The sequence below is a fragment of the Vicugna pacos genome, chromosome 25 (assembly GCF_048564905.1).
Source record: "Vicugna pacos chromosome 25, VicPac4, whole genome shotgun sequence".
Taxonomy (NCBI): Eukaryota; Metazoa; Chordata; class Mammalia; order Artiodactyla; family Camelidae; genus Vicugna; species Vicugna pacos.
In genome coordinates this window covers 30,770,051-30,842,139 of record NC_133011.1, presented here as the reverse complement: position 1 = coordinate 30,842,139, position 72,089 = coordinate 30,770,051, and the positions used below count along the sequence as shown (strand labels likewise).

The 72,089-nt window shown below is 41.1% G+C and overlaps 2 long non-coding RNA genes across 4 annotated transcripts; one reads left to right on the top strand and one right to left on the bottom strand.

Moving 5' to 3' along the window:
• Window positions 1-24,977: 24,977 nt before the first annotated feature.
• On the top strand, window positions 24,978-69,267 carry LOC140689153 (uncharacterized). Its single transcript, XR_012064029.1, has 3 exons — window positions 24,978-25,152; window positions 31,939-31,995; window positions 68,698-69,267. It is a non-coding gene; the product is annotated as an uncharacterized lncRNA (long non-coding RNA).
• On the bottom strand, window positions 33,004-39,935 carry LOC140689154 (uncharacterized). Of its 3 annotated transcripts, XR_012064031.1 has the most exons (4): window positions 39,787-39,935; window positions 34,103-34,361; window positions 33,931-34,023; window positions 33,004-33,802 (listed from the first exon to the last, which is right to left on the bottom strand). It is a non-coding gene; the product is annotated as an uncharacterized lncRNA (long non-coding RNA). The 3 variants fall into 3 exon arrangements; XR_012064030.1 differs by having other exon boundaries at window positions 33,004-34,023; XR_012064032.1 differs by lacking the exon at window positions 33,931-34,023.
• Window positions 69,268-72,089: the final 2,822 nt, after the last annotated feature.

Genomic DNA, 72,089 nt, shown 5'->3' with positions numbered 1-72,089 from the left:
ACCCCAACAACCAAAAAAACAAACAAGCACCGAACTTTTCTGACAGGCCTGAGTGACTGCACAGGTTACGTGCCTATGAAGCTGGGGCTGGGGCTGGGGCTGTGGCTGGTGTCCCCTCCCAGGTAAACTGCTTGCACTTTCCCTGCCTTGGGGTTTGCATCTGGGGGAACCCAATGTAAGCCACAGAGATAATCCACAAATACCTCAAAATGAAGACAACTGCATTTTTATTAAATGCTTGACCCATTTTTATAATACTTTTCCTAAATTTTTGGCTATATATTCTTTGATTGCTTCTACATGGCAGTGATTTTGTGATTTTTCTATAAGGAGAATAGAAAGATAATTCAGTCTTTCCTCCAACATAATTGCACAAATTAAAAAAATTACATGTAGCTTAGAAAAGTTTCAATTTTCCTTCATAGTCTGTTATGAATAACGCCCTGTGAATTTTTAGGATTGCTATCAAATTTTGGGAAATCCTCATCAAGTTTCTTTCATACATGAGGACAATCAGATTTCGGGACATTTCTAGTGCACCATCTAATCTTAAAGGCTTTTTGTGTTAGTTTCCTAGTGCTGTTGTAACAAATTATCATAAACCTAGTGACTTAACACCATGCACATTTAGTAGAGCTCTTAGGTCATTAGTCCAGTACAGATATTACTGGAGTAAAATCAAGGTTTCAGCAGGGCTGCATTCGTTTCTGGAAGCTCCAGAAGAGAATCCACTTCTTTGCCTTTTCCAGCTTCTAGAGGCCACTCACATTCCTTGGCTGGTAGCCCCCTTCCTCTAGCTTTAAAGCCCAAGATGTTCTGTAGTTGAATTTCCCTCTGATCCACTCTTCTTCCTCCTTCCATTTCTAAGAACCCATATGATTGGATTGGGCCCACCCAGATCACCCAGGAGAATTTTCCTATCTCAAGGTCTGTGCGCTTAATCACATCGGCAAGGACCCTTTTGCCGTATGAGGTAACATAGTCACAGGTTCCAGGGATTAGAAAGTAGGCATCCTTTGGGGGAGGGGAGCCATTATTCTGCCCACCAAACTCTCTTCGTTCATGACATTATTTTTTTATTATTATTTTTTATATTGAAAATGATGTCGCTTTTTTATAGTATAGTCAGTTTACAATGTTGCATCAGTTTCTGGTGGACAGCATGATGTTTCAGTCATACATATATTCGTTTTCATATTCTTTTTCATTGTAGGTTACTACAAGATATTGAGTATAGTTCCCTGTGCTGTACAATAGAAACTTGTTGTTTGTCTACCTTATATATAGTAGTTAGTGTCTGCAAATCTTGAACTCTCAATTTATTCCTTCCCACCCACTTTACCCCCTGGTAACCATGTTTATTTTCTATGTCTGTGAGTCTGTTTCTGTTTTGTAAATAAGTTCATTTGTGTCTCTCTCTCTCTTTATTTATTTTTTTTTTTAGATTCTACATATGAGTGATATCATATGGTATTTGTCTTTCTCTTTCTGTCTTACTTCACTTAGAATGATGATCTCCAGGTCCATCCATGTTGCTGCAAATGGCATTATTTTATTCTTTTCATGGCTGAGTAGTGTTCCATTGTATGAATATACCACATGACATTATTAACAGATTTGTCATCCATTTCTTGTCTGGTGGGATATTATGAGTTTTTATCATATTTGTCAATGTCAGTTAAATCAGCAAGAAACTTGAATATTTTCCCAGTGTGTTCCGAGGATTCACTCCTCTTCATTAATTGGACTATCAAATTACCTGAGACCCTATTCATTAGTGTATTCAAAATTTTGCCTTCCTCTTAGTGAATTATTACTTTTGGTATGGTCTGAATTTTTTTTCTGGCAATTTACTTCTTGATTGTACCAGTCTTCTATATTGCTTTATTCCATATTCACTTTTTATCTGAACTTTCTCTCCACAATTTGATGTATAAAGGTGACAAAAATTGCCTCTATGTGTATTTACATCAGGAGTCTTTCATTTCTGACTTGTGTAATAGGTGTAAAATGTCTCTCCGTTTTGCAGATTAAGTGACACATTCCCAGCACACCTTCCGCAAAGCTATTCTGCAAACGTTGGCAGCCACTGCTATGAGATTGAAGGAAAGCATAATAGGAGGGAAGAGTTTCCTAACTGATTCAATGAAAATGTCTTATTTTTGCCCATTTTACAAAAATGTGTGATCATGTGAACACAGTGCTAGGGCTCCTGCCTGAGGCCTTCTTTAGCTGAATGTAAACGTGCCTTGGGTGCTGGGAGGGCAATGGAAGGAAACTAACACAGCCTGCAAGTGTCTGGAAAGACTTGGCGGAGGAAGCCTAAGCTTCAACCACGTCTTGAAGGACAAGTGGAATTTAGCTAAACATAGAAGGAAAGGAAAGGTCTTCCAAGCAGGGGGCACGATTGGCTTCAGCATGGAATTGTGAGAGGGTGTGGCGTGTTCCGGAAAATACCAGCCATTCAGTGTAGGCGGAGGAGAAGGAGACTGAGAAGATTCAGCAGATGAGAGACGTGGGAGGGAACTGTGGGTTTCAACCTGAGATCAGGGGAGTCCCACTAAAGAGTTATAAACAGGGATGACAGAGGTTTGGATCTATGCCTTAGGTTTACTCGGGGGCTGCCTGGAAGAGATTGGATGAGGGGCAGGAGTGACTGCTTCAATCTTTTTTTTTTCCCCAATGCAAATTTATAGTCACTATCCCACTAGACCAAGGCCACTCAGTAGAACTTCCTGTGATGTTGGGAATGGTCTCTATCTGTGCCGTTCAATATGGCAGCCCTGGTTACATGTGGCTGTCGAGTGTTTGAAATGTGAGAAGTGTGGCTGAGGGACTAAAATTTTAATTTAATAATTTTAATTTTTAAAAATTTAAGTAGCCACACACATGGCTAATGTCTACCATATGGAACAGCCCAGGCCTAGACCCTCAAAGAAAGCTTATGGGAGAGACAGGTTCATCAGTCTAAGCTTCATGAGAAAGTTCAAATTTTAAGGACTCATTCTAGAATTTGAAGAGAAATTTAAGTAGTACAAGACTGAAATAAATGCCATAAAAATGGAACTTACCAGGACAAGGCTTTGTGTTAAAAGGGATGGGTGGGTACTAAGGAAGTATTCAGGATCTGCAACTCCTCCACCCAAAATTCATCGCAACACTGGTTGTAAATAACATACATATGCAAATGTACAAGAATTATTAAGAAAATGCATCCATGCAATGGAAGAGATCCCATCTATGCCATGGAATGATATAAATAATGCAAAAGCATATTTATTTTATTAGAAAGATGTTTATGATATAGTACTTAGTGGAAAAAGCATGTTATGAAATGGCTATAAAAATTTTAATAAAAATATGCTTAGGGAAAGATTTGAAAGTACATGCGTAAAATACATATACCCAGAATGGTTATCTCTGAATTTAAGGCAATTGCTTCATTTTTGTCTTCCTTTTTTTTTTTTGCCTTATCAATATTATTACATGTTTTTCTGTCATGAGTGCATTTTGTTTTTATAATTAGAAAAATAAGAAAACAATAAAAATAGCTTATTTAAAAATTCTTACAGGAGTGAAATGGACAACAAGATCTATTATGGTTCAGAGAGTAGATATCCCCTTGCCCCAGTAAGTGAAGGGTAGGGTGGGCAGGAAAGATGTCTCATCAAACGTGAACTTTGAAAGGAAAGGAGGGAAGTAGGGGCAGAAGAGGGGAACAAACATTTGTTGAGTGCTTACTCCATGCTGAGGGTTTATATACGTTATCTCTCTAACCGTCCCCATGACCAGAAAGATCGGTACCATCATCATCCCATTTTACAGATGAGGAAACTGAGACTCTGATAGGTGAAATGACCCTATAAGTGAAATCAGAAATCTTGAAGACAGAAGACTGGGGATCTGAGTCATGACTTCGAAGCTTACTAGCTGTTGCTAGCTTTTGTTCCTGGGTGAATTTAGTACAGTGCAAGCTCTCATTCATATATTGATTTGTGTAACGACCGTGTTTGTGTAATGTCTGTTCAATGAGTACACTAGGAGCCCCAGGGGAGCAGGGATCATGTGTGTTTAGTTCACTGTATGTGTAGCCTTCAACAAGAAGAACTTCACATACAACAGGCTCTCAATTAATATGTCGAACTGAATGAAGGTTTATCAGGGATCATTAATTCCTGAATGTAAACCTCACAGAGTGTTGGGAGAAACTTAAATGAGATAAGAGGCCTGACAGGACTTTGTAAACTATGGACTTGTGCACCCAGGGCAGGGGTTTTGATTTTTGAAGATTTTCCTTTTTTAGCTTTGTTTACAAGCCAAGTGAACCTGGAACTGCTGGAGATACTCCTTCAAAAGCGATTTAATCTAGAAATTTTTGGACTCTAGCTGGAAAACACAAAGCATTTATTTGTTTCCAAACTGAGTTCTTAAGAGATTTTTTGATTCTTAATGGGAACCGCTGAGCTTATTAATATATATTCTTCAAAGTGTTTCTAAACCACCTCTTATTTTAACCAAACTAGGAGATAAGTTGAGACATGGGAGGTGAATTCTGTGTGTTACTAGTCGAAAAATCACTTACCGTCAGGTCCTGACACAGGTATTAGGAAATGTGGATTTTCCTGTTTGTGTGGTCAAGTTAAAGGGGACCAGTTGTCCTCCTGTAGAAATGAGTGAGGGTGAAAGAACAATTGGATACATCCCTGGTTCCCACAGTGCGCTGCTCATCTAATTGCTTCATCACATTCTGAAAAATACTCGTTTTATTTTATGTTTTTCCTGTTGTAGCAGCAGGAATGTCACCTTTGTGTCAGTGGACTTGACTGAACACGACTTTCACTCTTAACCTGTATGACTTTAGACAGGCTTCTTGCCTGCTGACAGCCTCGGTTTCTGCAATTCGTAAAATAGGAGCAATCATGCTGACCTTGCAGGACTGTTAGGAAGGATTAAATGAAATCATGTGCACAGCTTGCCTGGCAGAGCACTTGGCTCAAAGTAACCCTTAGTTGATGTAAATTATCTTCTTTGTCTATGTTTCCAAATTCATGGTTGGCAGTGAGTAGACTTTTCCAAACAGAAACTTGTTCTTCTGAATAGCAGTGTATGAAATTACATGAGTGAAGAGGTTGTGTGGGTCAAAAAATGGCTTCTGTACGTGGGGCTGGAATCTTCAGGCCGCAGATGAGAGTCAGTAGTTTTGTACAACAGAAAGAACCCCATCAGTCTCAGGGTCATAGACTACCGGAGCAGCAGAAGGCACTGCTTCAGAAAACTGGACATGCTGAGGAGAATGACCCACCTGAGGTCTCATGGCTAATGGCGCACACGGTTGAGTTCACAGTATGTTTAAGAAAGCAGGCTTAAAATTGTGTGGGGCATTATCTAGCCCTCAAGAAAGAAAGCTGCCCACAGTGGAACTCAGGTTCTTAGTTACATGTCTGAGCCTGTGGGACAACAAACCCCTTCTGAGTCTTAGGTGTTTAGCTTAGTTGCTCCGTAAGCTTATAAACTCCCCATCCCCATGTGTACAGTGAATGCAAAATCAAATTCTAGAGAGTTAGTAAGGGCAAGCTTTCTCCGGAACCAAAGAGGTAAGGGAGACGTGCCAACTGCTGTTCTGAGAAATCTGGGTTGCTGTCCATCTCCAAGAAACCATTTTAGAACCAGCTTTTGATACTCTTAAATGAGGTTGCTTTATAAGAGATTGGCTCAGAACTTTGCTGCAGGCTCATTATAACACGGGATTATAACACATAGACCCACAATCATAGAATTAATGACTTAAATACATTTAATGCTTTGTGGTTAAATGCTAAGTAGGGACAAAAGACCTGATTGCATGTCAGGTGCCTTTGCTTCAGTTGACCTCGTACAGTTCCCTGGCACTTTCTATTATGATTCCCCATTTCTTAGAGCCACGTTACTATAAAAGAATGAAAAATGTATATGACTGTGCATTTCCTTTGCTTCCCAAACGTGATCTAAAGTCTGGTGGGATTTGTGCTTTTACATCTGTACTTTTAGGAACAATTCATGTCTCCTTTTTCCTCCCTCTTTGTCAGTTGTGGAAATGTGTTATTGTGGATGTGATAGGGTGGAGGAACTGTTGCATACCAATGATCCATCAATAATCCAGGAGGGAAGCAGTGGGACTGGGGTAAGTGGGTGTATTTCTGGGCACTGTGCGTGACAAGGAGGACCGTGTATTAGGAACACAAGCTTTGGAAGAGGTCATCATGCGATACAGATCTGATCAGATGGCTGTCCTGTGAAGTGAGAAATGATATTCCTCTGCTCTGACACCCCAAGTCTTCAGTGTAATTTTTAAGATCACCAGATGTTTGGCTTCAGTGGATTTTTTTTCCCTTCTTGGAAATGGCAAAGAGCGTAAGTGATTGACGAAGTGGGAAGGGAGACTGATGGGACCAAGAAGAAGAGAATTTGGGAAAATCAACTGTTTGTGTATATTTGAAGGGTAGGGGAGTTAAGCTTTGTTTATTTGAGTCTCAAGAAGGGACATCTCAGTTACAGTCTTTGTAGTACTTTCCCTTTATATACTGATGTCACATTCTGCCACAAAAAGAAAAAAACAAAAGTGTTAGGTCCATACGGCAAAGGTTTATTTTCTCAGATTGCAAAGAAGTAAACTGAAGTTCTTAAAGTAAGATGTATGTAGCAAGTCCTGGAGCAAGCATTAAAAAAATCTCAAAAATATGGTAAAAAATTATTAAATAAATAAAAATGCTATGTTAAAAATAATCACTTGGTGAAAAAGAAAGCAGCAAAGGAAGACTAGAGGGATAAAAAAGACGCAAGACATATAGAAAACAAAGTAAAATGTCAAATGTAAATCCAAAAATATCAATAATATGACAAAATGTGAATAGATTAAGCAATCCAATCAAAAGACGGATTGTCAGGCTGGATTGAAAAAATCCAGCTAATGTGCTGTCTACAAGAGACATACTTTATTCAAAGATACAAATAGGTGGAAAGTAAAAGAATGGAAAAAAAGATACATCATGCCCATAATGACAGCAAGAAAGCTCAAGTGTCCATCAAAATATACTTTAAAACAAAAAATGTTACTGGAAATATAGAGGGATATTTTATAATTATAAAAGGGTTGATTCATCAGGAACATATAACATTTATAAACATACAACAAGAAAGCACCAAAAAAGTGGAGCATAAACAGACAAAAATGAAAAAAAAAATAGACAATTCAAAATAATAGTTGGGGAGTTCAACACCTCACTTCATAATGGGTGGAGCGAGTAGGCAGAAAACCAACAAGGAAACATAAGAAATGAACAGCGCAATAAGCCAGTCAGACTTGGCAGACATCTACAGAATACACCAAACAACAGCAAACACATATTCTTCTCAAGTGCGGGTAAGCCATTAAAAAAAACACCTAAATAAATTTAAGATGTAGAAGTAACACAAAGTATGTTCTTCAGTCACAGTGGAATAAAATTATAAATCAACAAAGGGAAAAAATTGAGAAATTTATAAAGACGTGGAAGTTAGACTCCTAAATAACTGATGGATTGAAAGAAAAATCAGAAGGGAAGTTTGCAAATACTTTGAATACACTAAAACAAAGACATAAAAAAATCAAATTTATGGGATGCAGCTAAAGCAGTGCACAGAAGGAAATTTATAGCTATCAATGCCTATATTCAAAAAGAAGAAGAATTTCAGATCAATAACCTAGCCTCCCACAAGAAGACACTGGAAAAAGAAGAACAAACTAAAACTAAGCAAGAATTAGAAAGGAAATTAATAAGATAGTAGAAAAACAATAGGGTTTTACCAGTGAAACCAAAAAAGCTGGTTCTTCGAAAATATTAACAAAATTGACAAATCTTTAGCTGGATCCAATAGGAAGAGTGAAAACTCAAATTATGAGAATCAGAAATGAAAGAGGGGACATTACTTCTGAACTTACAGAAATAAAAAGTATCGTATGCCAAGAAATCAGACAAACTGGATGAAATGGACAAATTCCTAGAAAGTCACAAACTACCAAAACTGACTCAAGAAGAAGTATACAGTGTGAACAGACCTATAACAAATAAAAGAGATTAAATGTATGAGCAAAAAAGTAACCCAGAGCTCAAAAACCAAGACAAGCAACCCATTAAAAAAATAAGCAGAGGACTTGAATAGAATTTCTTCAAAGATGTCATGCAAATGGCCAATAAACACATGCAAAGATGTTCGACGTCGTTAGTCACAAAGGAACTGAAAACCACAGTGAGATACCACTTCACGCTCACTAGGATGGTTATAACAACAACAACAATAACAAAGGAAAATAAATGTTGATGAGTATTGTAAAGAAATTTGAGTCTTCCCACACTGCTGATGGAAATGTAGAATGGTTCATCTACTGTGGAAAACAGCTTGGCGGTTCCTCCAGAAGTTAAACAGAATTTCTAAGTGACCCTGAAATTCCACCCCTAGGAAAACAGCTAGGTATACAGACACATCTTGTTTTATTGTGCTTTGATGATAATAACAAATAGAAAAAATTTTTAAGGATGAATTTTTGAAAAGATGTACAAAGTTTATGTTCTGAAAACGGCAAAACTTTTTTTTATAGGTTTGTAACATTATATAAGTTTTATGAGCACAGTATTATATTTTGACTTCTGTATACACTGCAGCATGCTCACCGCAGAAGTTTAATTTTCATGTATCACCCCACCGTTGACACTTAACCCATTTCGCTCCTCCACCTCCCTCCCCCTACTCTGGGAACCACTACTCTGTTTGTTGTATCTATGTGTTTGTTTCATCTGTTCATTTGTTTTGTTTTTAATTTTTAATTTTTTAGTTTTTTTATATACCACATATGAGTTACTACTCAGCCATAAAAAGATGAACTCTTGCCATTTGCAACAATATGAGTGGACCTTGAGTCTGTCAGGCTAAGTGAAATAAATCAGATGGAGAAAGACAAATAATGTATGATTTTTTAAAAAGACAATGCTATTGCACACTTAATAGACTCTTACAGTATAGTACAAATGTGAAATGCAAAACATTTTTGAAAGAAATTAAAAAAATCTAAATTAGTGGGAAAATATCTCCTGTTCATGGATTGGAAGACAATATTGTTAAGATGGCAATGTTCCCCAACTTGATGTACAGATTAAATACACTCCTCATCAGAATCTCAACTGGCTTCTTTGTGGAAATTGACAAGCTGATCTGAAAATTCATATGGAATTTCAAGGGATCTGGAATTACAAAAACAACCTTGAAAAATATGAACAAAGTTGAAGGACTCACAATTTCTCATTTCAAAACTTATTAGAAGCACCAGTAATCGAGACAGTGTGGAAATGGCATAAATACAGACAGATAAATGGAATAGTACAGAGAATCCAGAAATAAATCCATGTGTCTATGATCAGTTGATTTTCAACAAGGGTGCCCAGATCAGTCAATAGGGGAGAAATAGTCTGTTATAGGAAAATTGAAGAGCCACCTGCAAAAGAATGAAATTGAACCCTTATCCCACACCATGTACAAAAATTAACTCAAAGTGTCTTAAAGACCTAAATGTAAGAGCTAAAATTATAAAGCTCTTAGAAGAAAATGTACGGATAAATTTGTATGACCTCTGATTTGCAGGGGATTCTTAGACATGATATTAAAAGCATGAGTGGATGGTAATGTGGGGTCAGGCTTTGGGACAGACATGGCGGAAATCCCTCACAGTAAATCTGTCATGGTGAACTGGGGACCAGGGAGGTGAAGTGATGCTGTTTAAGTCCTGTCTATCTGGGGGATTCTGATTGTGGGATTCTAAGCCCCATTGTGCCTGCTTTGATAGGGTTCCAGTTTGGCTCAAAGCCCACCTGCACTGAATGGTTCTCAGAGCAGACCCTGGTCCCTGTGTCCCATGGCCAGATGCTTTAGGGCACCTTGATCCCATTGTGCTCAATGTCCTTTCCTCCTGAACAGTCACAAGCCTCATCTGTTGCTCCAGGCAGCCTTATGTCTCTGTGCCTTTACATGTGCTGTTTGTTCATGTCAGAATTGGCTTTGCCTAACTTGTCTGCTTGGTGGATTCAAAACCTCGCTCACCTGCCGTCTCCTCCAGGAAGGCTTCCCTGATGTTCTCCAAACCCAGCTTCCGCATTCTTCCAGAGAGGTGCTCACTCCCTCCTCTGCCAACCTATGCTTTCTTTGCAATGCACATGGAATTGCATTCTCTTTGTCTACCCTTTTTTTTTCTCTTTCATTAGACCCTAAGTTCACTGTCTCTTGGTTGCCACTGTATTCCTACTACTCAGGAGAGAAGATTTGCAAACAAATGGAAATAAACTTTGAGGGCTGCTAAAGTGAAGGAGAAATTCTGGTCAGAGTGGTAATCAGTGATATGGGTTGATGGTGAATAGAAGCCTCAAGCCTGTTTTGGTCCTTCTTGGTTGTTACCTTCTTTCTCCAAAACCAGTGGCTTAAAAACTCATCGCCGAAGTGAAAAGCAGATTTGTCCTACTGAAGACCAGCCCTAGTCTTTGTAGGAAATGCTGGGAAATGTCAGTGTCTGAATGGAATCGCCTCCATGTCCTCACCCTCCACCAATGCCCAGGGTGACTGCTGATTCATTTATTTACTTGCACCTCTGTCCGGGGACCTCCGTCCCTGCATCTTCACATCACTTGTCTCCTAGATCCTGCCACCTGTTTTCCTGGGCATGAAAGAACTGCAGTCTGGAGAGGAGCCTAAACTCTCTGTGAACTTCATGTCAAATCACATAGTTTCAGAAAACCCAGATGCAGTTTGAAATTACAGTTAAGAGCCCATGGAAAATAAATGACACGAACAGCTGAAAACCCCGCCCCCCCCACCTTCAACTCCCCTCCCCCTGTTTTCTTTTCTGTCCCTCTTTCCCCTCCCCCGCTTCAGAACAAAATTTGTTCACTGGGGATACGAAACCTGAGCCTTGCACAAGAGTGCACACCACAGAGTGGGGCGTTGATTTGGTCCATCCAGGACCAGCAGCTGCTGGAGGGGGCGGGCTGGGAGGGGCGCGAGGAGTTGAAGAGCTTCTGGAAGTCCTCAGGAGAGTTGCTGGTGGAGGGTCCTTGGGGGCTGCCCCCTCCTGTTTTGCGCAATCTATCTTTAGAGAACTGCAAGTTCATTTCTCAGAAGGGCCCCAGAGCTGAGAGGTCTTGTAAACGGACAAACCACTTCCTGCAATCTTTAACTGAATTGGGGCTGGGGGGGGTTGTGACCATTGGAGGGGGGGCTCCATTCAGACTTGTCCACCCTCACGTCTTTCTTCAGCCCACCCCTGGCTCTGAGCCAAGAGAGATGGAGCAGAGAGTGGGCCCTAGGGCACCGATCGGATGTCACGGTCGAAGGTGCAGCCTTGCTTTCAGGGGCTGGTCACTTAGGGGGCTCTGGAAGGGGGACAGGGCCCTGTCTGGAGACCCCATCTCAGGCTGAGCCCTCCTGCACTTAATCTCTGAGACCATACTTTCTGCTCCCATGCATCCTCCTTTAGGAGAGGTCACAAGGCTGTTCTGGAAAGGAACGACTTGAAGCCTAGTGGGTATGAGCACTGAACAAAGACCCCCAAAGGGTACCTCCAAGCAGCTTGGTGCAGTGGGGAAAGAGAGGCTTGATGCATAAGCAGACCTGGGTTCAAATCTTGCCTGTGTTGCTCAGCATGGGTGTGGCCTTGGGCAGGCGTCAGCTTTTCTGAACCTTGGTACATTGCAGTTAACATCAGTAACTATCCTGGATAATTGTCATGAGGTTCACATGAGATAACATAGGTATAGTTCTCATTTCAGTGCTGGACGTATGCAATATTGTCACTAAATGCTGTTTCTCACTCCCTGGAAAATAGAATACTAAGCAAAGCCACTTTTGGGAGTTTGCTAAGTGCCAAGTCTTAGAATTAAACATCCATTATCTCACTTGAGCACTGCGGTGACTCTGTGAGGCCGTGATGCCATTACTGCAGCTTTACGAGTCTCCAGATGGGCAGGCGCAGTGTCTCGGTGGGATTCTGGCTCTAACTGCAAAGCCCTGATTTCCCCTCTCTGTGCTGCTACTGTCACAGCTTTCCAGATGCCTCTTCTTCAGGTGCCTGGAGCAACTCTGCTGTGGCTTCGGGGACTCCAGATCTCCCCACTTAGTGTCACAACATTCTTCCTTTCCATCCCCATCACTTTCATAAAAAGTGCCACATCAGCCAGGTGACTGTGGGCTGATGAGTTAGGTCCATGTTGGAGTGTGGGAGTCGGGCTGCCAAATTCATTAAAAAATACAGGACACCCAGTTAGATTTGAATTTCAGATAAATAAATACTTTTAAAAAAAGTAGATGTACGTCCTCAATACTGCATGGGGCTATACTTATGCTAAAAAATTATTTGTTTATTTGAAACTCAAGTGTAACTGGGCAACCCCCTCTAGAAGATATTTGGTGGTAGAAGCAGGTCGTTCAAGGTGGCTGTTCTCCCGCTCTCTGCCGTCCCCTTCTTGACCAGCCCCTGCTTCACTCCCACGACTCTCCAACCCTCTTAGTCACAGGGCTTAATCAGTAACTACCTATGCGCTTGCCTCTGCCCCAGCTACTGGTTTCCCTGGTAACTGAGGAGCCAACCTGACGTCAGTTTTGCCTACAAATGGTAGCCTCCTTCTCCTTGGAGCAGTCAGGACTGCTTGTGTCCTGCCTGTACACAGTGGGGAGTCGCTCTGGCGTCTTCTGCTTCAGACTTATAAGATCCCCTGTCCAAGAAGCCATCGATGTCTCTGTCACTGTCGCTGGGCTCTTTCTGAAGAGCTCAGGCTTGTGGCTGGGCAGCTACAAGGCTTACAGGCCTATGGGGTGCAGCCCAGCAACCCCAGACCCTGTCTGAGCTCGGTCACCAGCTCTCGATTCCTGGGAGAGTCACCTCCTCTGCCGGAGCCTCAATGTCATCATTTTAAAAAAGGGCACGCAGAAGTCTTTCCTTGTGTGACAATTTAGGGCAATGTTCAGTGACTAAATGGTCGTCTTGTGTCGGCTATTACAATGTCAAGTCAATGATTTCAATAAGCATTTTTAATTGGATGATCTGTGCTGAGTGGCGGAGATAGATGGTTTCATGAGGCATTAGGACCCTGACCTTTGGGGTCATGGTTGGAGGATTGGAGACAAATGGTTGCAGATGCACGTGCTCCATGGGGTAAAACAGAGTCCGGGGCGGTGGGGGTGGCGCTCAGGGCAGGCCTGCTCAGCTACGCCTGCAGGCACTCTGGGGAAGCGTCGCAAGGAGATGATGTGGAAGCTGGGTCTTGAATGAGGAGTATAATTTCATGGTCACCTGTTTTCTATGAAATCCACTCTCTCCTTTCACATAGTCAAAACTATACTTTTATTAATAATATGGCAGCTGAGTAAACCCTCCCAGTTGATCAGCATTCTGTGCATCAAATGGGCTACTCATTTAAACCTCTAAGTTTCATTATTCCCATTTTACAGATGAGGGAGTTAAGGCTCAGAGGGGATCAAGGAACTTGTTCAGGTCACATAGCTGGGAAGTGGTGGAGTAAGAACCAGACCTGTGACTCCTGAATAGCCATGAGTTTCACTAAACTTTCCAGTCCAGCCTGAAAACTATAGCCAAGAGGAAATAGCAGAAAACATAAAACGCACATGGTTTAAAGCAGCTGAGTATTGTCTTGGAGGCTGCGTTTCTAAGTCAGCCTTAGAAATTCAGTATTCCGCAGACCCCCTTTCTCCAGCGTGGTAAGGTGGAGGTAGGCAGCGGTGGCCTTTCTTGCGTAATGAAAGGTTATCTGGTGACACCGGGCATCCGATCACAAAGCTCTCCGACGGTTCCCGCTGAGCCAGAACCTTGGCAGTGCAGAGGATGAATCCAATTTCAAACCTGATCTTTCCTGAGTACCAAACACTGATGGAGGAAGGAGCTAGTCTTGCCCCTCAAAGACAGTTCTTTCTGCAGCACAAAGTAAGGGCTGTCAGCTGAGGTATGGAGGAAGGCTAATATCCATGAAGCTTCCAGTGTTTCCAAAGACAGGTGCCTGGTATCCACCGTATACTGAGAGGGCCGCTATGTAATGGCGATTGCTTTTGTCTTAGTCTTATTCTCCCGTCATCCCCTCTCTCGGACACACACATTAGGCGTTAACAATGCAAACACACATGTACACATTAACCTTTGAAACACCCACATCACACTGGGAGAAATATTTTTGACTTTATGAACAAGAAACAATTGTATCCCACATATCATGCATGTAACTGTTTATTAACACTTGCAAATGAGTCAGTAGTTTCTTAGCTCACTCACTCATTGAATCTTGTGTTGGTTCATTCAAGAAATACTTGCAGTGAGCACCCATATGTGCTGTAGTATGGTGGGTGCTGGAAGAGGGGAGTAGTGATGGATGGAGTTCAAATAAACATGATCAAACCCCACACAACAGTAGAGGCAGGTGGCATGGGAGGTACTGTAACAACATACACCTGAGTTTGAAACTGGGCTCTGCACACCCTAGCTGTCTGTCCTTGGGTAAACCATTGAACCCTTTGACTCTGAGTTTTCTCATGTGTAATCTGGGGCTAATGAGAACAATTTTGTTGGTTTTGTATGTCAACCTCTTGACTACTTACATGTTAGCATTATACCCATTTTATAGATGATACCTGTGGCTCAGATGTTTACCGTATCGCTCAAGTTCACACAACTCGTTAAGTAGTAGATATGAGTGTTAAACTCTGGTCTTCAATTTCCAAGAGTAGTATTTTTCCCATTTCTTCTCAATTCATTTTTTAGCCCGAATAATTAATCACTCCTTCAAAGTTATTCAGCAAAACATTTCTTTATTCTGATACCATTATCAGCTAAGAACAGACCCTCTTGGCTTGTTTATGCAAAACCCTCAAGAGGACAACCACCACCACAACAAACTTGACTTTATTTTTCACAGTGAGCACAGCCATTGTAGAGCATTAAGTCTATGGAGACTTCATCCTGTGACTGACTAGAGCAATTCCATACCAAACAGTCCCTGACTTGAGGGGGGTCTGCAGGCCCCCACCCTGTGCCTACCATAGAGGGCCAGCCCCTGCAGTGTCCCAGCTTGGTTCTTCAGATTTTTCTGTTTATGCAGTACACAGCATGAAACCATGACCTCTTGGCTTTCTACACGAACAATGACTCTAGCCATCTTCAGCTGTGTGTAGGTAATTCCAGACAGCTGGCTCACTGCATCTGAATATCTGCATCTACCCAGAAGACAAAGAATGCAGCCAGCAGTCACTGAGAACCCACTTTGCTTGTCCTGCCAGCCATGAAAGCCCATTTTCTATCCTGGCAACATAAATGTCTCACTCAGGGGAGAACCACACGTTTATTAATGTGCTTTCACATTAGATTCTGATTCCTTCCACTCGCCCCAGACTAGAAACCTTGACCGGAGAATATGAGAACATGTGTCCATCTGGAGCTGACTCATTTCACCGCCCCTAGTTGGGAGCCTGAGAACTATGGGGGCATACGCGCAGGCGCGTTGTTGGGGGTGAGCCTATGGGGTGGCAATTAAGGGTGGACGGCTCTCCCACGCAGTCTGAACCAGGCCTTCCACGTTGCGCGGCGCACTGGTACGTGCTTAGCATGCTTAGCTAAATCTTTGGACTGGAAGGGCCTTCAGAGTCATTTTCTGGCCCCACACTCTGACTGATAGTTGGGTCCACTTTCCTAGAATCCTGCCAACTGACTGAGCAGCTAAAGGTCCCATCTGGGTAGGTTCTAACCATGGCTGTGGTTAGTCTGGGAAAAACAAAAGCTGTCCTCATGTCCCCCAGTTGATATTTGAGGTGTCCAGTAGAAATGTCTTGAATTTGGAGAAAAATTAATGTTCACTTGCATATCTAACACATAAATACATTCTTCTATAATAAAATATTACAAGTAAGACAGAAAAGTTCCCTTTGGGCTGTCTTCTCCCACCCCAAACTTTTCTCAGAGGAAACCATTATGAATGTTTTGGTGTGCATCCTTCTAGACCTTTATCTGTGTCTGTGTAGACAAGTTTGAGTAGCTAGGCATGTGTGTGAGCTATGCTCTGCACGGCACAGCTCTAGTGAATTTTATCTTCAAATTTGATAGCCATTTCCATTGTGGCAGCTGTCACTGAGGAGGAGGGAGTGGAATCGTGGGCTCCTGGGGAACCAAGAGGGTAACCTCGGGCAGGTCACATCCCAACAGGAAAATGAACAGAGTTTGTATTTTTGATGTATGATGACTTCAGTCATTGTGGGCCATCCCTAATGGCAGTTTTCCACTCTTCCTCAGTCTTTGTTCCATCAAGGATGACCCAGGGGGGTTGAGGATATAGCTCAGTGGTAGAGTGTATGCTTAGCATGCATGCGGTCCTGAGTTCAATCCTCAGTAACTCCAAATAAATAAGTAAATAAATACCTAACTCTCCCCAATAAAGTATAATTGATTAATTAATTTAAAAAAAGGGTGACCCAGAATCACAGAATCTTAGCTATATTATTGGGCGGGGGTGCAGGAGAATTTAGAAGCCATTCTTCGCAGCCACTGAATCTGAAAGATGGAGACTTGGAGGAGAGTCTTTCTGACCTTGCGTAAGTAACTTTACTGTTTGTTTCAAATAACTTGTTAGGGGATGTGATGATCACTGCTCTGCTGGACTCTTGAGGTCACTGAAGGGTTAAAATGAAATAATAAAGGTGATATCTTATTTTGGATGAGAAGTGCTGATTTAGGCGATAACTGTAGCATAGTGTTTAAAAGAAGTGAGCCTTGGAATCGCGTTTTTATCTGGAAGGTATGATTTTAAATCCTCTTGAGATGGAAATGTGTGAAGGGCCAATGAGAACGATTCCAGCTCTGGGCAGAAGGGGGCACTCTTGCACTTTCTCTAGATTGTCCTAACCAGGTGTAGGGAGAGAACAGTCTTATTTCTATTGCCCTGTTTAGTCCTTGAGTCACTGTGGGGGTGTTGGGTTATATTGGACCCACTTTCCGGGGCTGGCCATTTCATGACTCCCCAAAATGCAAAGCCTCCAGGCTTGGGTTGATTTTTACCAGTGGTTTTACCAGCATGGATAGGAGCTGACCACCTGGCCCGCGTGGCATGTGAAGAATCTAGCACAACAAACAGCCATCAGATAGTGTGAATAGCACCAGGGACCAAACTGCCACCTGATTTCTGCATGATCTATGTGTACTGGCAGGACACGCGGCAGTAGAGATAGCCTTCTGCCTTCCATCAGGAATGGAAGAGATGGTGCTGGACTGTGGGTTCCAGGAGATAAATTTTTAAGACCCCAGCTGGCTTAGTAATGATAGCTAGTCGTAATGGCGTTGCTCAGTGGTGTGGGTGGGGAGTTATGGGAAACCATCCCCGAAAAAATAGGCTCACTTAGTAGCATTATCTCCCATCTTGTCATGAATATCAGAAGCCCTGACAACAGGGATGAAAAATGGGTGAAACACGTTTGGCATCTGGGGTTTCCAGAAAGTGCAGCCAGACCTCTCTGTAGAATAGTACAAGGAATCCCCCAGTGTTAATAATTCTACCAGTTTTGGTTACTCTCTCTCTCTGTTTTCCTAAATTATTTGAGAGTAATTTCAGCAATGCTGCCCTTAACCCCTAAATACCTCTATGTGTATTTTCTAAAAACAGACGCATTCTTTCACATTGCCATAGCATAACCATCAAAACTAGGAAATTAACACTAATACAGAACGATTACCTAACGTTTAGACCTTGTCCGGATTCACCAGCTATCCCAATGCTATGCTGTGTCGCAAAAGAAAACACCAGCTCACGCTTTGAACTTGTGTCTCTTGAGCCTCCTTTCTCGTGGAGCCCCTCCTCTGTCTGTCTTTGATGACAATGGCAGTTTAGAAAAGGGCAGGTCAGGTATTTTGTACAATGTCCCTCAGTCTGGGTTTCTCGAATGTCTCCTCATGGTGAGATTCAGGTCATGTGTTTTCAGCTGAAGCATCATAGAAGTGATGCCTTTTTCCAGGCTTTATATCAGGAGGCATGTGATGCCAGTTTCTCCCGTTACTGCTGATGTTTGATTACGGTGGTGCCTGCCAGCTTTCTCTTCTGTAAGGTGACTGTCTTTCTCCTTAATGAGAGAGTATCTTGTCAGGAGATACTTTATTTTGTAGACATTCTTTTACTCTTCACACCTCATGCCGCTATCTTTATCACACATCGATGACTCTTGCCTGACTTGATTATTATTTACAATTATTGCCAAATGATAGTTTTCTAGTTCCATTATTCTTTCTACATTTGTTAGCTTTTGACTGCAAGGAAAAGACCTTCCTTTTGTATTTATTTACTCAAAAGCCTGGTCTGCAATGGTTCAAATCCTTGAGCGTAAGTAGTGTGAGATGGCAATCAGGTGCTGAAGTTGTGCTTTTGTGTTTTGCAGAGGAGGTCCGCATCCATTTGTCCCATGTGTTCATCACAGCTGGTCAGTGTAGGAGCTAATGGAGTCCTTCTGTTACAAACAAGGAAACTGAGGCTCCAGAGAGGCTCCTCAGCCGTCACTTGTGTTACACTGGGAGGTCAGGATTTGGTTTTGTGAGGTCCCTGAGGATAGGGCAGGTATGTTAGTGACATTCATATCTTCTAAACACTCAGCCCAGTAGGTACTCAATGTGGGATGGTTATATGAATGAGTGAATGAATGTGTAAGAAAGCTTCCTGTTTGCCCAGATCCCTCTTCTGCCTTCTTGTGATTCATGGGGCTCTTATCTCTCCTGGTCCAGCAAAACCTAATGCTGGAACTTCCCTGGGACAGGCAGCAAGTTGTCACGCACAGTTCTAGATCTTTCCTGGAGACTGTGAGAGTGGGCAAGAAATGGAACAGCCTGGGCTTTTTGCAAGTCCAAAAACGGGTATGGCGGCATGAACCAAACCGGAGAGCACAGAGAATAATGCTGCCGGGTCCCAGACACAGGTTTCTTTAATATAGTTAACCATTTGGCCGCAGATCAGCCCTGGCCACAGTCTCAGAGAAGGAGAGTGGCAGGGAGACTCATTTCAACTCCAGTCCAAAGTCTAAATGCCACTCACTGGGCAGGACAAGAGGTTTCCAGCAGCTTCCAGTGAAACCTGGTGGTTTTATGGTTTCCAACCAAACTCTGGTGAAGCCTAGGGTCATGAACCCTGTTTGCTTGTTCAAGCCTTTGGCCACAAATGCAGCTCAGTATGGGTACCAAGTGAACCAGAATCAAAGCCAAACTAAAAATAATTCTGAAACATAACCAGGAACCTGAGTCCAGAGTATCATGGCGGCATGGCCACCAGGTTGCCTTAGGGGGAGGGACAGGCCTTTGCACAATTAATTCCTTGACGTTTTATTTTCAGCCTTTGCATTTATGGGGCTGGCTGGGAGGCACAGATTCTGATTTTAAGACTGAAGACTCTGCCATCTCTGTCATCCTAGGCCTCAATTTTCTATATTTTACATGAAAAGAATAAGATCAGATGAGGGCTTGGCAACTTTAGAGCTATAATAAGTGACATGGGCCAGAAATAAGTAACAGTATGTGATGGGACCTGCAGTGAACTAGGGACCATCTACCTGATTTGTGCAGAGAGCCACTGTTAATCTCCAGCCACCTTAGAATACAGACAGACTTGGTGTTGCCAGATAGACTCAACGTGGCCAGAAAGTTAGATTTTTAAAGAGAAGCAAGAAATAACATTTCTCTGTGTGTCTGATATGTCCTGCAACTACGTAAAAATTTTTTTTCTTAAAAAGCTGTATAATTCAAACAAAACATAAGCCAGTTGGATTTCAACTTGTGGACCACAGGTTAACATCAGGACTGGTCAATCTCTAAATTATTTTCTTTCTTGTCTTTTTTAAAAATTAAAGTATAGTCAGTTTACAATGTTGTGCCAATTTCTGGTGTACAGCATAATGTTTCAGTCATACATATACATAAATGTATTCCTTTTCACATCCTTTTTCATTATAGGTTACGACAAAATATTGAATATAGTTCCCTGTGCTGTACAGTAGAAACTTGTTGTTTATCTGTTTTGTATGTAGTAGTTAGTGTCTGCAAATCTCGAACTCTCGATTTATCCCTTCTTACCCCTTTTCCCTCACCGTAACCGTAAGTTTGTTTTCTACGTCTCAATGGCTTTCTTGATCCAAAATTCAACAGTCCATGACTCTCACTGGGCTGATCTCCATGCACTACCTCTGTCCTCACCTTCTTGTTAGTATTTGTCAGCATCTTGGGGTGACAGTAGCACAGCCATCGTGTAGTTTGCTTGGAGTGTTTCAGTAGGACTTTCTCCCTCTGGTTTCATGCCTTCAGGGCGACAAACAGCAGTTCCTTTTGTCAGAGAGGCTGGTGTTCCTGCTCTCAGCGAACTGACTGATAGCCTTGAAAGAACCCCCCCCCCCAGGCTTTCACATCACTGAGATAATGGTGTGTTCACTGTGTCATGGTTTTTTTTTTTAAAGATTGCATTCCATGAAGCATTATAGGCTGCCAGCTCAGAGAGTCAGAATGTGTATCAATGGCACCTGGGTCCAGAGTAGTCATTTAGCTTTTGCTGTGTTCTGAGGGCATCCACTGCCTCCTAAGAATCTGTCTCCGGTCACATGGACGTTTGAAGAAAGGAAAGGGGAGGAACTCAAAATAAAGCCATTCCTTCTGCAGGAAAATAAACTAAATATGACCTTCTTAACTCTTGATGGGTCACTTGAATGATTGAAACCGTGTTGTTAAGCACATAGGTTGTTGGCCTTCCTGCCCTCCCCGACCTCCCCCGGGGCAGGGATGAGGTGGGCCTGGAGGTCATCTGACTTGACCCAGAAGCTTGTCGGGGCCTCCAGTGGAGGCGGACAGCCTGTGTTTCTCCTCACTCCAGAGTGAGCATGGTGGTGAACGGTCTGATTCTGCCACTGCTTTGCTCCGAGCTGCGGTGGCTACCATTTCATTTATTCTAAAAGTTCAAATCCTGACAATCACCTGCAAAACCCGACCTGCTCCGGCCCGTATTTCTCAGACAGCACCTCCCACTCGTCTCTCCCTTCCTCACCCTGCTCCTCCCACCCTGGCCACTTTCGTTGTCCCTTGAACACACTGGGAACACTCCTAGCTTAGACCTTTGCTTTTCCTCCAAATGTTCACATAACTGACACCCATTATCTTCTTCAGGGCTTTGCTCGTGTCATCTTTTCATATTCTGAACGTTGTTTAAAATTGCTCACTTCCCCTCCTCCATTACTCTGCACTTGCTCTGCCTTTGTTGATTTCACTTATCACCTTCCCACACACTTTTCATTTGTTTATTTACTATTGTTCATTCTGTCTCCCTTCACTGGCACGTGAGTTCACCAGGATAGCGTTCTTTGCTTTGTTTACTGACAATCCCAAGTACCTAGAATGGGGGTCACGCATTAGTACTTGCTGAATAAATGAATGGACTTGCTGATCCTGCCCGACTGGTCCACTCGGGTGTTGAGATGAGGCTGGCAACAGTGCTGAAACAACAAGAGGTCCCCTGCCCTGCTTCTTGCCGGGTGGGGAGGCAGCTGGAGGTGGATGATTCTCAGTGGTAAGCAGCCCATTTACCTTCCCTGAAGGAAGGTGGTTATGTAACCCTGAAGCTTTTCCTAACCAGTTGTACCCTAGAAGGGTGAGGAAACCCGACTGGTCGGAAGAGTGTCTCCCACCTAAATTTCTCCAGCTTCCTGTTCTAGGAACGATTAGCCACAGAAGTCAGAAAGAAACCAACGGAAAAACAAATTTCCTCCCATCTCCCTCTGCACCTTGAGCGTTGAGGTTTATGAAGATTACGGTAAAGCTTATCCAAGAGAACGGTGGCTGCGGCCATGCCACGGCTCCTTCCCCTAGCTGGTGGTGATGCAAGGGCCACAGCTGAAAGGAGGGCACTGGGGTATCCGGAGCAGGGGACCTCAAAGAAAATGCATCTTGAAAAAAATGTGAGCTGCTCTGAAAGATCCAGCCAAGCAGCTTCCTGAAAACGAACCACATTTTGTTGGTTTCCCATCCCCTAGCTCCCCTTCTCCTTTCCAGCTTGCTTCCTCTCCTCTTGGCAACCCCCACTAGAAAAAATAATTGCCTTGTTTCCAGACTGGGATCTGTGGCAGGGAGGAGGTTTGGGGACCAGGTGCTGAAGGCAGACATACATTTGGAATCGTCTCCACACTGAGGTTCCTGGGGTCCACATCTGCTTGGGACATCGAACAGCTGTGTTTAGGATGGCCCATTGGGGTAGAGGTTGTGGCAGGATTTCAAGTAAAAGGGGAATTTAGTGCTCATGTTGTGGCTTAGGTGCAGACAATAGCTAATGCTTTCACCTGCTGGCTGGTTGGCTAATGGGTAGCACCTGTTCAGGAACTGAGCCGTTTACAATTGAGGACTCGCCAGTTAATGAGCAGAAGAGATGATCTGGTGACTGTATTGTGTTTTTTCCTTTTGAAATTTTTAACTGGGTCCAGTGTTTAATCTGGAGAGTTGAATCTGAAAGTCCCTGGCATATGACTCAGGGAAAAAATTTCAAGAATTTTCTGTGTATTGTTCTTAATTTTCTAATATTTTTATTATTAGTTGCAATCTTTTATTAAGTCTTATTTTTTAAAAAGTCTTACACCGTCTTATAATATTTGAAATGTATGTGATATTTGATATGTTCATTTCCATCTGTTCTAGGTGGATACATGTCTATTCTTTGGCAAAAACCTGACAATTTTGTTCAGTAGCACAAGACCATATTAGGCATTTAGTTAGGGGGAGTGTCTCAGGTAAGCAATATTTTAAAATGGGGTACAATATTGTGATTTATAAGAAATACATATATGCATACACTTGGTCATTCAGATAACCAAAATATATATCTCATATATATTTGGTCTTCATCCACATTTCCCAGCTCTCAAAACCCTTGGAATTTCTGAGTGATAAAAGAAATGGGAATAGCTTTCATTATAATATTTATTGTCTTGTCCTTGGTTGCCTGAAAACTTTAGAGTCACAAAGGTGAAACAGGTGTCTTGAATTTCATAACAGTGCCTTTCCACCACAATTGGCTTTATGTTAATAGGTGACTTTTGGGAGCTGACTGCCCAAGGAACCAGATATGAATAAGCGTTTATGGTCAGGCCACTCAAGATGGCAGTTCTCTTGTTCTCTGTATGTCTCCTGCTCAGCTACTGCCTGCTTCACCTACACCCTACTCACATGACTATCCTATCTTCTTAATCACAGGGCTTAATCAGTCAGTAACTACCTACCTGCTTGCTCCCGCCTCCCCCGCTGGTTTCCCTGGTAACTAATGAGCTAACCTGACGTCAGTTCCTCCTATAAATGGTAGCCTCCTCCTCCCCCAGTAGTGAGCAGTGAAGACTGCTGCCGGGTCCTGCCTGTTGTCGGCTGTGCACAGCGGGGTGTCACTCCAGGACTTTGCTTCAGACTTGTAAGAGTCCTCTTTTCAATAAACCGTTGATGTCTTTGTCACTGTATCCAGGCTGTTTCTTCAGTCTCGAGGCTGGGCACCTGCAAAATCTGGCAGGCCTGTGAGGGCAGCCCATTAAGGAGGTTGTAACTTTCAGCCCCATCCCCTGAGTTCTGGGGGAGGTTAGAGGGGCTAGAGGTTGAGTCAGTCACTAATGGCCAGTGAGTTAATCTATTATGTAATGAAGCCCCATAAAACCCCAGAAGGATGGGGTTCGGAGAGCTTCCAGTTTGGTGAACGTGTGGAGGTGCTGGGAGAGTGGCACACCTGGAGAAGGTGGACGCTGTCTGCCCTTTCCCCACAGCCTGTCCCGTGCATCTCTTCCGTCTGGCTGTTCCTGAGTTCTATTCTTAAAACCAGGAATCTAGTGTTAAATGTTTCTCTGAGTTCTGTGAGCCACTCTAGCAAATTAATTGAACCCAATGAGGAGGTTGTGGAAAGCCAGTTGGTGAGACGCTCAGGTTATCACCTGAGTTTGCAACTGGTGTCTGAAATGGGTAAGGGGCTGTCTCACAGGACTGAACCCTTAACCTATGGAATCTGATGTATTTCTGGGTAGGTAGTGTCTGAATTGAGTTGACTTGTAGGACAACCCAACTGGTGTCCCGAGAATTGTTGGTATGGCGAATTCCCACCCCCAACATCTTGAAATTGGGTCCGGAAAGCCAAAAGACAGGGAGAACTTTTAAATAATCCCAGGGACTGGAAAGTCGACTTGGCAAGATTCTGGAACGCCACACGAACTTCTTATAAGTAAGCCTCTTAATGAACAAACCTTTTATAGAGAACATCAGAAAAGGACACAAATTATAAAAGTACAACTTGAGGAATTTTCAAAAGTAAATGAACCCTCCCTAGTACCTAGCACCTAATTCAAGAAACGTGTGACCAAACCTCCGGATGACCCCTCATGCTCCCTTGCCATCACTACATCCCCCAGGGGAATGACTACTCTGACTTCTAATTGTTTTGAACTTGATATAAACAGAATCATAGAACACATACTCCTGTGTCTGGTCTCTTCAACATTCAGCTTGTGAGAATTAGTCATGCGCTTGTGTGTAGCATGGTTTGTCCATCCTCCTTTCTGTACGTAAATTATTTCATTATATGAATATAAAAGTTTTTATTCTGTGTCAGTTGCGGGAGGCTGGAGAGGTTATTCGAGGAGGTGAGCTGCCCCAAATGGAAAAAGGTGCGAGGAGCTAACATGGGGCGAAACAGCACATCCCTGCAGTACAAGTGGGTGGCACGCCCGGCGCTCAAGTGTACCCACTTGTCCTTTTATAATGTTAGTGGCGCATGCGTGGTGTTCATAATGCCGACTCACCCTACTGGCGCATGCGTGGTGTTCGTAATGCTGACTCACGCTACTGGCGCATGCGTACATTTACCTCTTACCAGGTGCGAGCTATTGTGAACTTGGGCCTGGGCCCCACGGCCTGCTCACTTAAGGCTGTGGACATTCTGCCGATGACATTTGTTTCCAGTGTTCACAATTATGAATATGTCAAGATACTGACATTCTTGTTCACATTTTTTTAGGACGCTTACGTATTCATTTTCGTTTGGTTTATACCTAGGAGTGGAAAATGCTGCATCAGAGGTACGTGTGTGTTTGACTTTGGGAGATCCCATCAAGTGGTTTTCTAAAGTTGGACCAAGCTGTGGTGCTGCCAGCAGAGCAGAAGTGTTCTGATGGCTCCACAGCCTCGTTAATGCTACATAGTACTGGGGGTATGTTTTTATTTTAGGCATTCTAGTGGTTCTGTGATGGTATCACACTGTAGTTTAAATTTACATAGTCCTAATGACTAGTGATTCTGATCACCTTTTCATATGTTTATTAGCCCCTTGGGAATCCTTCTTTGTGAAGTGCCTGTTTAATATTGTACTCATTTTTCAAATTCTGTTACTTGGCTTTTACTTATTGATTGAAGGAGTTCTTTCTAAAATCCAGAATTGAGTTCTTTGTCAGGCTTATGAATTTCAAATGTCTTCTCCCACATTGTGGCTTGCCTCCTCATACTCTTACTTCTTTTGATGAAAAGATTTAAAATTTTAATTTGTCGGACTTTCCCTATGTGGTTAATTGTTTGCATGTTATGTCCTGTTTAATACATTTTAGCCTACTTGAAAATACCAAGATATTTGTCGAGGGTATTTTGTAGAAGCTCTATTGTTTTACCATTTTTGTCTAGATATATACTCTATTTGGGATTTTTGTGTCTGTTTAAAATAGGGAGCCAGGATTATTATAGCAACATGTATTAAAGAGACCATTCTCTCTCTACTTAACTGCAGTGTCACCTTTGTTATGAATGACTACATGTGTGATTCTGTTTCTGTATGCCATTTTCTGTTTCATTGGTCTATTATCTGTCTTTGCACTGCCCTAATTACCCATAACACCATAATAAATCTTGATGTCTGGTCATGAAATTGCTCTTCAAGATCATCTTGGCTTTTTCTGACCCTTTTTATTTTCTGTAAGTATTAGAATCAGCTGGTTAATATTCATGAAACAAACCTGGGGTTTTGATAGGGATTGCAAAGAATATGTAAAGTCAGTCTGGAAGAAATTGATGTGTGCACATACTGAGTGTTCTGACCCATCACCATAGTCTTTCCCTCTATTTTCTTAGGTCTTTTTAAGTTTCTCTAAATAATATTTTGTAGTTTTCAGTGTACAAGTCTTCCATACCTTTAGTCAGTTTTATTGCCAGATATGTGATGCTGTTTGATTTTTTTAAACAAATGGTATCTTTAGGGTTTTTAATCATTTAACAAAATAATTTATTTTAATAGGTTGTAGGATCTTATGGATTCTCAATGTTTAAATCACAATGTCAATGAATGGTCATACTATTTCCACCTTATCAACTTTATATCATCCATTTTCTTTTCTTTCTTTATTACACTGGCTAGGGCTTCCAGCACAAGGTTGAATAGAAGTATTGATCGTGGGTATCTTTGTCTCATTTTCAGTGTCTGAGGGCTATATTTCAATATCCCATCCTTAATATGATATCTGCTGTAGGTTTTTTTCCAGATCATTGAGACAGATATTTGTAGGTGTTATATAATACTCTTCATCAGATTAAGAAAGATCTCTTGTATCGCTAGTTTACTAAGTTTAAAAAAATCATTTTATCATATCTATAAAGATGGCTACATGATTTTTCTCTTATTTTATCAAGTAGTAAATATTATGAACTACCTCAGCTACATTTCTGGAATAAGTAAATTTGGTTGTATAATTTTCATTATTTCTGGATGTGAAATAATAATTAGGATTTTTTTGTGTGTGTTCTTGAGACATAATTATCTATAATATATTGTTTCAATATGCTTGTTGGATTTGAAGATCAAGTTATGCTGGTCGTTCAAAATAAGTTTGGAATTGTGTTCTCATTTTTTTTTTTCCTTGAAAGAGTTTGTGTGATGCTGGTGTTATTTCTTTTTTAAGTACCTAAAGAATTCAGACGTGATCATCAGGGACTATAGATTTCTTTGTGAAAATATTTAAAATTACAAGTTCAATTTGTTTAATATAGTATTCACACTTCCCATTTCATTGTGTTTATTTTGGTAATTTGTATTCTTTAGAAGTTACTCATTTTGTCCAAATTTTAAAATTAATACAAAATTATTTTATTGTATTTTATTTGTATTGTATTTTAATATCTTTAGATGTAAAGCAGTATCTATATTTTCATTCCTTATATTGGTTATTTTCTCTGTCTATTCTCTCTCTTGCTATAGATTACTCAACTTACTAGTTTTTTCAAAGAATTAACTTCTGAATTTGTTGATTTCTGTATTCCGTGTTCATTTGTGTTTCACTAATTATGTTATCCTAATTCTCATCCTTCTGCTTGGGTTTAATTTGTTCTTCTTTTAAAGATGTAAACTCATCGAGGTGAATAGATTTTTTCAGCTTTTCTTCTTTTCTAACATATGCTTAAGCTAAATGCCACAAGTTTTAAAATGTCAAATTTTAATATCACTCAGTTAACGTATTTTCTAATATCCAATCTGATTTGTCATTGACTGTTATTTAGCAGTATCTTGTCTAATTTTCAAACATTTGAGAATTTTCTAGTTGCCTATTATGGAATTTTATATCCAGTGCCATCATAAAATGTATTTCAAATGATTTGTATTGAAGCTTGCTTTATAGCATAGTATATGGTCACTTTTGGTAAGTGTTCCACGTACACCTGAAATTTGCATAATTGTCAGCAATACTTTTTTCTTCCTTTTGTGGAATTTCAATTATACTTATGTAGTTTTCACTGTTGTCATCTGTATCTTATGCTTTTTTATTTTTTATTTTTTGGTATTTTAAACATATTTGTCCCTCTGTGCTTCGGGCTGGATAATTACTACTACTACCTCTTGTAGTTCACTCATCCTTTTATGAGCTGCATGCAATCCATTGTATCTATCTATTGAATTTCCAATTTTAGATACTGTATTGTTTACTTCTAGGATTTCCATTTGATCCTTAAAGATTCCAGCTATCTGATAGTGTTCTAGATCCTGTCATCTATATTCTTGAGAACATTAACACAGTTTTTTTTTTAGGTCCAGGTCTGTTAAATCCAGTAAGTGGGTCACCTGTGTGTTTCTATTGTCAGTTTCTTTTCTTCCTCAATCCTGTTTCTTATTCTTAGTAATTATAGAATGAATACTGGACATTTTATATATACAAAAAAGGAGACGCTCTCATTGTATCACCATATCGAATGTGGCTTTGCCTTCTTGAGCTGCTTGGCAGAATTAATAATGGGACTTGAGACTGTCACCTCATGGCAGCAAGACAATACTTCAAACAATACTGGAGATACAGGGAGATACATTCGTGTTCCATCCACACATTCACTTTCTTTCCATCTCCCTTGCTGTAACCCTGGGTTGGACCTTAAATCTTATCGAGAGTTCTGACCAAATTTTCCCACTTCTGTTCTCTCAGTTCGTTGCAACTTGGCCATTGCCATTTGATTAAGATTTGCAAAATTCCTCTTCATCACTCCTTTTATACAAAGTGTTCAATAACTGATTTCAGAGGACTGAAAAGAAGACTAGCATGTTTTTCCCTACAGTGGATTTCCAAGTGTAAGGGGGGGCAAAGGAAAGACCAAAACTGGAGGCTGGCCAAATGTCCTGATATCCTAGTGTTGTGTTTCCAGTATGATTCTGAATGGAATTCTGCCCTTATTTATGATGACTGATTGTTCTTCCAATAAGAGAATATTCTTGTCAGGAATTCTCTTTTGAGGGAAAATTTAACTTTTAAAATTTCTCACAATGAGCATTATTAATTATAACAAAATAAAAGATTCCTATTAAAATGTAGAAATCACAACCTTTCCTAATTGTACAGAAGTCTAGGGTTTAGCATTGTTCATTGTTTGCATTTAGCATGTTAACTGAACTACCCTTTCCCCCCCAAGTAAGGGGAAGAGTCACACTACAGGAAGAAAATGTAATTCAAGGTAACTTTTTTCTTTCGATAAAAACATGCTCCTCTCTTCACCTCTGTGAGTACAGATTTGATACTGTATGTAAATGTGGCTTGTAAATGCTAAAGTACTATAAAACTGAAAGCGATTTTACTTAATAATTAACATTAATGCTAATAAAATATTGTCCTCTATTAAAATGCAAATGCTCTTGGGAGACTAAGACATTAAACCAATTATGCATGACTTGGTGAGAAATATTTCATCAGCAACTTTCCTGAGCAATAAATGAAGTAGTGTGACGGAGTAGAGGGGAGAGAGAGGGAGAGGGAGAAAATGTTTGAGAGTTGAGGAAGACGAAATAGGAGAGGGCCAAGGAGAGGAAACATATGGTTATGTATACCTGGAGCATACAGTGTTGGAGGAGGGGCCAGCAGGAAGTCGGAGGCAGGACAAGTAAAAGGACTGAAATCATGTTGGGCTTGTTAGCCATTGAAAGGAGTGTGGTTGATAGTATAAATCAATGGTGAATGATGGGTTTTAAGGAGAGGCATTTCCGGGGTGCTGAAAGGCAATCAGAGTGACCCCAATGGGATATTTTGTATCTTATTATTGGGATAAAATTGTCACTTTTTTGGTCAAATGTAAAATTTTCTTCTTCCTTCAAAATTAAGAAGTCTCAGAGCTCTAAGGTTCAACAATAATTGTGTGTGTGTGTGTGTATATATATATATATATATATATATATATATATATAAAATAACCTGTTATATAAAAGATTTTCAACACAAGGCTGATACGAGGCTGCCCATGGTGAAGCAACTCGGGCTGTTCTAACCTCTAAGGTCATTCTCACCAACATGTGGTGTCTCACCTCTCAGCCGTTAGGAATACAGGGCAAATCAGATTTTAGAGACTTCTCTTTTGCTCCCCAGTATTTTTAATGCATATATTTCTCTTCTTACCCCTCTTCCTCTAGTCCCTCCAGCTGGAGACTTAATGTTAATTCCAGGCAAATCCTGAGAGTTTCATTTCCAAATTTTCTCTGGAAGTCTTCCATTGGCACGTTATTTAGCTCTCCAGGAATACCTGGCCTTAGGAATTGGAGAGGCAGGCAGGCCTTCAGCAGTATTTCCCCTGAGAGCCTGCATGTTGGAGAGCAGCTAAGTCAGGGCACTTCTAGAAAAGTTACTGGTTCGTGCATTTCCTTTAAGCCCACAGGAAACTTCCAACAGGATTCTGGAGAAAAGACTGTGTAAAGTGCCTAGAGGAGGTTGACAGATGATTTGAGAAATGTCTAAAGGGAAGTGATATTTCTGGTGCAAATTTATATGGGTTTTTACTATTTTCAGCTTAAAGTGCTGCTTCTCTATAGCATTTATTTACTTTGTGGGTTTTAATTGACTGATCAATGTGAACTTTATTTGGACTTGTGGTCACAGATTATTTTGAGTGTTGGTGACTCTTTTGAGGAGGAATGCATTTGAAAGATAGACACAGCATTCAAATCCCTAGGTCCTGTGCAGAGCTGAGGGGAAGGTAGGCGGCAAGAGAAGGGCAAGGATGTGACATGCACCTACTATGTCTAAACACCTACATCTATTAGCTCATTTAATCATCGCAGCAGCATAGTTTAATCCATTCATTACAGTTGAAAACTGAGGCTCAGATAGGTTACGAGATAGCCCAAATTTACACAGATAGGAAGAGAGAGAACTGGAATTTGATAGGCGGAGTAGAAATCCATGTCCTTTCTGCTGTTGGTTTGGGAAGATCTATTTGGATATGGGAAAGATTTCTATATCAGACAGCGGGATTAGACAACAGTTAATTCACATTCTGGTGGTGGTGGTGGTAGTGGGGTAGTTAATATCCTATCATTATTTTTTCATTCTTCCCTTTGAATTTGACTAAAATCACTGGGACTCTCTGCCTGCTTTCTGATCCGTGAAAAGACATGATTGGATGAAACTAGTAATTTTAAAACTATTTTGTAGAATGCCAGGTCCCCTTCCAGGAACTCAGAGGCTGATAGAGAAATAGGTATGCACCTAGGGGGAGGTCATGGGAGGAAGCTTAATGGCTCCTACATCAGCAAGAGCTTATCTTCTTTTTATCTCTTTATACGTTGGATACCTCTGGATACTTTTAAAGAAAGGATTTCATGGTTATTGGAAAAAAAAAAAAAAGGGAAGGGGGACAGCTAGTCTACACTACCTGGTTTGTACTCTTCAACTTGGTTGTGCTCCACAGTCAGGTGGACAAATCTGAATTGACAAGCTTTAGGACTCAAAGGCTAGAAGGTCCTAAGAGGCCCAAACAATGAAAACATGTGACTGTCAATGGGCTCGTTTATGTGATCAAAGAATGAAGCTGTGAGGAGGCAGAGAATACAAGAGAATCGAATTGTTCCCTGGCTCTCAGTCAATTTACTGAAAACCCATTTGCCAAAATACAACTCACCAAAACACCAATTCCTTGAAAACCTAGTCAGTAAAAATAGTTTTGCTGAAAGATCAACTTGACCTAACTCCTGGAAAACTGTCAAATATTTTAGACCAGATCCGAGACAGTTTGCTCCAACTGTTTCCTAGCAAGAGTATATGATTTTGTTTAACGACTATAACAGGCAGGGCTTGGGGAGGGGAAGGACAGGGGAAGGACATAAGGCTGCAAAAAATATCAAAGTTCGTAAAATTGAAGTCTCATCTTTAGAATATAAAATGTTGACTATTTGGAGTGTTCAGAGACAAATGTTAAATGCAAGAGAAGCTGACATTTAAATTAGCTGGATTAACAAATCCATAATAAAACTGTGCAGTGACCTTTGGATTGTTTTTTTTTCGCTTCTTGCCTATTATGAATAATGCTGCTATGATCATTGATCATTCATGTTCAAGGTTTTCTGTTTGTTTGTTTTTTAGACATGTGCCTTCATTCCTTTTGGACTATACCCAGGAGTGGAATTGCTGGATCATAAGGTAAGTATACGTTTAACTTTTAAGAAACCATCAAACTGTTTTCCAAAGTGGTTGTACTATTTTATATTTCGCCAGCAGTGTATGAGGATTCAGTTTTTTCACATCCTTGCCAACATTTGTTATCTGACTTTTAGATTCTAACCATCCTACTGGGTGTGAAATGGTGTCTTCCTGTTTTGATTTGTATTTCCTAGTGAGTGATAATGTTGAGCATTTTTTCATGTGCTTATTGGCTGTTATCTTTGGAGGAATGTGTATTCAAATACTTGGCCCATTTAAAAATTAGGTTGTTTGCCTATTTACTATTGAGTTGTAAAAATTTTTTACACCCTATATAGAAGTGCCTTATCAGATATACAATTTGCAAATAGTTTCTCCCATTATGTGCATGTCTTCTCACTTTCTTCATAGTGTACTTTGCATCACAAGTTTTAAATTGATGTTTATTTAATCAGTTTTTTCCCCTTGCTTGTGGTTTTGTGTTGTATCTAAGAAATCATTGCCTTACTCAAGTTCATGAAGATTTTTCTTGATTTTTTTTTTCTTAATAGTTTTAGATCTTACACTTTGGTCTTTGATCAGTTTTGAGTTAGTGTTCATGTATGGCATGAGGTAGGTGTCCAGATTAATCTTTCTGTGGATGAATATTCAATCGGACCAACAACAATTGTTGAGAAAATTTTGTCTTATTGAATTTTCTTGGCATTTTTGTTGGAAATCAGTTGACTGAAAACGTAAGGGTTTATTTTGGGCCCTCTATTCTGCTGACTTATTTATCAGTCCTTACACAGTACCTCACTGTCCTGACTAGCATAGCTTTCTAGTAAATTTGCATGTTGGGAAGTCTAAGTCCTCCAACTTTGTTTTGATTTTTCAACATTTAGCTGTTTCAGTTTCTGTAAAAAGACAGCTAGGAATTTGAGAGGGATTGAATTGAATCTATAGATCAATTTGGGTAGAATTTCCATCGTAACAATATTGAGTCTTCCAATACATGAGCAACATATGTTGTTTTTTATTTTTAGATCTTTATTTAAACAGTGTTTTATAGTTGTAAGTATACAGTCTTAAACGTCTTTCATTGACAGTTTTCCTAAGTATTTAGTTCTTTTAATACTGTGAATTGAATTGTTTTCTTTATTTTCAGGTTTCAATGCTTTCAATGCTTATACAAATACAGTTGATTTTTGTATATCAATGTAATTGCTCTTTGGTCATGTGAACTAGCTGAACTTTTTATTATTTGTAATATTTACTGATGGACTCCTTAGGGTTTTTTACATACCGGATCACATCAGCTCTATACAAAGACAGTTCTACTCCTTCCATTGCAATCTGGGTAACTTTTATTTCATTTTTTTGCTTGATTGCACTGGCTGGAACTTCTAGTATAATGTTAAGTAGCAAAGCCAAGAGCAGACATCTTTTCTTTCCTCTGGATCTTAACGGGAAACATGTAGTCTTTACCATTAAGTATGATGTTAGCTGTTGGTTTTTTTGTAGATTCCCTTTATCCCGGTGAAACAGTCTCCTTCTATTTCAACTTTGTGAGAGTTTTTATCATGAATGTGTTTTGGATTTTGTCAAATGCATTTTCTTTGTCTATTGAGATGATTATGTGGTTTTTTGATTTCTGGAGCTAAAACAACCTTGTATTCCTTTGACAAATCCCACTTGGTCAAGGTGTCTAATTCTTTTGCTGTGCATCTGTATGATTTTGTTAAGAATTTCTTCATTGCTTCTTGACTAGTCTTTTTCACTTAACTATTTTCTTTCTGTTCTTTATACTATTCTCATGAGGAAGTAGCTGAAAAACAAATAGTTAAGATTCATTGGAGATGACCGTATTGGAGGAAACTTTTCTATTATACTTAAGCGCGTTGGGACAAGATAGAGAGGGGGATGTGAGTGAATCATAATTTTTTCATACTCCACCTCTCTCCACCACCTTGGAGTCCTGGGCTTCCAGCAATACCCTGCTGTGTGTTAAATGCAGGATGTTTAAGAAAATGTTGAAGTGGCCTTTGCCTAAAAACGAGTAAATGAGATTAAGAAGAGGATTTTTCTTTTTCACAAAATGTTCTCTTTCTTCTTCAGCATTACTTACTGTGGGCTAAGTGTTCCACTAAGTGCTTTCTTTGCATGTGCTATTCAGTGGCGTCCTCATTCATCTTGAAACACACGAAGGCTAAATAACTCACTCAGGATTACCCAGCCCACAAGGAGCAGGGCCAGGGTCCCAGGCTGCCTGCCTCTGAAGCTTGTGCTCTTAGCTGTACTGTCAGGGGTCTCTTCCTTCTTCCCTTCTTCTCTTCCTTTCCTCTGTCTTTTTCCCTCTTGCTTTTTCAGTTCACATTTATGGAGCCCTGGTATAACAACAAAAATGGATATTGTTAGCTAACGTTTATTAAGTACTTACTAGGGGCAGAACATAACACTTTTCCTTAATGATTATTAACTTACTTAATTCTTATAAATATCCACGAAATGTATGCTTTCTTCAAACTCATTTTACAGTTGAAAAAATTGATGTATGAAGAGTTTACATAATCTGTCCAAGGTCATAGAGCCAGTAAATGATGAAATCCAGTGAGTCCTTTTAATGACACACACTATGGTTATAAAGAATATGTGACATATGCTAGACTGATACTAGGGAAGTGGGTTTAAGTGATATTTCAGAGATTGATGGAAATGATCTGAGTCTGCACAAACTGCCTAGAACAACTAACTCTGCTTGGAAATGCTGGGGAAGGCTCTGCTGAGAGTATGATATTTGTTCATGATAATAAAGAAGACCAGGAGTTTGCCAGCATCCAGCAGGGGTAACGAGAGGTCCAGCATTTCATGTGAGAGAAGCCCTGTGGACAAAGGTCAGAGAGATGTGGAAATAGCCATCAGCTTCCAAGAGCAGCGAGAAGTTCAGGGCAAAGCAGTGCTGGAGTGGATGGGGAAGCAGTGAGGCTGGGTGCTGGAGCCAGATTGTGAAGGGCCCAAACCAAGGGCCCAGAATCACCATTTTTGAGTGCAGGAGTGACATGATCAGTTTTGATTGACAGCAGCATCTGGAGACTGGGGGAACAGAGTCCAGCCACAGTGGGGAAGGAGTAGGGGGAACTGGAGCAGGGTGAAACTGTTCCGTTGACTACAGGTGAATCTGGGGCAGTAAGATGTTTCCATTTTGAGGGTATAATGAAACAAATTGTGTACAGGACTTAGAAGTGGGCCCAGTTGGGTTCCATTCCTGTCTTCGTTTAGCATTGGATGTGTATTTCTGGGCTAATTGCATTCTCTCTCTGAAGGTGGTTTTCTGGAACAGAGATAAAAGTACCTGGCTCTTAAGGATATGCTTTGTATAAGGTAGCTACATGACGTTCTCTTCAAAAACTTTGTTTTCCTGGATTAAAAATATGTGAAATGTGTGTGTGTGTGTTTGTTTTAATAGCTTTAATAGCTTTGAATTTCCACATAAAATTTGTCCATTAGGAGTGTTCAATTTAATTCTTTTAGTAAATTTATAGAGCTGGGCAACCATCACCAGAATCTAGTTTTAGGACATTTCCGTCATGTCTGTTTGCAGTTAATTTCTGCCTCCACTCCTAGCCACAGACAATCATGATCTGTCTGTCTGTACAAATTTGCCTTTCATAGACATGAAGAAATGTCTGTGGACCACGTAGTCATTCTAAACCTTTCACGTAAATAATATATACAGTCTCTTGCATTTGGCTTCTTAAATTTAGCTTAGTATTTTTGAGGTTCACTCACATGTAGGATGATCATAATTTGTTGCTTTTAATTGCTGAGTGGGATGGTATTCCATCACATGGATAGACTACATTTTGTAAATGCAGTTGATGGGCATTTGTATGTAAGTGGTTTTTGCACAACATTGTGTGCTACTTGATCAAACTCATCAGAATTTTCGGATTAAGATTTATTTTCCTTTGATTAAGTGTTTTGAAGAAAGCAAATAACTGTGCAGCAAAAACCATATCAGAGATGTAACAGGGGAAGTTTGTTGTGTGTTATATGCAGCGTCCTCTTTACCTGTTTGTCTATCAATCGGTGTCTATCCATCATCACTGTTTATTTTACCATTTAAGAGCAAAGGAGTGAGGCAGGCATTCCCACCTCTAGGTCTGAAATTCTTGAAGCAGAATTCTTCTAGTTACGTAACTATCACTGAATAATTCCGTTTCATTCATTTTACTCTAGCTGCTAACCAGTGTAGTGGTCTTGTTCACCTTTAGGAGTATTTTTAACAACGAGGCTAGGAACCAAAAACGTATTTGGTTGATGCTGAAGCAAGTTGGAAATGAAATCCACCAGAATTCTCCCGTTTTTTCATCCTTCAGGCTGATGACATTTTGACGTTTATAAGACTGTTCTCATCCAGTTACACGCAGGTGGTGTGGCCTCCCAGGGTCTCTGAAGTCAGCAGCCTAGGCTGGGTGAAAGGTCTAACCCCTGTGCTCACCCCCATCAGAACACCCGCCACCCTGTTCTGAATTTCCTGTTACTTGTCCGTCTCATGTATCAAGTCTTTTTTCTTCCCAGGGGCCTCATTTCTGATTTTTGCAAACCTAAACTGTAGTGCAGTCTCTGACGTAGCTGATGCTCAGTAAAGCCTGCTAGGTGAGTGGGTGCGTGCTGGGTGGACTGTTTAGAATTTGAGGTTTGCTTTTGCAAGTGGCAGCTATTTTGAATGTATTCTAGGCGGGTTGGAGTGAAGGGGACCACATCCTGGCTGCATTTGTAACATCCACTACCACGGTCAGTCATTGGGAAGAAACGCCACGCGGTTCCCTTCATTTGCCCGGGGGAGTCCGTGGTTGAAGAATCTAGATCCCTAGCTCGCCTCTCTCGTGCACTGGGGTTCTAAAGCTGGCACCCACTTTCCACTTCAGATCTAAAACTCTGGGTTCATGGCTAGTTCATGTCATGCTTGGCCTCTTAAGGAGGACCTGAAGGAAGCCGGATTTACACACAGTGATGGCAACCACCTCCCTACTTCTGTATTCCTGCCCGCACCCCAATCCTCGTGGCTTCCATGCCCTCTTTTCAGTGAAGCTGGAGTAATCTTTTCCAAGCATTGATATCATCCCGCCATACCCCACTTAAAACTCTCTCCAGTGGTTTTTATCCACTTCAGAGTCTAAAGTGCTAGGTTCCAACATTGCCCCTTCCTAATGTGACCTCTGCCCACTTCCCTAGTGTCATCCCTGGTCCCTCAGCCCTTCTCACGTACGTCTGCAACACGAGTCCTCAACATTGGGGCTGACTACGTGAAGTGTTGACTTTATAATTCTAACATCCCTTCCTAACATGCCTGACATGCTTCCATAAAACAGACCCTCTGTCATAAGTGGGTCTATTTGCCCTGAAATACAGTTTTTACAGACAAGGTAGGATGAATACTTAATTACTTCTCTTTAATTACCGATTCGCAGAAGAAGATGTTGCTTTAATAACCACTTCAAATGGTGACAAATTGTTGTTCCTAGGTTTCTCTTTTCTGCATATCATTATGGACTCATGGCTTTCATAAGGCCAGTGTATTTCAGCCCACTGTAATCATTGCTTCTTTTAGGGCTCCAATCATTGCAACTTGGGGGCAGCATGAACTCCTTCCAGCTGGCTCTTGTGTTCTTTTCACGTACTCAATTACTATTTGAAGGCTGCTTTGCTTTTGAACATGACAGCGTGTTCCAGGCTCACCTGGTACTTTCCTGAAAGCAGCCAGTTCTCTAAGATATCCTGATTTTAGCAAATTTGAGTGCTAGGTGTGATTATCGCTAGTGGGGGTGACATTGTTGCTAGGCCACTTCACTGGACTAAGATAGATAATATGCAATTAATAAAACCATTCATTCATTGAACCTTTTTCACTTCAATTTCAACATGAGTTTTATAGTTAATTTTTGATTGTATAATTGAATCTTATTCTCTTAGACCCTCATAATAATTCCTCATTCGCTTTATTGTGTAACATAAAGAAAATAATTTCAAAATAACAATATGAATTTTATCACTAACATACAATAATCAGGCTTAGCTTAAATTACTTTGTAGTTCTTTTTGTCTGTGGAACATACGCCACAAAGGATGTTCAATCAAAGTACTGCGGTCAAAGCATCTTGGGAGGAAAAATAATCGTTTCTCTGTGTGGTTATGTTACTAAATTGATACATGGTTAGGTTTGTCTTGGTTTATTTTCAATTTTTAGAAAGCCTTTAGAAATTAGCTTTACTTTTAATAGGTATGAACTTACATTAGTCAAGGGGCATAATGGTGTAGAAACACAGGAAGTTTTTCGTCCATCTCCTCCCCTCCCCCACATTCTTCAATGCATTTCCTATAAAGTAACCATTTTTGTTAATTTTTTCTTGTTTTTATTTCCTGTGTTCTTTTGTTTTTGCAAATGTGTGAAACAGATGGAGATTCTTATTCTCTTAGATAAGAGTCAGCATATTATAACTGTTGTGCACTTGGTCCTGTTTGCACTGAACAGTGTACCCTGGTGAACGCTCCATATTTCTGCATAGAGATTATCCTCATTCTTTACTATGTCCACATAGTCCTCCATTGTGCTGAGGTACCGTGGCTTATTTAATCAGCTGGTGGCTGGATGCTTCATTGTTTTTGATATTTTGACTTACAAATAATACTACAGTTAATGACCTTCCACATATGTCATTTCATACTTTATCAAGTGTTTCTGTAGATAGATTTCTAGAAGCAGAGTTACTGCATCAAGGAGTAAATGAATTATAGCTTTGGTAGATACTGCCAAAATGCCTTAGCTCTTTGCAAAGTTGGCCCCCTAAACTGATTCAAACAGAGGGAATAAATGAACTTATTATATAAAAGATATTGTGAAAACAGGCATTTCAATATTTTTAAATAACAGGTTGCTTTAAAAAATTTTAACTGATCACGATCCTAAAAAATAAAACAAAAACAAAAGTAAACCCAGATACACCAAAATGCATCACACTCCTTTGTAATTATTGAAATAATTCAACACAATGTTAGTGAGTGGCAGCTGTGTTCTGGTGTGTATTAGGCACTAGGAATACAGGTGTGAGTGTGTCCTCAAGGTGCTTACAGTCCAGTTGAGGTGCCGAGATAGATATTCTACACCCAGTGGCCCAATTACAAGTGCAACTGTAGTTATGATAAGGCCTGCAAGAAGAAATGAGGGTGAGCTAAACACATAACAGGAGGACACTTCCTTGCCTTGGGGGAGGATAAAGCTTCTCTGGGTGATGTTTGGGCCGAGACCTGAAAGATGAGTGATGATAAGCAAGAGGAGTCATGAGGGGTGGAGGGAAGGGATGAGGGAGCCATGCAGAAAGAGGAAGGCAAATGTGTAGATTCTGAGGTCTGGAAAGATGTTGCAAGTAACAAAAAGCAGAGAACCAGGGTGAGAGGTGTCAGAGACAGGCAGGAGTTAGTTTTTTAAAGCAGCACCAGGGAGACCCCACATTTTCTAAATCTTTTGCTTCTCCCCCCAGTGCCTAGAACACAGCTGGGTACCGAGCTGAAAGGTGCTAAGGCAATTTTGAGTTAACTGGGGTGGATCATTTGAGAATCAGTTTTTTGGGTCAAGATTTGGACTCTTAATGTCTTGAATGGGAACAAGATCACGAGGGGGCACTGCCGTTGCTCTTTACCGCCATCTGAAGACTGTGTACAAACACGTACGCAAACAGACAAGCTTCTGTTTGAAGAGTGTTGGAGCTGGAAGACCTTCAGGCACTTGCTGCGATATTCTAGAACACTTACTTAGTTTGTGAAGCATCAGGAGGTTATGGTGCATCCCAGCCACCACTGTCATCTTTCCAGGAATTGTCTCATTTCATCCCCACCACAGCTCTAGGAGGGAAATACCAAGCAGGTGAACTTTGTCTTTCTGTATCCTTAGCAAGAGGGACTCTCTTGAGAACTGTTGATATTCCTGCATAGAGATAATGGAACTTGGCCACAGCACGGCAGAATGATGCCAAGCACAGTCTTAAGCACGTTCCCAACAGTGACTTATTTAATGCTTACAATAGCAACGTGAGTTTAGGGACTATGGTTGTCTCTGTCTTACAGATGAGAAGATTGAGTCAGGCTTGTTTTACACTAAAAGGGGAGAGGATGTGGGTGGTCGCTGCAAACTTCTGGAATTCTTTGTTCTTTTGGATGTCTACACAGGTCTGGTTACAATGTTCCTATATGCCTCCAACAAAACAAATGCTGTTCTCCGTCTACAACTTTCTATATCAATGGAAACATGTCACACCTTTAAATGTCAGAGTCTTTTGAGAAGAGGCTGTCCTGTGGATTTCAGGCCATAGGCAACATTCTGTTACAAAGGCGCAGAGCCAGCGTGACTCAGCACAGGCAACAGAGCACAGGGTTGGAGCTAAAGGAGCAGATCCACTATGGAGTCAGGTTGGTTCTTCTCTGTTACGTGCTTGCTCACTTCCTCTGGACACCACATCAGAGGTGTCAGCAGCGCTCCACGAGGTTATAATGAATGGCTAACAGCTACTCTTTGCTGTTTATGTGGTTTCATGTACTTTTCATGCCTATTTTATGAAATCCACTTGACAGATAAGACTATTGAGGATGGAGAAACTTAAGAAACTTACCAAGGATCTCTCCTGACACATTCGGGAGCCACAGTAGGAAGCCAGGCAGGACTACCTCTCACCTGCTCCACAGACACCAACATCTTTGAAACCAGACCGTTCTGGGTTGGTATCCCAGTTTTGGCACATACCAAATGTGTGTCTGAATAAATTGCTCAACCTCTCTAAGCCTCAAGTTTGTGCATCTGTAGCATAGGGGTCCCTGGGCGGACTGACAATCTGAGATCCTCTGTGCAGATGCCCAGGCTGACAGCCGGATGCGTGACCAGCTGGTCACAGACGGTAGGCCCCTTTCAGCTGGGATGCTGGTGAGATGGATTGCTCCCTGAAGGCTGACACAGGGGAACTGCCTACCTCAGTCCACCAAACAAGACTTGGAGGAATTAAACTGGGCAGCTCTAATCGACCATCCTGTAATTTCCCCAGCTTGGTGCAGAATTGCCACACTATCTCACAGAGGCATCACATTCATCACTCTGCAGGGCCTGAGGGACGCGTGGTTGTGTTTTTGCTATGAAAATGGGGTTCGTCTAATTAAAATCAAGGAGATCTGCAAACAGCCCATGGGGTTTTAATTCCAGCAGGCTGCATTTCATCAGAACAATTGCCTACGCACCTACTGATTGTGTTCCTTTTGGATCAGATTCTCCACTTAATGTGCCATAGGATGGCCCATTGACTGAAACTGATGGCAGACAAGTCAGGGAGGGTACAACAGTTTGCTGGGAGCTGAGAGGTTACTGTTTTCATGGTTAGTTATCTCAGCTTTTATTCTTGCTGTTTAAATAAACCCTTAATAGGTAGGAGACAATTGTTCTCTCTTTTCCCCACTGATTTGGACGTGTGTGTGTTTCTTCATTCACTTGACATTGATGCATTACGGCTCACTACCGGCCAGGCATCATACGAAGTACTAGGTAATACAGTGTCTAGGGCAAAAGGATCCCAGGATGTGGAAGGTTAGGGATAATGCAATGAATCACAACGTTACTGGAAACTTGAAATTAAAACTTGAAATGATTTATGGCCCAAAGCGAAAGAGTCTTGGGAGGATAGAATTAGCTTGATCTGGGATGAAGTTCTCACCCTTTCATTTTACAGCTTGAGCAAGTCAAAGCTTTATTGAGCTTCAGATGCCTCAGTTGTAGGATTAGGGATGACAATGCTTATTTCATAGTGTTGTGAAGATCTAAGGAGATAAAGGATGCAAAATGCAAATGTTAATGTTGCAATTTATGTCTTTATTTCTATCGGTATCAATATTAACTAGGTGATGCTGGGCAAGTTTCTTAATTTTGGAGGATGACTACTTGAATTTGGAAGAAGATATGCTACTTATTTAATTTTTATCATGTACTCAGTTCTGTCCTAAATATCTAATATCTAATTTGGTTCTCATAATAACGATTATAATATGAATTAATACTAGTCTTAAGTCTACTTTTCAGATGAAGAAACTGAGGCACAGAGGCCAAGTGACTTTCCTAATGTAACACTGTTAGTACATGGCACAGGATTTGAACCCTTGGCAACTGGCTTGAGAGGACTTTGTCCTAACTGCTGTGCTGTACAATCCCTGCTGTAAGATGAGAGTGGAGCGGATAAGGCCCCTTTCGTGGGTGTGGTGCTTCAGATAAAAAACTCATATCACCTGCCTCTTTAGAAAAGCCACGGCAGATATTATGATCTCCACTTGACAGATGTGGAAAGAGAAGTTCGAAAGTTAACTGATCTGCCCAAAGTTGCAAAGATAATGTGTAAGAGAGTATGGCATGCATTTTATTTTAAATTTAGCAAACTGAAATATTTTACACGCTATTTGATATATTGCATTGCCACTTAATTTTTACCATATCATGAAGTGCCACAGTTCATATAAGCTACATAATGTTGTATCTTACGTATAAACCTTAAGTTTCAATCCACTTACTTATTGTTGGACTTTTTGGTCTTCACTTAATTAGGGAAATGGTATCACTTTTGCTTTCATGAACATTCTTTTACATAAACCTAGATCTTTGGATTAATGATTGCTTCTTTAGATGAAATTAATTCTAAGAAGTAGAATAACTGGGTTAAAGGTTGTGAACTCTTGACTGTTACCACATTGCTCTCTAAGACATATTAACTACTTAATGAATATCTGTTGGATGAAAGAGAAATGTATTTATCCTGGCAGTGTATGAATCTGGGTGTGGTCAATAAATAGAACCATTCATTACAAGTTTTTAGGGAAAAGAGTTTAACATAGAAATTAGGGTTTACGTGAGTGTGGGATGCATGCATTGGTGAAGATCTGGAAGGCTGTAGCCAGAGATGGGAAAAACTATCACTAAGGACTTCCACCCAAAACACTGGAGCTGGCAGAGAAGTTGGAGCTTACAGAGATGTTTGAGAAGGCACTACAACTGGTCACCATAACTGCAAAGGGGGAACTCATGGAAAGGTCTGAAAAGTCACCACCTCTGGCCACTAGGATCTCTGGCTTCTGCTTCACTTCTGCCTTCCAAATCTCCCACAAGTCCTTCCCTTTGGCAAACTCTGTAACGCTGAACCACACAGGGAGGAGATTGTAGGAAATGTAGTTCATGCTTTAGAAGGGAGTAGCGGGTGAACTGAGCTGAGAATTGATAATCCATGACACTTTCTCTTTATATACTCAGCAGAACTTGATGGAATCTCTTATGATTCTTTGCCAGTCTGAAAAAGAAGTGATGATCTTTTATTTTAATTTGCATTTTTAAAACTTGTTACTTTTTTTAAAACTTTATTTAATTGATTTACAATCATTTTACAATGTTGTGTCAAATTCCAGTGTTCAGCACAATTTTTCAGTCATTCATGGACATATACACACTCATTGTCACATTTTTTTTCTGTGAGTTATAACATTTTGTGTATATTTCCCTGTGCTATACAGTGTAATCTTGTTTATCTATTCTACAATTTTGAAATCCCAGTCTATCCCTTCCCACCCTCCACCCCCCTGGTAACCACAAGTCTGTATTCTCTGTCTGTGAGTCTATTTCTGTCCTGTATTTATGCTTTGTTTTTGTTTGTTTGTTTTTGTTTTTTAGATTCCACATATGAGCGATCTCATATGGTATTTTTCTTTCTCTTTCTGGCTTACTTCACTTAGAATGACATTCCCCAGGAGCATCCATGTTGTTGCAAATGGCGTTATGTTGTCGGTTTTTATGGCTGAATAGTATTCCATTGTATAAATATACCACATCTTCTTTATCCAGTCATCTGTTGTTACTTTTTAACTGAAGTGTAGTTTATTTATAACATTATATTAGTTTTGGATGACCTACTATGACACAGTGATTCAATATGTTTATAAATCATACTCCATTTAAAGTTATCTTATTCATAGTAGTTGGTACCTTTTAATCCCCAACCCCTATCTTGCCCCTCCCTGCTTACCTCTCCCTACTGATAACCACTAGTTTGCTTTTTATGTCTGTGAGTCTGTTTCTGTTTTGACTTGAGTGGACGAAGGAGGGCAGAGTATTCCAGGCAGAGGGAATAGCTCATGCAAGTGTCCTGAGACAAGGACTAGCTGTCATATTCAAGAAATCAACTGTAGTGAGAAAGGAGGTGAATGGCGGGAGATGTAATTAAACAGGCTAGTAGGGGCCAGATTATTTTTGGCTGTTTAGGCTGTGATGAGGAATTAAAGTCTTACTCTACGGGCCATGAAAAACTGTGTGGTTTTACACAGTGAATTGTCATCTTCTGGTTTGTATTAGAGAATGGACTTGTTTGTCTTCTATGAGAGTTCTAATCTCATTTTCTTCCTCAAATTATTATTAAACGTGGCATTTTAATTAGCTTATCAAGTCTTATCATGAGTAAAAAATTATTTTGATTAGTAATTGTAAACAAATAGAATCATGAACGTAACACATAATCATTGTGCAAAACAAGAACTGTAACAAGAGGAAATAAAAAGATATTTAGCTTTTAGAAATAACCACCATAGCTCATGTAGTGTTTTTAGTTTCTGTTTTATCTCAGTGTCTTGGACACCTTGAGCCAGGCAAGATAACTTATAGGATGTCTTTTAAGCTGACCTATCTACTAACACTTAGTGATTTATGATGTTTCTCTGTGGCATCTGCGCCTTGAGCAATAGCAGCTAAGAGGTACCGCCTGCAAGCAGCAGGTGCCCCAGACACCTGAGGCTTTTGCCCTAAACCTAGTTCATTTCAGGTCACACATCTGCTCTTCCTTCCTCCGAGAGACCCCCGCTGGGAAGGCTCTTCCGGGCCCGGCAGTCCCAGGGGTCGGTGGTAATCTTCTCGCCCCGCCTCCCAACAAGGAACGCACCTGGGAAGAAATTAATCAGTGGAAAGAAAGCTTGTACAAAGAAAGCAAGAGGAAATTCAGTGGAGGTGCCCAGAAGCCTGTATGATGGAGGCAGGAAACGGGCGTTTTCTGCTCTAGGCTTGCTATGAAGTAAAGGTCTGTTCCTGCTGTGTGAGTCAGTGGAGTACGTGCCCCTCAGACTGGGACGTGAGGTCAGAGGGAGGCCTCGTTTTTGGAGGGACACTTCTTCATCTCATTATGGATGAGAACAGCCAATGGGAAAAGGGACTGACCTTCTCACAGTGGAATCTCTGGGGTCCAGCTTTCTGCTGTGAATACAATGTGGGAAATAGTCCCAGGGGAAATGTCTCTGGATGAGCTTTCTTTGTCTGTAGAGGCACGACTTTCCACGTCAAGAGAGGACTTTAGCATTGAGGGAACTTGTGAATTATTGAAGTGTGATTGATAATGGTGAGACATTACGGTCAAGACTGGACCTTAATTATGGAAAGCTGTGACTTAACTATTCTAACAGAGATTGAGGGCCTGGGATTTGGAGTCAGGCAGACCTGAGCTTTGCCGTATAATAGCTGTGTGATCTTGGGCAAGTTAGTTAACTGCTCTGAACCTGGATTTCCCCAGTTGTAAAATGATGATGGTAATAGTATCTGCCATGTAGAATGGATGTAAGTTTACGAAGAGAAAACACGTGTTCCATGCTCAGTGCAATAACTGAAGAGCAGAGTCTGCAGGTGCAACAAGGAAAAGGAATGAAGTCTTCAGAAATTAGCAAGGTTTATTTATATGTCTTATCTAGGAGAGAGGAACCCAGAGTAGAGTGGGTAAGAACATCCCCCAGGCCCTGGGGAGATGGGTTTTATTGTGGCGGGGGCGGAACGAATCCTTCAGTTGGGATTAAACAGAATGACAAATACCAGTCATCGTCATGACTAGCTCTGCGTTAAGCTACTTTCTTGTTACCATTGCGATATCCCAAGGATTTTCACACAGGTAAAAGTGAGCATCTGGAGAGCTGACTCAGGTAGCCTGGTCCCTGGAAAGATGTATTCCCCACCGTAAATTTATTTATGCATGCCAGGCTTAACATGGGGTATTGGTGGCAGAGTCAACAACAATGAAAAGGCCCACCTTTTATTTAACATGTGTCATGAGATGGGTCTTATGCTTGGTCACTTGACCTATATTTGCTCAAATCTTCCAATTGTGCCTCCAGAGAAAACTGGTGTAATCCTCACCTTGCGGATGAGAAAACTAAGGCTCATGGAAGATCCAAAGTCAGGGCGACTCTTCCCCACTGCAGTAACGTCCACTGGGCTGATGGAGAGCCAGGCTGATCTGGCGCTGTGTCTTTGGGCTGTGGTTTGGCGTAGCACAGAGCGTTGCTCTAAGATGAGGTGCACTCGTCCTGTCACCTTGCACCAGCTAAGTAATTTGAAGAGTTTGTTTTCTTATTTGCAATTTGGAAGTTACATGTATTTCCCAGAGTTGCTGTGAGGTTTAAATGACACATAGTAGATGTTTATTAAATTCAACTTCTTTTCCTTATCAACAAATTAATTCATTCAATTAACAATTTTGTATAACAGACATTGCACCATATGCCTGGGGATACAGTAATGAACAGGAGAGATTCAAGTCCCCACTTTACTTCTTTTGTGAAATGTATTCTACAGAAAAATAAACATAAAAGACCAATTCAAAAATATTAACGAATTATTTTGCAAGTGCTGTAAAAGAGAAAGTAACGGGTATGTCTGCAGACTCTGTTTTAGATGGGGGTTATGCAGAGGTAGCTGCGTAAGCCGTTCACTGGAAAACAGTGTAGTTTAAGCTGATGCTTGGCTGACAGTAGAAATTAACCAGATGAAAAGTTTTTCAAGAGATTGGGAGAACGTTTCAAGAATGGAAAATAGTGTGTTCCAACATCCCCAGACATTAAAGATTAATTGGCTGGAAGTGAACAAGGGGACATTAGTCCCTTGAAGATACAGATCATAGCCTCGCTTCAAGATGTTCAAGGCTTTGAATTAAAATGAATCCCACCAAAGATACGTGCTTTTTTCTTCACCCATGCTCATTACTTGAAAAATAATTAATTGGTTTCTTGGGACTTAGGACTTGAGTTGCCAAACTAGGGTGACCATATGTCCTGGTTCGTGTAGGCCAGTCTTGGTACACGCGTGGTCTCCCAGAGGAATTATTCACAGTGCGACCGTTCATTCTGAAATCTGTCTTGGTTTAGATGATTAATTATGCAGTCGCTCTGTGCTTAACACTTAAGATTTGGCCCCAGCCTAGGGGAGCTCATTCACTGTGTTTCTGGTCGTCATCGTGAGTGGAGAGATGTTCCTTTTTGTGATTATTTCCATTCCTTTTTGGTCAGTTGGGATTGCATTGTATTTAAGGCTTTGAGAATGATATCTTTTCAATAAAGAGTGGCAAGTATTAGTATTGTGGTGGTTGTGGTTGTCATCATCTTCCGTAGGGGCAAAGTTCCCTCCTGATGAGAGGGCCTGCAGTGTGGCAGAACCATCCATTAACCAGAAGGTTTTCCTTTTCTATAGGGGGGAAGAATAATTTTGGATGCCTACTTACACCCAGTCTCTGCGCTCGGTAGCCCCTGCGCATTTCAGTTCAACAGTGTTTTTAAACCTATGCTTCTAGATAAGAATTTTTCCCCTCTTAGTCACCATTCCGATGGGCATTACAAATGGGGTGATTTCATGCAGGTCACTGACCTCTGTGGACCTTATTTTCTCTTTTGGAGGAGTTTGTTTAAAATGGGGGTTCGTGGTCAACTGAGGTGGTCAGAGAGGGTGCTCAGAATAGAACTGTAATTAAGAAAAGCTGTAGTTGTATTGTTTCTCTTGTCTGAAGAAAGAGTGTTAACAGAATAGGCTTCGAGATAAAGCCATGTAGCCACCATGGCTGCCTCCCGTTCGCTGCTTTATGACTTGTGTGTAAGGAAACTTCCCACCGGCTCTGCCCGTGACTCAGAACCAGAGCCAGGGGCTTGACCGCAGAGCCTGCTAACAGCACCGGACAGACTCTAGCACTTTGGATTCAGAAACTGGGTGAGAGTGAGAAGTGGTTTTTCTGCAGCGGCTCCGTTTTGGCTCTGTGTTCTCTCCCAGCACATGACGGGAGCAGGCGGAGGTAGTGGTCAGGGGGGTGTGATGGAGGAAGTAACCTTTCCTCTCACTGGGGGAGATCTGCTCCACTGAAACACGAAGTGCGACTTCACAGGGCTGGGCCTTGGCTGGCTGGAAAGGGCAGTGCATGTGCAAACAAAAGTGTTCTTAGTTTTTTGTCAATGAAAACTCAGTAAACCGCAGGAAGAGGTGACGGCGCTCTTCCCACTTCCTTCACATGAGCGATAATGAACTCCATTGTAGAGCAAGCCTCGGGCCGTGTCTGGTGCGCCTATTTCTGCCGGTCCGAATTTGCGCGTGCCACATGACTCAGGCTCGCGCAGCCTCTTTCCCAGCGGGTGACGCTGGTGGCTTCGCATCCTGCACATTCTCCGCTCCCGCCCAGACCGCCAGCCGCTCAAAATGAGCGTGGCTGTGGGGGCCCCGAAGCTTCTCACATGGGAGAAGTTCCGGGGGCATTTAGATTACAATGAGCTTTTCTTTTGGTTTTTAAATACACACTGGCTTTTTGGCAAATGAAATTCCCACACACAGACGTACACACACTCCTCAGTGATTAGAATTTCCAATGAACCAGAATTTATAAAAATAATTCTGTAAGGTGATGGGAAAGGAGCCATGTTGAAGGACATACTGTGCTGCAGACCCCAGGCAGACAGCTCCCAAACACTATCTTGTCAGCTTCTCCCCAAACCCTTCAGGGCAGGTGTTGTCATCCCTACTGTATTGGTGGGGAAACCAAGGTTCAGAGAGGTTAAGTCATTGGCCTAAAATCATCACAAATCGAAAGGGTGAGTCAGGAAGATGATAACCAGTTGAAAATCCATGACATGCCAGGTGCATGGCTAGGCATGCTGTGGACAGTTCCTCTCTGCACTCTTACAGCAACTTTACGGTGAGTGTTATCCTCATTTATAGATGAAAAATCAGAGTGCAGAGTTCCAGGAGGTGAGACAGTGTTGTCTCCTGTCACGGCCGGAATTGGTAACGTGTTTTTGTTCGTGCTATGCTGCCGTGCAATTCCACTTTCAAGAGCCAGAGACTGTTCTCGAGCAAACAGGCTTATCTCATGGATGGCGTCAAAGAGGAGGCTGGCTGCAGTGGACTTAGCACAAGGCCCCCTACCTATGTCAGAAACCGTGTTCAATCGTTTCTCTACTCCCGTAGCAGGCTTTGAAGACACACTGTGCCCACAGCATCACAGAGGGCACTGGTGTTCAAAACAACAGTTTTAATGCTTGCGTAACAAAACAACACGTAAATATATTCACTGTACAGAGGCAGTAAGCAAGGTAATGCAGTTTTAAAAAATGGATGTGTAGTTGATTTACAGTGTTACATTAATTTCAGGTGTACGACATAGTGATTCAGTATTTTTACAGATTATACTCCATTGAAAGTTATGACAAAATAATAGATGTAATCCCTGTGCTGTGCAATGTATCCTTGTGGCTTATCTATTTTAGACATAGTGGTTTGTACCTCCTAATCCCCGACCCCTATCTTGCCCCTCCTCCTTTCTGTCTCCCCACTGGTTATCACTAGTTTATTTCCTGTATCTGAGAATCTGTTTCTGTTTTGCTATGTATATTTTTTTATTTTATAGATTCCATATGCATGGTACTTTGTTTTTCTCTGACTTATTTTACTAAGTATAATACTCTCTAGGTCCATCCACATTGCTGCAGATGGCAGAATTCCATTTTCTATGGCTGAGCAATACTCCTGTGTGTGTGTGTGTGTGTGTGTGTGTGTGTGTGTGTACTACACCTTCTTTATCCATTTATCTGTTGACGGACACTTGGATTGCTTCCACATCTTGGCTACTGTAAATCATGCTACTGTGAACATTGGGGTGTATCTTTTTGAATTGGTGTTTTTGTTTTTTCTGGATATATCCCTGAGAAGTGGAATTGCTGGATCATATGAAGCAATGCAGGTTTAGAAGCACTTCAGAAACAAGGAATTGTTGGTTAGTGGAAATACACTTCATAAGATCCTGCAAACTCATCAAGCATTTCAGTCACTGGCGTTTAAATCTTTGTACTTGGAAAATGTTCTTACCAGCAATAGGTAGATTTCCAAATATAGCATATAAGACTTAAAAAAAAAAAGCTACCAGCTATCCAATGCCAATTTGGAGTCAGTCCTGTGTTCTATATATTATCTCTAATTTTTACAATAACCCTGAAGGTAGATGCTATTTTCCACATTTTTCTAAGGCAGGAACCTGAGGTTGAGAGAGATTAAGTGACTTGACATATCAAGTCTTCAACTAGTAATGGCCGGAGCTGGAATGTGCCTTGAGTTCTGCTGCAGCGTCCGTGGGCCGTCTGCCCCTGCAGTCTGCTGCACAGGTGCCACCTGCTCCTCAGCTCAGACCGGGACAGCCTCACTGCGCTTTGTTTTGAAACCCATAAAGCACTTTGCAGTAGTCTCAGATGTAAGCCCCAGGATCTGGGGGTCTACGTACCAGTCAGATGGGGCCTAATGGCCCTTATTTTATTCATAATTTTAGGTTGTGAAAGGTTTGTTGAGTGTAATGTGATTTTTGCTTAATGAGTTGCTTTCTCTTTGGCTAAAAGAAAACTAGAAGTAGCCACCAAGAAGGAAGGAACAGTCAAGACAGCAAGATGTGGCAATTAACTGGAAGGGAACAAAAAGAGAAAACTATTAAAAAATATACATATAATTTCAAAAGCATAAGTGTTAGGTTATTCAGGGCTGGGCAAATAACTCCAGTCATGTCAATGATCTTAGGCAAGTTCTTTCTAACCTCTTCCACAGTCCAGCACTCACAGAAAAGATGGTACTTGTTCAGCACACTGGGTACATCGAGGAGGCTGCTCAAAGCAGAGCTGACCATCCTTGGGACCTGGCCAGCTCAACCCTGTCCACCTTCCCTGGGGACTAAAGGAACTAACATCTTGGCACAACTGTCCTGTGTTCCCCAGCACGTTGATTCGGAAGCATCATCTTAGAAAGTACCAAAAAAGTATACAGTAATGATGATGTGTTTCGCTTCTGCACCCCTCACACTTGGTACTCAGTCACCCCTAAAAAATGCGTGTTGAATTGAGTGGAACGATGACTTTGCATTTTCCAGAAAATACAATGTTTTGAATCCTTTGCTCAAGAAGACAGGGTGATGTGTAATCATGTTAGAAATGTTTTGAAATGGAGGCAAAGTTTCCCTGCTAGCCAGCGGCAAAGCGGGGAGCAGGCATGTTTTCTTCTTCTTTTTTTTTTTTTTTTCAGTTAGATGGTACACTATAGTCCTCCTGCCTGGAAGGTTCACACTGAGTGACCAAAGCTGCCAGATGTTTCCAGCAGATAGGCCACTGTGAAGAGTGTGCCACACAGAGACAGGAGTTTATTTCTGTGTGCTGAGAGCTAGAAAGGAGGGGGCCAGTGAATACCGCCTGCTGCGTGGTCTGAATTCTATTTTAGATGGGCCGTGATACGGTGCTGTTTTGTGATCCTTTGTGTTCTTTTTTAACCTAAAAAACTTTCAAATAGATATTTCCAATGTCAAAATTAGAGGAGACCTGTGAGCTGGTGTGTGTGTGGTTTCTCTGCTGGGGAGTAACTTGGAAACCATTTCAAGCTGATGATAGTGGCCGTTACGACTTGACTAGTCTGGCATGAATTTTTCCCAAAGATACGCAACACTGATCATCCGAAGTTACTCACCAGAAAAAATAAAAGGCAAAAAAAAAAAAAAAAAGAGCAAAGAATGATCTTGAAGGGAAGGGCTGAAGCAAGCCTGCGAGGGCTTTTTATGGCCCAGATTTCCTTCTGCAGGAGGTACCTTCTTGAAAGTGATACAAAAGGGCTGAGGTTCTATTTTTTCTCTATTTTTTTTTAAACCATGCTCTTGGGAAGCTGCAAAAGCTGAACAGAAAGTATGAAATCTGGAAGTTTAAAAAAGGCACAAAACCTCTCCAAAGTGGCCCCAAAATGACTGCTGGTGAGAGGCAGGGGATATTGTCTCACTTGTAATTGTCGCTAAAAAATGTCTCACTCAGTTTTTCACAATTTTTTTTCCAATTAAGAATTAAGAAAGCCTACCAGTTCTTGTCCCAGGCACTTTCTCATAAATTCTCCTAATGTCTCGTGAGAATGATTCTTGCCATTTATCATGATTAACAAGGTTCCAGAAATACCGCCCTGAACAGAGCAAGTCACATGGTTGTATCACTGGATGCACAGGAAATACTGGCGGCTATAACTGAGCAGGAGACAGGTTCACTCTGGAGCGTGTGAACACTGTCATCCTTCATCCAGGTCTGATTTGCTGGGCAAAGTCACCTGAGGTTACCTCAGTCTCATTTCTGGAACGGTCTTCTCTGGAGGATCTGAGCGGACATAAGCAGTGGTTTAGAGCCGGAGTTCACTGCTGACTCTGCCATTTAATTAGTCGTATGACCTCGGACATCACTTCAGCTCTCAGCCTCAGAATTTCTCAGCTGTAAAATGGGGATGCAGAACCTCCAGATCCCTCATTGTGTTGTTGTGAAAATTAAATGAGCAAACATAGGCAAAATACTTGTCGTGTAGTAAACGCTGTTGTTGTCTTTCTCTGCCATCCTTTAGTAGATCCAATGGCTATGTGGAGGATGGGAGGTGTTTAAACCAAGAATATATAAACATCGACTGTGTGCAAGACCTTGAACTCAGTCCAGGACTCAAGGGGATCGGGGGATGAAGAGGGCCTGCATTTGTTCATTGTCTGCTGGGTTTCAGGCTCTATGCATTTGTCACAGTTAATTCTTGTGGGAACCCTGTGAGCGGGAGTTATCACCCACATCTCATCCCCATTTATAAATTAGGAAACAGGCTCAGGGAGTTTCTTGTCTTCTTATGGCCATGCAGCCAAGCAAGTGGCTGTCTGGGAAAGGAGTTCAGCTTCCCTGGCGTTTACTGTGCAGCTGACCGGGTTCATCTCAGACATGTATCTTAGGAAGTTCCCTACAGATGGACCACATCTAACTGCTTTCATTCTTAACAGTGCCTGGATCACGGGTTTTCTGATGTGCTGATTAATTATGACCCAACTTGTAGCTCTTTTCTGCCTCAAGACAGTGTTTGTCCCCTGGCCTTTCTGATGTCAAGAGTAGAAAGCTTCCTTCTGAGACCTTTGCCCCGAGTGCAAAGGGGAGAGAGAAAGATCTTGAACAAAGCTCTCAGCGGAAAGTGTTCAGATTTGGGCAAGTTCTTTTTCAAGTTTTCCAAGCCTCACCTCACTCTCATACCTCTGTGCCTTTGCGTGAGCTGTTTCCTCCTCATCTCTCTTCTACATCCTGCTTGACTGTTTTTTTTCCCCCTATGTCAAGGCCTTTCCTACTCACAAGTGGAGTGAAACCTTCCCCTCTTTTTCACATATCTCAGCAGTTATTACAATGCAGTGCATATAATTGGTTTCCCACCTCGTTCCACTAAGCTGGGAGCTTCTTGAGGGCATAAATTATGTCTTGTTCCTCTTTGTATCTACTGTCCACTCCTGGCACGTGCATAATTGGTGTGTTAATACTAGTAATCAGTGAATCAAAACAGACTAGCATTGGCTTCTGAATTACTGTGATATATCTGAGAGCAGTGTTACCCTCTTAAGAGGTTCATCATTTATCCCCACTTACCAGGCTTTGCCTGATCTCAGCATCCTCATTTTCACTGTTGTATGGACAGAGCAGTCTCAGAATTTCTCTAATTGATGACTATTTTGGTCCAAACTGCACCTTGACTGTGTCTTTCTAGTCTCTGCCTGGGACCCCTGGGAATTCTGATTTAATTGGTTTGAGCATTTGCCTCCCAGAAAGAATTGTTTAAATATAACCAAAACAAGTCACCCAGACTGCAGCTCCAAGATCCCAGCATTTGAGGAAGAGATACACATGCGTGCAAGAGAGAAACCATTCATGAATGCTGGTGGCGGGGGAGGGGACAGCAGTTGAAAAGGATATGAAAGCCATTTCCCCTTCTCCTGTGAGTAGAAGCTCCAGCAGAAGTTATCAGAACTGCTCATCTCCACGATCATTCATCTGTCCGTTCATTCATTCGTCCTGTGTAGCGTAGATGATTGCAAGAGCGCCTCAGTGGCCACCCTCCCTCTCCTCTGGCCCCTGTCCAGTAGACCATCGTCTGCAGCACTGACCGTGACCTTTCTGTGATTCCCTGTCATTCGCAAGTTGAAGTGCAAGCTCCTCAGTATGGCCTGCAAGATCGCTCGTCTGGTCTCTGCCTGCTTGATCCTCCTCACCACCTGCAGGTCTTGCTAGAATGTTCTTGGCCAGTTCTCATGCTTCCATATTGTAGCTACCTTTCCCTGAAAGGCAACACGTTTACCCAAAAGCCTCATTAGCCTTCGTATGGTTATCTCTGCTCTCTTGAGAGGCAGACAGCAGACATCATGGCAGCCGAGACTCTCTGACCTGACTTGCTAAGGCCTGTGCATCACCCTTTGTTTGCCTCAAGGAGCACCTGTTGCTTCCGGAGCAGGTCCTGCCTCGCGCTCTGGCCGGAGTCCCCTCATCTGTTTCGCTCCGATAGGGAAGGCTTCGCGTTCTCCCACGTGGCATCCTCTTGCTTCTCCTCCGTCCTATCAGAGTGCTTTCTCTCTGATCTCCTCCCCTGATAGCTTCCTCTGTCCCTACCGCACATAGGAGCAGTTCATTCTCAGGCAGAGGTTGGAGATTCTGTTTTTGGAACTGGACAGATTGGGTTTGAATTCTGGCTTTTTCCTGCTCATTAGCTATGTGACTCTGCAAGTTATGTAAGCCGTCTAGACCCCAGTTTATTTATTTATAAAATAGAGGTAATAGTGGTACCTGTCTCACAGGAGTGCACTTTGGCCCATTGGAAGCATGCATGTGCGCACTCATTCGTTCGTTCATCGCGTGTCTACTGAATATCTACAATGTGCCAGGCACTGAACGTCAGCCTTGATAATAACATCCATGGTCACTCCCTGTGTAAGGAGCCCAACCGAAGTCAAGGACTTCCCGTGCTCCTTGCCCAGTAAGGACTTTGAAAATAAATATTTTCAGGAAGTGTATGTCCTTCAGTAGTATTGCGGTTTTAGTTGCACTTTCTCTACACAATCTCTTGTTTGCACCAAAGTCTTTTATAGCCTCCACAGTGCTTCCAAACACACAAAGTTCAGGCTCAGTGAACGATCACTGGGTGAATAAATTTGGTGAGCAAACCAATATCAAGTGAATTTTTCAGAAATACTGTCAACTTCTACAGAGGACTTGTGTAGTTGTTCCTCCTTCCTACCCTCTGTCTGACCATTGCTACTTCCCCCGTTTTTCCTCTTTGCCTTGAGATTGATCATTTCTCACAAGTACCCAAATGCTATCCAGAATTCTCATCACTTCCCAGTCCGTATGGTCAAACCACACTTCACACACACCATGCATTTGAATCCCCAGTGGCTTAGGCTGCTGCCAAGCCTAATTTTCCCGGTGCCCATTGCCGTCTGTCTCATTGCTTTTGACAGGAGCCAGGCTCACCACAACACGCTCGGCCTGTCAGGAAGGCTGAGGAAGCTGCCCCGGACCCAAATTTTTGGTGGGTTAACTGGTATCCTTTGCCTTACAAAGCCTTTAATTGAAAACAACACATGGATTCTAACTTGTTTAAAATGTATCCACGTCCTGGCATTCATTGAATCGAACCCAAGGCCCAAGACCTATCATCCCTAGAGAAACACAACATTAAAGAGGACAGAGCTTGGGGTGGGAAGACCTCTAGGAAAGCAAAGGTCTGTAAAACGGCTCCAGCACATTCTGTGAGGTTTGGCAAAAGCCAGAACCCTTGTAGCCAGACACGTTCTGCATGAAGTTGCAACTGATTGGACATTGTGGCAGGGGATGTCCTCGCTCCCAGGGTTTATTAAATCATGATTCACTCATTGGGATTGCGTTTTGTGTAGGGTGTCCAAGATAGCTCATGGTCCCTGCTGAAACCCTGCTAAGGCTTTGCTTTCTGACTCTCTCTCGCCTTCATATTCTTGGTCAAGATCAAACAGCATTTGAATTTGGTGTGTCTTGATTTGTATTTAGGTCTGGGACGTCAAATCATGTGACAAGATATAAACTTGGCAAGATCTATTCCCCCGACTCTCTAAAATAACTAGCACAGTAACCATCTATTTCAGCTCTCCAGTTGAGTCCTTCAGTTAAGCTCAGATATCATGAGCAGTGGAATTGTCAGCAACATTGTTTTTCCATTTAGGAATTATTTGAATATTGTCAACAAAGATGATATTCTGAACTTCAGACTCTTATAGTCTCATTAGAAAAATACTGCTGATTGAAATGATGCTCTGCACTTGGGAACTCAGTAAGTATTTGCTCAATACGTAGGAGGGAGAATTTCCTTCTTATGTGGATAATGAGAAGACAGTCCTGAGGGTCATCTCTGGCTGTTTGAAAGATTTGGAAATGATGCTTCTCTGATAGAGATGTTTTGAGGTCTGGTTTGAGGAAATATGTGTCCAAGGGGCCACTTTAGTTGGTTTCGAAGTATATTTTCAAGCCAAGACTTCACCGCACACACCAGCCTTTGTTTTTCAAGCACACGCAAAAAATCAAGTCTCTTTAAAATTTTCAGCGTTCATATCCTTTCCAACTAATGTAAAACGATGATAGAATTTTTATGTAAAGCTATATATTCACTCAGTGACGTGACATGCATTCTGAGCCTTGGAGAATCTTCCTGTGGAGTCATTTTGTCTTTGGAGAAGGCACAGAAGCTAATGGCAGTCTTCAAGGGTGGGAAAAAAAATGCTGTGTTCTCTTGTAAAGGGGGCAATATATAGCTCTGATACTTGTAATTCTCCTGTGTAGCCTTATGTATCTTTCGTCCCTTCCTCCCTTCAGTCATGGAAAAGATATGCGTCTTTCCCTGTGGACTTCCTGCCGTGTGCTCTTGGGAATCTTGCATCTAGTGTGTCTAATCTTACAGTCCTGTGCGGTAAATACGACCTCTTGCATCTTAATATGAGGGAGCAGGTGCTCTTGGAGGGTAAGTGAATTGTCTGAGGAAATGGATAGGTAATTTAATTTTAGGTCTGTCTGTCCCTAAAATCCATCCTTTTTTCACTCCACTAGACTTGTTTTTAGGTGGAGTCTGGGCATTATTAGCTTTGCTGAGAATGGCGAGTAGGAGGCTCTCAGGGGCTTCAGGGCACAAGGTACCTGAGGAAGAAGTGACTGTGCTGCGACCACCTCCAGGTCCAGGGCTTGCTGCTCTGTAACATCGCTGCCTTCTGCTTACGGATGGGTTAAGTTGCCTCAAATCCTTCAGCAAATAGGAAAGCAAAGTCAACCTACTGCCGTACATGAGGAACTGGGCATTATTTGGTGTGGGTTTGGTCATGATAGAGTCTCACTCTGTAACAGACTGATTGTCAATACAGAGGCGTTTTGCTCAGGCTAACATTACATGCTCAATGAGTATGCTAGATCTGATCTGAAGTGTAACCCCAGTGACCCCATCAGAGCCCTGTGCTTGGCCTGGGGTCTGCAACAATGTAATTCCGTCAATGAACCATCATTATTGATCTCTCGCTATGAATCCTACTATACCTATTTTTCATTCCTCTGACTACTCCTGCTAGTACTAGGCATGGTCCTCTCTGGGAACCCTCCAGGATGTTATGATTCTCTCTGTAAATGCTCATCCCCTGCTCTTGACAACATCTAGCACCATGCCTAACAGACTGCTTGTACGATAAATGATGAATGGCTTGCAATGATGTATTTGGACAGAACATGTGACTACAGTTTTTCCCAGTCATCCATGACTATGTCTAGGTCCTCATGCATTTCCAATTAAAAGCTTTATGGATGTGGTTTGATCAGATACTTGAGATTGATTGACCAACGGATGGATTCAGTTTGATCATTTTACTCAGCATCAATCAAAAAAGTCAGTCAGCATCCACTATTTAGTCGACAGTGGGGTGGAGGATCCTGAGAAAAGAATCCCCCCCTGACCTCAAGAAGCTGAGTATTGTGGGTGATCCAAACAAGTGTAAACTGTAACAAAAATCAACTGAAAAATGAAGGCAAGAAAATGGTTGAGCGGAGCTCTGAGAAAAGCTTGCATAGGATGCTGTGGATACAAAGGTTGTGAGTAGGAAAGCTTATCAAAAATCTGGCTTCATTCTGCAGTGACTGAATCCTGGCATTTACTCAGAGAAGTCATCATTTTTCCTTTTTGTGCGTTCATCATAACTTGACATATTATCTGGATAATGACTCGCAGACTCCATGAGGGCAGTGATGGTGGTGGCCGTGGTCATCACTGAGTGCTTGGTGCTTTGCTCAGCCCAGTACTCAGCATGCAGCAGGAACAGGATGCGTGTTTGTTTAATGACCGTGTGGATGAGCTGAAATTGGCCACAGATGCAATAAAGAGCTATGCTATAGGCCTGAAAAGGATACAGTGTTGGTGCAATGTTTAGTATCCTGGAGAACATTCTTACCTAACTCGTATGTAGCCACGTTGCCACCTTTCATAGGCTGGACCGTAAGCACAATTCCAAATGTAGAGACGTTCGCAGCAACTGGAGGAACACCCCTGACAGTTAGGGAGGCTTTCTCCAAATGGACCCGATTTATAGGGTGAGAAGAGATATGCAGATCTAGGCCAGAGGCCAAGGTTCCCCATTTAGTCTATTGTTGGCAAGTGAGGACCTTAACAAGATTTAAAAACAACTGCCTTCAACATACGTGCCCGTGAAGAACTTAGCCCGGAAAACTCTATGCAGCCCTTCTGCGAACTGCCCTGGTGGCTGGCTGCTTCAGGCATAGGTCAATCTCTTGAAGTCCTAGAAGGGGGACAGGCGTTACAAGAGTGGCTTCACAGACCAGCTCTGGTATTGGGGCCCAGGCCATCTCACTGACTCTCCCCTTGGCTGTAAAATGGGGGGGGGCCCTCCGAGGTCAGACACAGCTGTGAGTGTGCGTCCGCAAGATCGGAGCCCACGTTGTACGTGCGAGACTCAGCTCAGCCGCTCTACTTCCTGGCTGGGATTCAGCAGTGGGCAAATCCATTCTGTACTGGTGGAGGAGGGGCTCCTCCTCTGACCGGAAACTAGGTCTCACTTTGGATACTAATCAATCTAGGATGTGAGCTCCCCACTAGATTGTAAGCTTGCTGAGGTCAGGGGCTGCGTCGTGCCCTGTTCCTGCTGTGCATGGTTCATAGCAGGTGCTCAGTACATGTTTGTTAGGGAGGGAGTGAAACCTTATCTCTGTGCCAGGAGCTCAAAGTGGGTATTGGTGCCTGCCTGTCCATGGATGTCCTCTAGATGGCAAACTCAGCTCAATTTTGGGCAGGAGTCTGAGCCTCTGGCTGGGTGATGTCCCAGCATGGAATAGTTGATTGGAAATCCAGTTTCATCCAGTGCACACGGAATTCTCAGAACGGCTGCAAAGCTTCTGGAAATGCCAGCCAACCAGAGTGAATCTCTCTTCTTTTCCAGGGAGATAATGGGTGTGGTTTGTTATCACTCCTCTCCCTCCAGTGTTTTCTGAACGAGAGAAATGTCCCCTAGGAGGTAGGGAAGGCGGATAAGAAGCTAATGTTTCTTTACAGGCGTTGTTGGGTAGCTTCACTTGTATTTTCTCAACGAATTCTCCCCATGACCCTCCAACCTAAGTAGTGAGTGTTACTATTTCCCCTTTGCAAATGATGAAACAGAGACTTTGAGACATTAAATCATCCAAGTTAAGCAACTTTTTTTTTTTAGAAGCACTGGGTTGCCAAATTTTTCACTCCAGTGTCTCAGCTGCTTTTACCTGTCCTCCCTATTTAACTCAGGCAGATAAAATCAAGGGTGAAGAAAACAGAAACACGATGGCTTTAATGAAGTATTTGTGTGTAAGGCAAGACAGAGAGCCATCAGCTCCAGGCAGTGGAAAGATGACCAGTGCCTCAGGTCTTGCCGAGACAGGGTTTTATGTGTCCATGGAATTCTGTCACAACAACCAGGGAGCACTTTTTAAGGGGAGTCAACTGCAGAAGCTTTAGATGCTTTTGGCTTGAGAAACCCTTGCCTGAGTGAGGCTCATTTTCTGCAAAAATAGTTTTAGAATTCATTCTCTCTCTCTCCTCTCTCTTTCATGCTTTGGCATTGGATGATGGTAAATGGGAAAATTCATCATTTATGTGTATAATAGATAGCAGTTGAGCTCCCATTATGGTTTGAACCATATTTTATCAGCCATAATCCTTACGATGTTGAAGTATATTGAATCTCTACCTTAATAAAAAGAGACATTAAGATATGAGACAAAATAATTAGAATTCAAGGCAGAAAATACCAAGTGTTTTTTTTTAACTTTCATGTTTTTTAATACCTTACTAATATTCTTTGTTTAAAAAAACTTTAGATTGAAATTTAGTTGGTCTACAATGCTGTGTTAGTTTCAGGTGTACAGCAAAGTGATTCAGTTATATGTATACATACATATATATGTGTATATGTGTGTGTGTGTGTGTGTATATATATATATATATGTTCTTTTTCAGATTCTTTTCCACTGTAGGTTATTGCAAGATGTTGAATATAGTTCCCTGTGCTGTACAGTAGGACCTTGTTGTTTACCTATTTTACATATAGTAGTGTATATATGTTAATCCCAAACTCCTAATTTATCCCTTCCCCTCCCCCTTTCCCCTTTGGTAACCATAGTTTGTTTTCCATGTTTGAATCTATTTCTGGTTTGTAAATAAGTTCATTAGTATCATTTTTTAGGGTCCACATATAAGCGATATCATATGATATTTGCCTTTCTCTGACTTATTTCACTTAATGTGATAATCTCTAGGTCTACCCCTGTTGCTGCAAATGGCATTATTTCATTCTTTTTTATAGCTGAATAGTATTTCACACACACACACATATACATACATATATACACACACCCACACACACCAGATCTTCTTTATCCCTTCTTCTGTCAATGGACATTTAGGTTGCTTCCATTCTTAGCCATTGTAAAACAGCTGTGACCATTGGGGTGCATGTTAGAGTCTTCTCTGGGTATATGCTCAGGGGTGGGATTGCTGGATCATATGGTAAGTCTATTTTTAGTTTTTTTAAGGAACCTCCCTACTGTTCTTCATAGTGGCTGCACCAATTTGTATTCCCACAAACAGTGTAGGAGGGGTTCTTTTCTCTACACCCTCTCCAGCATTTACTATTTGTAGATTTTTAATGATGATCATTCTGACTAGTGTGAGGTGATGCCTCATTGTAGTTTTGATTTGCATTTCTCTAATAAATAACAATGTTGAACATTTTTCACATGTCTATTGGTCATCTGTATATCATCTTTGAAGAAATGTCTACTTAGGTCTTCTGCCCATTTTTTGATTGGATTGTTTGTTTTGTTGATATTAAGCTGTGTGAACTGTTGTATATTTTGGCAATTGATCCCTTTTTGGTCTCATTGTTCGCAAACATTTTCTCCTATTCCATAGGTTGTCTTTTTGTTTTGTTTATGGTTTCCTTTGCTATGCAAAAGCTTTTAAATTTAATTTCGTCTCATTTGTTTATTTTTGCTTTTATTTCCAGGACCCTAGGAGGTGGATCCAAAAAAAATGTTGTGATTTATGTCACAGAGATTTCCGTCAATGTTTTCTGCTAGGAATTTCGGAGAATCTAATCTTTCATGTAGGTCTTTAATCCATTTTGAGTATATTTTTGTATGTAGTGTTAGAGAATGCTCTAATTTCATTCTTCCATCCTTTGTCATAGATTAATTGATCATAAGTGCATGGGTTTATTTCTGGGCTTTCTATCCTGTTCCATTGATCTGTGTGTCTGTTTTCTGGTGCCAGTATCATACTGTTTTGATTACTGTAGCTTTGTAGTATAGTCTGAAGACAGGGAGCATGATTCCTCCAGCTCTGTTCTTCTTTCTCACGATTGTTTTGGCTATTCAGGGTCTTTTGTGTATCTATACAAATCGAAAAATTATTTTCCTCCAGTTCTATAAAAAAATGCCATTGGTAATTTGATAGAGATTGCACTGGATCTGTATATTGCCTTGAGTAGTATGGCCATTTTAACAATATTGATTCTTTCCATCTGTTTGTGTTGTCTTCAGTTTCTTTAATCAGCATCTTACAGTTTTCAGAGTGCAGGTCTTTTGCCTCTTTAGGTAGGTTTGTTTCTAGGTATTTTATTCTTTTTGATGCAATGGTAAATGGTATAGTTTCCTTAATTTCTCTTTCTGATATTTTGTTGTTAGGGTATAGAAATGCAACAGATTTTTGTGTATTAATTTTGTATCCTGCAACTTTACTGAATTCATTGAGTGCTAGTAGTTTTCTGGTCACGTCTTAGGATTTTCTCTGTATAGTATCATGTCATCTGCAAATAATGACAGTTTACTTACTCCTTTCCAATTTGGATTCCTTTTGTTTCTTTTTCTTCTCTGATTGCTGTGGCTAGGACTTCCAAAACTATGTTGAATAAAAGTGGTGAGAGTGGGCATCCTTGTCTCATTCATGATCACAGAGGAAATGCTTTCAGCGTTTCACCACTGAGTATGATGTTAGCTGTGGGTTTGTCATATATGGCCTTTATTATGTTGAGGTATGTTCCCTCTATGCCCATTTTCTGGAGAGTTTTTATCATAAGTGGATGTTGAATTTTATCAAAAGCTTTTTCTGCATCTATTGAGATGATCATATGATTTTTATTCTCAAGTTTGTTAATATGGTGTATCACATTGACTAATTTGCAGATACTGAAAAATTCTTGCATACCTGGAATAAATCCCACATCCCACTTGGTCGTGATATATGATCTTTTAATGTATTTTTGACTTAGGTTTGCTAGTATTTTGTTGAGGATTTTTGCATCTGTGTGCATCAGTGATATTGGCCTGTAATTTTCTTTTTTTGTGATATCTTTGTCTGGTTTTGGTATCAAGGTGATGATGGCCTCATAGAATGAATTCAAAAGTGTTCCTTCCTATGCAATTCTTCCTCTGCAATTTTTGGTAACAGTTTGAAAAGGATAGGCATAAACTCTTCTCTACATATTCGGTAGAATTCACCTGTGACATCATTTGGTCATGGACTGTTGATTTTGGGGAGTTTTTAAATTACTGATTCAATTTCAGTACTGGTAATTGGCCTATTCAAATTTTCTGTTTTTTCCTAGTTCGGTCTTGGAAGATTGTATCTTTCTAAGAATTTGTCCATTTCTCTAGCTTGTCTGTTTTATTGGTGTACAGTTGCTTGTAGTATCTTCTTACGAGCCTTTGTATTTCTTTGGTGTTGGTTGTAACTTTTTTTATTTCTGATTTCGGCCCTCTCCCTTTTTTTATTCTTGATAAATTTGGCTAAAGGTTTATCAATTTTGTTTATCTTTCAAAGAATCCGCTTTTAGTTTCATTGATCTTTTCTATTTTTTAGTCTCCATTTGTTTCTGTTCTAATCTTTATGATTTCTTCTACTAACTTTGGGTTTTGTTTGTTCTTCTTTCTCTGGTTGTTTTAGGTGTAAGGTTAGATTGTTTATTTGAGGTTTTTCTTGTTTTCTGAGGTAAGCTTGTATTACTATAAACTTCTCTCTTAGAACTGCTTTTGTTGCATCCCATAGGTTTTGGACTACTTAGGGTTTTTTTTTTCCTAGTGTGACAGTGTGGGTCTTCCAGTTAGAGAATTTAGTCCATTAGTATTAAATATAATTACTTACATATTTGCGCTTTTAAATCTTCTTACTCTTAAAAAAAAAATAAATCTTCTTACTCTTTATTTGTATTTGATTCACTTGTTTTATGTTTAATTTTTTTCTTTCTTGCTTTTCTTAGGGATATGCAAATATTTCTAAATTTTACTTTCTCTATTTAGTTATACTTCAAGTTAGTTATACTAGAGATTAAAAGACTGTAGGTTTATCTAATTCAATATAAATTAGTATCTTTACCATCTCTTCAATATTGCTAGGGCTTTGAACACTTTAAGTTAATTTATTCTCTATTGCTTTTTTTGTGATTTATGTTTATTATAACTTTAAACATATTTTAAGCCCATAAAATTTAAATTTTTTGTGTAGCCTAGATTCATTTTAGTCTTACCAACATTTTGCCATTTCTATCCCTCTTCATTTCTGCCTCCATTTCTGCATTTCCATCTGGGATGATTTTCCTTCTGCCTTCAAATTTCTCTTTTTCTGAAGATCTGCTGGACACAAATTATTTGTTTTTGCTTATCTGGAAATGTCTTTGTTACCTCCACTCTGAAGGTCGTTTTCTCTGAATACACAGTTCTGCATTTGTGTTACGTATTCGTCTTCCAACCCTTTACAGATACTCTTCCATTGTCTTCTGGCTTCTGTGTTTCTCTTGAGAAGTCAGTCTTAAGTCTTACTGTTTCACATTTGAAGTTAATGTTCTTTTTTCCTTTGCTTTTAATTTTTGTGTGTGTGGATGGTTTTCAACTGTTTGACTATGATATTTAGGTGTGACTTCTTTTGTATTTATTCTAATTGGATTGTTTACTATTTTTTTTTTTGAAAATTATCAGCCTTTTTTTCTCTTTAAATAAATATTCTATCTCATTCTTTCATCTTTTTCTGGGACTTCAATTACATATATATTAGAACTTTATACCTTATCATTCACATATATATGTATGTACATGTATATCACTTATATATGGATATAATATTTATCTGGCTATCATTTTATCTTATCCTCTATGTATTTTCCATATTTTTTACTCTTTGCTTCAGCCTATATATATTCTACTCATCTATTTTCCATTTGACTAATCCTTTTTTTTACTGAACCTAATTTGCTACTAATGCTACATATAAGTTCTTAATTTCACTTATTGCATTTTTCAATGCTAATACTTCCTTTTGAATTTTTTTATTGATTTAATTTCTTCAGTGAAATTGTCCATTTTGTTATCCAATTTTTACATATCAGTCGTAAAAACAATATTTGGGTCACATGGCAGGCAGAATTGTGACATGAGCTGCAAGTTCCACCTCTTCTTCCACTCATGTACTTTGCATGTGTAATCCCTCCCTCTGGAGTGTGGGTGGTACCTGTGAATATGGTGGGACATCACTCCCTGATTAGGATATGTTCTGTAACAAATGTGATGACACGGTAATTTCTGTCACAAGACTTCTTCATAGTAGACAGAAGAGAGACTTTCTTGCTGTCTTTGAGGAAGTAAGCTGCCAGTTTGTGAGATGGTCACATGGCGTGAACCTGAGGGCAGCTTCTAAGAGCTGAGCCAGCCAGCACGAAAATGGGGCCATCAGTTCTGCCAACAATTCAAGTGAGCTTGGATGAGGATCCTAAGCTCCAGATACGATTTAAGCCTTGTGAGGCCCTGAGCAGAGAAGCCAACTATACTGTGCACGGACTTCTGACCTTTAGGAACTGTGAGATAATAAATATTCAAGTTTCTGAATGTGGGTGGTTTGTTAAACAGCATGAGAAAATGAATACAGGTCATTGGTGGAGCTGTATCTCTATCTGTTTATGTTCATCTTGGTTTTTTGCTTTGTATGGAATTTTTATGTTAAAGGCCTGGCATGGCTTGTGAGGAACTGTAGCGGCTCTGGATGGTGTTCTCTTCCTCTGGGGGAGCATTCATTCTGTTCTCTGATCTGCATCTAAGGTAGCAGTAAGTCATCATAATCCAGGCAAGAGTGGGGCTCGTTAACGCTTGATTGAGGTGTTTGGGCCCCTGTCTGGGAATTGGTATTTGCCCCTACTTTTTGGCGTCATCCTCCAGGGTTTATAAACTGAAGGCTGGGGTATTCACTAGGGCTTTCCTTCAAAGCAGGTGCTAAGCTCCAGTTTTGGGCCCCTCAGTATCTTGGTGCTATAGACTGAATGTTTGGGACTCTGCCCCCACCAAATTCATATGTTGAAGCCCAATCCCCAAATGTGATGGTATTTGGAGGTTGGGCCTTTGGGAGGGAATTGGGTCATGGGAGTGCGGCCCGAATCAATGGAATTAGTGCCATTATAAGGAGAAATGAAAGAGAGATGATCTCTTTCTTCATGGGAGGGCCCAGCAAGAAGGTATCTGTCTGCAAACCAGAAAGAGGCTCCTCACCACGAACCCTATTGGCTGGCAACTTGATCTTGGACTTCTTATCCTTCAGAATTGTGAGGAACAAATTTCTTGTTGTTTAAGCCACTCAGTCTATGATATTTATAATAGCAGTCCAAACTGACTAAGATGTTTGGTGTTGGCAAAAACTCTGCCCTGCTCTGCTCTGCAATGGCTTATTTACTTGTATACTTAGCTTCCTGCCCAGTTTAGCAATTTGTTTTTCTACCATGCTCTTTATTGCCTTCTGAGTCCTCACCAGCAGCATCTCTGACATTCTTTTCAAGTCAATGTAAACTTTTTCTCTGATTCTCCTCAAAATTATTCCAACTTCTGCACATTGCCAAATTCCAAAGCTACTTCTGTGTTTGTTACAGGAGCCCCCCACTTCCAGGTACCAAAATAGGTGTAAGTCAGAATTCAAGCAGAGAAGAAGAACTAGTAGGAAATAAATATTAAGAGATTTATTGCAGTGAATTGGCTGCTGGCTAGTCCACCGGGCAGGCCATCAGAGAGGGCAGGCTGGAACTGTTGGATGTGGACTAAAGCTTCTGTCCATATGTGGAATTTTTCCTTCTCTCAAGAAACTGCAGCACTGCTTTTCATTAAACCAAATGAATCGAGGAAAATTTCCTGTGCTTAGTGTCAGCTGATTATGGACTTGAGTCACATCTATAAAACACTTTCATAGCAACACCTAGATTAGTGTTTTACTGAACAGCTGAGGGCTGTAGGCTAGCCAAGTTACACATCCAAAAGGGCATCAAAATTGGACATGAACTTGTCCTGCCTTTGCAAATATTTCTCCTATTTTCTCTTCTTGATCAGGTGTCTTCAGTGCTTGGTTTAAGTGTTGCCTCTTCACTGCCTATTGCTCCTGCCTTACATTGACAATATAAAATTAATTTCTTTCTCTTTGATTCACCTATGGCATTGCATGTGCTATTATCTTGTATCATTTACTGTGTTTTCTTACAATGAGGTCTATAGTTATTTACACACTTACTGAACGCTGAGTTCTGGAGAGCAGAGACCAGGACATCATATTCAATGTCTGATACTGAGCAAATGCTCCATAAATACCACTTAAATGTTTATTGATCTGGACGATAATAGAAGGTGTGTTTTTATTTGTTTGCCTTAAAATCTTAATCGAAGGAAGCTGACTTACTTCTGAAGGCTCATTTGAGTGGGATCACCTAATTATGCAAATATATAGTGAGAGAAACACACCCATTATGTTGAGATAATGTACAGCAGAAAATTTTCTAACTTCATCAAGAGTGCCACTCTCTAGGTTGTTGGTATGCAGAGTTGATCTCAGTAGAGGAGGAGGTGAATACACTTGCATGAGGAGCCTATAGGTTTTTTTTTTTTTTTTTGAGAGAAGAAGCAACAAACCTACCCCTTCTCCTTGAGATTCTAATTAAGACAGAATTATTAGAGTGAAGCTGGGTGGACCTGCTGAAGGTAATAAAATTCTCCAAATAACATTCTCTTTAAGGATAGGAAGACCTAGGCTAGTGGCCTGGATCTCAGTCACCTTGGAGGTGAGCTGGTTGCCTTCCACTGTGAGTGATGTCAGGATCTCTTTGAGATTTAGCCACTTCAACACAGAGCTGTGCTCTGGGTAATAGGAGCTGAACATGGTGATGAAACTGAACACTGGTCTCAGCCTGGAATCCCTCTGGTTTAATATTGCCCCTGAAGGAATGAGATCAATTTCCTTTGAAGAGTAGTAGTGCTGTGAGCAAGGATCTTGACGAGTGAGGGGTGACCAGTATTCCATTACGGCAACCTTGGACAGTAAGGTCTTGCCAGTGGCAGCAGGTTGGAATTTGTTACCTTGCTTGTTCTGATGTAATTTATTTTTCACAGCTTTGCTGAGGTATAAATGATATACAAAAAGAAGTGCAAAAATATAATGTGTATAATTTGACTTGAGACATATGTATACACCTGTGAAACTATTGTCATATCCATCACCTGCAAAGGTTTCCTCTACCTCTTTTTATTTGTGGTAAGAACACTCAACATTTGATTTACCTCTTAACAAAATTTGAAGTGCACGATACAGTATTGACTGTAGGCATGAAGCTGTAGAGCAGATCTTTAGAACTAATTTTGAAAGAACTGCTTTTGGACAGTGTGTGCTTTGGGTTTTGGTGCAAGTTAGTGGAGTAAGAGAGTCCCAAGGGAAATGACTTCTTACTAATCTGGCAAGTGAGGGATCAAGCATGTAATACTGAGGTTGTCATGTCGGTTTCAGATGGATTCAGTGAATAGAGGAGTGGATGATCACGTACTCTGTTCCCCTACTGCAAGGTTTAACAGGGAGCACATGGACTTTGGCATCAGAAAGACCAGTATTAGGGATCTGATTCCAAGACTTACTACCTGTGTAAATGTGAGCAGTGATGTAACCTCTCTGAGCATCAGTTTCCATTTCTGTCACAGGTGGATGTTCATACCCATTTCAGAAGACAACTTTTTGTGAGACAGTGCAGGCTGCCTGATTCCCACCTAGACTTGTCCCCACTTTTCACTGTATGTCATCGTCATATGGAAACCATTCACAGACCACTATTTTTCGGATCCTGCCCTACGTGTAACAGTATATACAGTAAAAGACTGTTCGCTGCCAGTATGCGCAGGAATCTGTTCTCCATCCAGAACTGAGCGTGAGAACATCATTATTGCACATTTTCTACCAAGTCCTGTTTCCCCTCTACAGCTAAGATTGTCCCCCTCTGTCAAATGGAGACTGTACTTGGGATCAAAATAGAATCAAAATTCAGAAGGAAACAGAAAAGAAGTTGAAGAGAAAGTGCTCTCAAAAGGAAGTGAAAATATAGGAGGCTCTAGATTGCTCAGGATTGTGGATTTAGGTCCTAGAAGATCTATTCTTACACCCTGCCTTTTTATTTATTTAAACAGGGGAAGGGATGGTGGGAATTTGCTGCATAGAAGTGTTTTTGAATGGTCCTGAATCCACTATGTCTCTGGCTATTAAATTTATATCCTGTGGTCCTGGTGGTTCATTTTGGCTGTCTCTATAAGGTCAGCTTCATAAGGACAGAGACTGGGGTTTATCTTGTTGATTGTTGACTCCAGAACAATCCATTATCTCACTCACTCACTCAAACATTTTTTTGTGCTCCTGCTATTTTATAGAATCGTCTTATAAGGAGAAGACATGAAAGTATTCTGCCTTAATAGATCCTCTATTCTCACAGTGGAGGCAGATGAACTTTAATGTTTTCTGATGTTATTCCCTAAAAGGGTGTTGCTGTAGATGATTTAGGGGATACTGTCCTTTAGGTAGAATGGCCAGGGAAAGAATCAGCAAAGTCAAAGGACCATGAAAACTGCAAATCAGGGGGAACATGAAACAGAATTTTGAGACTGGAAGCTTGTCAAGTTCTAATAATTTATAGAAACTAGTGTAGCAGGAGGATGGGGCATGACGACCTAGATTTTGGCACTTCGTAGACACTCAGTAGATACTTGCTCTATTATTAATCTGTGTGCCCTTGAGGTCTTTAGTGCTGTGAGTGTCATTTCCTCTCATTGGTCTAATCTTGGAACTCGTCAATCTGCCTTCCTCCTCAAACACTCCATCTACTCAGGTACAAAATCCTATTGCGATTCCAAAAAGTTTCCAACTCTCATTCTTACCCATGTTGATTCTTTCGCCCACTTTGATACTGACTGCCCTGGTGCAAGTCCTCTGAGCTCTGATTTTAATGCCTTTTAATTAGATAAACCTGAATGTTTCTGAGCTTCTTTGGGTAGGTCTTGTCTCACTTCATTTTCTCTTGGAGCCAACTCTCCAAACTAGAAGTGTATCAGTCAGGGTAGGCAAGGTTATGCTATAGTAACAAACAACCTCCAAGTTGCAATAGCTTAAGAAAATAAAAATATGTAGTTTTTACTCATACTACATGTCTATTAGGAATCAGCTGCATGTTGTTCTCACTCCAGAACCCAGGCCGACAAAATAGGCATCCCCAGAATATTGGAAGGAAACATACAGAGAGTGAAAGAACTATATTCTGTCTTGTACCAGTAATTAAGTGCTGTACATTGTATATATTACTTTATATACAATATGTTCTACTCACACATATTGATGGAAACCATTCATGTGGCCCGTTATGCGTTGAAGAAAAAGATACACTGAAGTCCTAACCCCCAAAACCTGTAAGTGTGATTTTATTCGGAAGTAGGGTCTTTGTAGATGTAAACAAGTTAAGATGGGATCGTACTCAATTAGGGTGGTCCCTAGTCCAATATGAATGGTGTTCTTATAACAAGAGGAGAAAACACAGGCACAGACACATGAAGGAAGAACGCCATATGATGATGGAGGCAGGATTACAGAGCTGCAGCTGCAAGTCAGGGAATACCAAGGATTCCTTGCATTTCAATACCCATCAAAGGCATTCCAATGCCATTCAAAGGACCAGAAGCTAAGAAGAGGCAAGGAAGAATTTTCTCCTAAAGGTTTCAGAGGTAGCATGGCTCTGCTGACACCTTGATTTTGAACCTGTATCTTCCAGAACTGTGAGACAGTAAATTTCTGCTGTTTTAAGCCACCCAATTTGTGGTACTTTGTTACAGCAGCCCTGGGAAGCTAATAAGCGGCCTTAGCCAAACACAAAGAGGTCAGGAAGTTCAGCCTTCGGTGTGGCTGAAAAAGGTGGACTGCAGATCAGCACTAGTGGCTACAAAAGTAGCCTCATTATTTAAGGTAAATTTTACTGAATATTCTGTGGGTTTCATCACATGTAGCAAAATTGTGTCAAAATATCTACCCTGAGAAGGATGTTAACTTGATATTGTGATCATTTTATAACATGTACAAACATTGAGCCATGATGTTGTACACCTATAACTAATATTACACGTTAGTTATACTTCAGTAAAAAAAAAAATCCATGCATCTATGTATCTAAGAAATCTCTCTTCTCTTTTCCAGTGTTTTTCCTAGCAACTACTCTTTCCCTTTACAACCTGCAAACAAATTCCTTTTATTTTTCTTGCAATACAACTCTCAACTTGTTCAGCTAGAAAAAAAAGCCCAATGATGAGTCCAAGGTCAGCCCTGTGTTCCTCTAACTGGAAGAATCCTGCTCTTGTAGGTCTCACACTCACATGAACGTGGGACACTGGCCAGGGGCTGCCCTGGAGCTTCCATAGCAATCACTGGACTAGGTTTTAATACCCAGACATGTTCACAGTACATTTCTTCCTTCTGATAACTTCAGGTCTTTGACTGCATCACTTACACTCTGAGTTAAGGCTGCAGTACAGCAGAGACTCTCCCAGCTCTGCATTCTCATTGCCTTGAATATTACTGGCACGTGGTCAAGATTGACTAAATTATTGGATACTTACTTTTTCATACTTTTGGTGTGGTGCCTTCCTGAAGGTGTAAACATCAGCTAATGAGTTTTTGCTGTAGGCAAACCTGTTCTGGTAGTAGATGTGCATAAAATCAGGTTATAAGGAAAACTATACTTTATTAACCGAAGTACAGAGTCCTCTTTGTCTTCTCCTTGGTATGTTAAAATTATAAGAAAGATCTTGATATCCTGATTCCTGCCACAAGGCAAGCTTAGGGACTGGAGCAAATATCAGGGAGCTGTGATTTGAAGTCAGGTCTCATCTTGGCTGAAGGAGGACCCAAGACCAGGTGGCAAGGGTACTAGATAGAATATTCTACCTAGCTCCTCCTTTGACACACACGGTGTTACTCGCACGTCTTTAGTTGAAGGGTAGCCCAGGAGCAGAGAATGCTTCAATTCTCCAGGTAGCACATGATGCATAAATATTTCATATGTACT